The 72,089-nt window shown below is 34.3% G+C and overlaps 1 pseudogene; it reads left to right on the plus strand.

The window, feature by feature from the left end:
* The first annotated feature begins 12,941 nt into the window (after positions 1 to 12,941).
* On the plus strand, positions 12,942 to 29,227 carry LOC109458895 (nuclear envelope pore membrane protein POM 121C; annotated as a pseudogene).
* Positions 29,228 to 72,089: the final 42,862 nt, after the last annotated feature.

The following is a 72,089-nucleotide window of genomic DNA, read 5'->3' on the forward strand; positions in this document are numbered from 1 at the left end:
TTGTGTACAAAATTAAATAAACATCTCTCTATACTCCTCAGCAGAAACTATTGAGGTCTCTTCTTTCTCTTATTTACTCATAGCTAATGTTGCTACAAAACTGGAATATCTGCTGTTCTTTAAATAAGCCATGTATTTACAATCTCATTTGAAACTTGGCTTTTGGTCTTTACTCTGTGTACAGTGTACGTCCATCTTCTTTATTTTACCTCATTTCTGAAGCTTCCTTAAAACATGTTTTCCAGAAAACCTTGGGGACAGGTGATCTCTAGAGTTGTGTCTTGGAGAACTCTGTGGACTCCCACACCAATGAAATAGCCATAACTGTTGAAAATTAGAAAAATAAACAAACAATCAACCTTTAAAACTTTTTTTTTTAATTTAGGTACACCAGGTGTGACCAAACAATATGGTGAATGTTTACATTTTAAAAATGTATTACGGTAAAAGACACACTGCCATTAATCCCCCTCAAAATACTCCCATTACTTCAAACACACTTGTCCCATTGTTCTTGCCACTTTCTGAAGAAGTTCTGGAAGTTCTCTTCTATGAGTGTCTTTAGTTGTGCTGTTATGACTGCCTCAATGTCCTGAATCAATTCAAAATGTTTACCTTTCGTGGTCATTTTGGCTGGGGAAGAGCCAGAAGTTGCATGGTGCCAGAGTCGGTGAACAAGGTAGATGAGGACACACTGCAATATTTTTATTTGACAGGAATTGCCACACCAGATGTGATGTGTAACACGGAGCCTTTCCATTGTGATCACAAAATATGATGACTGCTGCTGCAGAGTGTCATTCAGTGGAAAGGCAGGGATCTTTAATAGAGGAAGCAGCACATCCAACCTTAATACTTGGTTTATAGTTCTATAGTGGTTATATTACTTTCAGGTATACAATATAGTGATCTGCATTTTTATACTTTACAATGTGACCACGTTGCTAATTCTAGTAATCTTCTGTTACCTTAGAAACTTATCACAGTATCATTGACTATATTCTTCTTTTTCTTTTCACCCATCATCCTACCTCCTCCCTTCTGGTAACCGTTCCTTTGGTCTCAGTTTCTATGAGTCTGTTTTTGTTTTGTTTTTAGATTCTACATATAAGTGAAAACATACAGTATTTGTCTTTCTCTGCCAGACTAATTTCATGTAACACAGTACCCTCTAGATCTATCCATGTTGTCGCAAGTGGCAAGATTTCATTTGTTTTATTGCTGTGTAACATTCCATTGTGCGTTTGTATATGTGTGTGTATACTACACTGATGGTAACCACTTTGAGCCCCTCTTATAATTGCAGAAATCAAATATGACTTGTATTTATCTTTTGTTATCAGTATATATATTGAATATTGCAATTTTGATAGAGTCTTTTTCTTTCTTAAACTGTGTATACATTTTTTGGGCACCCTCTGTGTGTGTGTGTGTGTGTATGTATACATATATATATATATACACACACACACATATATACACATATATACATATATACATACATATACATATACGTATATGTATATATACCTACATATACATGTATATACATATATGTATATACATATATATGTATATATGTATATAAAGAAGATGTGAGATATATATATATCTGTTCATCTATCTATGGACACCTAGGTTACTTCCATATCTTGACTATTATAAATAATGTTTCAATGAACATAGTGGTACACATATCATTTCTAAGTAGTGTTTTCATTTCCTTTGTATAAATACCCAGAAGCAGAATTGATGGGTCATATGATATATCTGTTTTTAGTTTTCTGAGAAATCTTCATATTGTTTCCATGAGGGCTGCATTAGTTTGCAGGCCCACCAACAATGTACAAGTGTTCCCTATTCGCCACATCCTCACCAACACATGTTGTTTGTTGACTTTTTGATAATAGCAATTCAAACTGGTGTGATGTTGTATCTCATTGTGGTTTTGATTTGCATTTCCCTGATGATTCACAATGTTGAGCATTTTTCCATATGTCTATTGGCACCCTGTATGTCTTCTTTGGAGAAATGTCTTTCCATGTTCTCTGCCCAATTTTCAATCATATTGTTTATTATTTTGTTGAAATATATGAGTTTCTTACATATTTTTTGTATAAACCCCTTATCAATATATAATTTACAAATATGTTATCTTATTAGGGAGGTCGCTTTTTTGTTTTATTAAAGGCTTCTTTTGCTGTGCAGACACTTTTTAGTTTCATATAGTCTTATTTGTTCACTTTTTCTTTTGTTTCCCTTGCTCAAGGGGACATATCTGAAAAGATATTACTCAGACTAATGTCAAATAGTTTACTTTCTATGCTTTCTTCTAGGAATTGTGTGGTTTCAGGCCTTACATTTAACCCATTTTGAGTTGTGTGGGTTTTTGTTGTTGTTGTTGTTGTTGTTGTTTTGTTGTTTTATGGTGTAAGAGAGTGGTTCAGTTTTATTTATTTATTTATTTATTTATTTATTTATTTATTTATTTAGTATGTGTCTGCCACTTGGTGAAGAGACTGTCATTATTCCAGTGTATATTTTTATCTATTTTGTCATAGATTAGTTTACCCTATAAACTGGGATTTATTTATCAGCTCTCTATTCTGTCCCATTGATTTATGTGTCTTTTTTTGTAACAGTGTCATGCTATTTTTATTATTATAGCTTTGTAATAGATTTTGAGATGGAGAAAGTGATACTTGAAACTTTCTTCTTCTTTCTCAATATTGCTTGGTGATCGAGGTCTTTGTGTTTTCATATAAATTTTAGGAATATTTGTTCTAGTTCAGAGAAGAATGGCATTGGTATTTTGATAGAAATTGTATTGAATCTGTAAATTGCTTTGGGTAGTATGCTCATTTAAAAAATATTACTCCTTCAATGTATGAGCATGAAATATCCTTCCATTTATTTGTGTCCTCTTCAATTTATTCCTTCAATGTCTTATAGTTTTCAGAGTACAGTTCTTTCACCTCTTTGTTTAAGTTTATTCCCAAGCATTTTATTCTATTTGATGAAAGTGTGAATGGGATTGTTTCATTCATTTCTCCTTCTGATTATTTGTTAGTAGTGTATAAGTAACATAGCAGGCTTCTGTATCCTGCTACTTTAGTGAATTGTTTTATTAATTCTATTAATTTGCAGTGGATTCTTTAGTATCATGTTCATTGGCAAATAGTGACAATTTTAATTCTTCTTTTCTGATTTGGATGCCTTTTATTTCATTTTCTTGTACAATTACTATGGCTAAGACTTCAAAAATCTACAAGAAATGCATAAATATTTAGAAACATACAACCTCCCATGACTAAATCAGAAAGAAACAGAGAATCTGAACAGACCAATTACTAGCAATGAAAAATTGAAACAGTAATCAAAATGCCCCCAACAAACAAAAGCCCAGGACCAGAAGCTTAACAAGTGAATTCTACAAAACATTTAAAAAAAGATTAGTACCTACCCTTCTCAAACTATTCCAAAAAAAATTGAAGAGGAAATAACACTTCCAAATGAGGCCAACATTACCTTGACATCAAAACCAGACAAAGACACTACAAAGAAAGATAATTACAGGCTGATATCCTTGATGAACTTAGATGCCAAAATTCTCAACAAAATACTAGCAAACTGAATTCAACAATACATTAAAAAGATTATACACCATGGTCAAATAGTATTTATACCAAAGATTCAAAAGTGGTTCAATATCTGCAAAACAATTAATGTGATTCATCACATCAACAAAACCAAAGAAAAAAATTATGTAACTATCTCAATAGATGCACTAAAAACATTTGATAAAATTCAATATCCATTTATAATAAGAACTCTCAAAAAAGTGGGTATAGAAAGAATTTACTTCAACTTGATGAAGGAGGGTATATATGACAAGCCCACAGCTAACATCATACTGAAAGATAAAAAGCTGAAAGTTTTCCCTCTAAGATCAGAAATAAGACAAGGATGCCCACTGTTACCACTACGATTCAACATAGTACTGGAAGTCTTAAGCAAACATTTTTAAGTCTCTGTAAAAGGACCCAAGGTCATACAACAAATGAAGAAGCATGTATTAAAGAAAATCTACTAAATCTAGTAGAACTGAGAGTCATGACCCCTGTGTGATTGTTGTGCGGGGCTGCCTCTGGTCCCGCTCCCCACATAAGAACGCAGGACATGACTAGGCCAAAAAGGAACACCCATGGAGCCATAGATAAGAGAGTCATACCACTATATTCTCTCTGGCAGCCAGGCGAGACACATGCAGTAGTAGCCACATGATATGCAGTCCGCCATTCACTTCTCTCTCTGCCAACCAACCAACCAATCAACAAAGCCCCGCAGTTACATCAGTAGCCAATTGGCTAACTGGTTACAGCTGATGACCAACCAATCACAGTCGATGGTCATTCTCTACCCAAGCAGCACCTCCCCACATGAGTCTGATAGCCTGGAAAGTGCTCTCTGGGACTCTGTCCCCACACTCCACCCCTCCAGGGTCTCGCCTCAATTTATGCGACAAGCATAGAAAAAAGCATTGGTCAAGTCCCCTACATAGTGACATGTTTCCAGGCAGACAGACGATCCACCAAATTGTGAATTGAAGGTACTGCCGCGTGCAAAAGTGGTGTCACCTTATTTAACTCCCTATAGTCCACAGTCATTGGTCAGGTCCCATATGGCTTCTTGACAGGCCATACTGGGGAGTTAAAGGGACTGTGCGTTGGCCTCACAATATGTGCCTTCTCCAATTCCAATATTGTACAATCAATCTCTTCCTGCCCTCCTGGCAGGCGGTACTGTCCCACTGTAACCATGTGCCAGGGCTGTGGCAACACTTGAGGAGGGTGGTGAGCATGCCTGCGTGTCACTGCTTTCACCACCCGGATCCGGAGACAGAACTCTCCTGCTAACGTCTGTAAGCTGAGGCCATGTAGCACGTCTACCCCTAGAATATACTCCTGGCCATGGCCATACAACTGGCCATGGCAGTTGTAACTTCATGGATCCGCCACCCAACATAGGGCATAAGAATGGCAACCAAGGATCCAAAAGCACTAGCAGGTGCAGTATCCAAAACCAGATATCTCACACTGGCTGTAAAAAGCTTGTCATCCGGCCCCTGCATATTAGAGTTGAAAATAGCATGTCTCATACCCATTTCACGGATGATTTGAGTAAGTTCCGTATATGATTGCCATTGACTCACAGTGTCTGGCAGCTCGCCAGCCTGTCCCCATACTGTGCTTACCGCAACAGTGAGCCACTCCATTAGAGAATGTTCGCCCTGGTCGTGGACCAACGTATGGCAGTTCTATAACCTTTGTTGCAGGGACAGATGCACTGTCACGAAGCCTGGCTTTTCCATCTCGTCTGGGGAGCAGAGAATGTTGTCTGCTCCCTCATCCCATAAAGGTAGTAGCCAAGCCAGGACTGGCTCTCCAGGGCACTGTCTGTACTGCCTCCCTAGCTCCTGCAACTCAGTGGGGGTGTAAGGGGTGTAGGCTGTGAACTCAGTCATAACTGGATTGCCTGCAGCAACGCCCCCAGGGCCCAAAAGTAGCTCATGTTTTACCCTTTGCTTCAAGATGGGTCGTTGGGAGCTACATTGTCTCCACTCACTTCTTCCATCTTGGCCTCAGAGTCTCCACCTTGGGGCCCCTCTTCTAACATGCGGACGTAGGATTCCAGTGCCTCCAACCGAGACACCTGGTCTGGCACCTGGGCTATTTCATTAGGTGCATTATCTGTGTTGAGACTCAAGGCCATGAGGAACATCTAGCCCACGCTGCCGGCTGTAGCCTTCGCCTCCTCTGGCAACCGCTCAGCCAGAGCCTGCAGGGCTCTCTCCATGCTGGCTGGAGAGCCATCCATATCCTCCCACCCCTCCTTGTGGGTGCAACTCCTGAGAACAGTGGCCACCAGGCACCACACACTGTGTGGGGGCCACATGTCCTTCTGCCCAGTGTCAGATTCCATTCCTACCTGGCTGGAATTTTGCTCACCATGCCAGGCATCCGACTGGGTGAAGGCCTCAGTGCAAGATGTCTACAACCTTCGGAGCCTACAGCAGCAGCACATTACTAAAAGGAAGGTGACGCCTTCTATGGCCAGGAAGGAGGTATATCATCTGGAGGCTCAAGTTTCCCAGGCAGACCGCGCCTCCCATTCCAGGCGCACCTCCTCTCGGGCCTTCTGAAACTGAACTTTTACATACACAAACTGCTCTACCATGCTTCGGTAGGTTTTGGCCCCCACTGTACGCTGTTAGCTGCACCATTTGTTGTGTGGGGTGGCCTGTGGGGCCTCTGGCACGCATAAGAATGCAGGGTATGGCTAGGCCAAAAAGAAACACCCAAGGAGCCATAGGTAGGGGAGTCATACCACTATAGTCTCACTGGAGGCTAGATTCACACGTCGTGCGACCTGCTGTCCGCTTTTCTGCCAACCGATCAACTCATCAACCCAGCCCCACAGTTATATCAGTAGCCAATTGGCTACCCTGTTACAGCTGATGGCCAACTAATCAGTCGATGGTCATTCACTACGCGAGCCAGCACCTCCCCACGTGAGGCTGAGAGCCTGGAAACTGCTCTCTGGGACTCTGTGTCCACAGTGATGGAAGATACATTCTAAGTCAGTGACCAAGAAGAGACTCCTTCTTTCCTTCTTTTCACGAAGGGGAGTTAAGGACACTAGTGTCTGCTCAAGGGAGACAGGGCACCAGCATTTCTAATCTCTCCAACTCTGTGTTAAATTACAGGCAAGAGCAGCTGATTGTTCAGGGTCTGCTTTCCTCCATCCAGTCCCCACTCATAGCATGGAAACTTTACACCAGATATAGCAGACCAAGAAACTGGGACCCAAATCACCCTTTCTTCAGCTCACTTGCAGGGTAGAAGTTCTACACCTAGACAAGCAAGGCTTGAACAGAGACCACTGCTCCTGACCAGCTCATTGCCCACAAAACATGGATGTCACTCTGAAAGAAGTGGGCCCCTGTTATTGCACCGAGCTGTGAAGTTGTGGCTCAGAGATTTTTTCCCAGGTGGAAAGGCTGGCCATCACAACAAAAGGTCCCTGAAGCTTTCCCCAAGGGATCTGACTTTATTTGGACAGAGTGTAGGTAAGTTCCAACATAAGAATGCTGTCAAAAACAGTGGAAACTTTGGTGTTAAACAATTAAGAGGCCAGGAGCTCTATATGAGCAACAGACTAAAATGTGAGCCAGACAGTTTAATAAGACAAACCAGGGGGAAGACCAGAAGAATAGCCCTCCTGGATTCAGAACAAATAGGAAAGACTGCCCTCAAAAACTGCCAATTCTGTACATATTAGGTAATGTACACCTCATGTTCACATGACCTAGGGAAATACTAAATGTTTTCACCAATTTACCATCATTTTCTGTATTTTCCTAAAATTGTAATTGCATAAGTGCTGTTTCCATAAAATCTATATATCTTTAACTTAAAGGAGACAATATAATGCAGATTATGTATCCTAAAATAAACCAACAAGAAGAAGTACTTTTGAGCCACATATTAGATATGATAAATATATATACATATAAAAGGATCTAGGATGTATTGGGAAACATTATAAAAATTTAAAACAGATAAATTAAAATAAAGGAAATTGTAAATTATAGACATGAAATTTAATAAAGTAATTTATGTCGAAAAAGCATGTATAAACTATATTTACTAAGTTAATTAAATTATATTTGTTTTAATTTATATAAATGAAAGAGGTAACTCAATATTTTTAGTTGAAGTTATATGAATTAAAATGATGACTTGTAACTGTTTTAGTTTTCTGTTTTGTTTATATTTTTGATGCTGGAGAAAATATTTTCCAGGAGAAGTGATTATACTTAGCAAGGCATTATATAATGGTTTTAATCTGATACAAAACATCTGGAGATATTTAGATGTTACAGATCAGGAATGCCTCCATTTCTTACTTTAGATGATTATATATAAATACTAATTCATACAGCTTCTGCTTATTAAGGTATAGGAAAAATAAATCATATCGTGTGGACAATGAGATGTGTATTTGGAAAGCTATAGTAAAATAAGAATATTTTAAGGACTCTAAAGTATTCAGTGATGCATTAAATATGACATTTTTAATTGAACATTTCTTTTCATTCATAAAACAAATGTACAAATTAACTATGAAAAATGGAAATATCATATGGTATTACAACACAATAGGCATGTTTTTAAATTTCAAAATAAGTTGTAAGATGCATTAACTACTTTCTTCTCCAACTGGTTATTTAATTCATAATCAATATAATTCAATTTGTAACTTTTTGCTTACTGTTCTGTTATTCACCTCAAACTCTAGTTAAATGTTAATATTCTTGTTTTTGAGTGGTGACAACTGAGATAGATCTTCACCATAAGAAAGTGGTGATACCTTGAAGACAAAAGTTAATGATATCTTTCTATCAGTGTGCAAACGATGATTTAGGAAGACAAAAATATTATCTCCATTGTGGTTGGAGTAGTAAGTGATAACCAATTTTCTGTTCTGTAAAGTCATAGTAACTATGATACACCTTTATTGGAGAGATTATGCACAACCCCTCTCTGTAGGCTGTTACACACACCAGACCACCTCCATTCTTGCTTACTTGCTTTGGAAGAACTACTGCTTCTTGATGTGCACAAAGATCTCAGGAGTAATGGAAGCATAGGACTTGGCCAGTACAACAAAGAATACTGCATAAGGGAACGAAGTGCTCTGTTTTGCGAAGGGCTCACAATTGAGTGGGTCACAATTGATTGGAATAGACAATGGGGGGAGAGAGATGTAGGAAGTAAGATTATCTGAAAATCACTCAGGCACTCACCCAGATTTTCCTGGACAATGATCTACTTGACATTTGCTTTCTCCATCACTAAGAGGGAGGATTGCACTTAATCTCAATTACCTGCCAGAATGAGAAAATTCTGTGACAGCTTCTCATGGTTCTCAAGGTCCCCAGACACAGGGTAACTGGCTTTCCCAGATCAGTACCATAAATAGCTGGTGCACCAGTTCTAGACAACCGAGTGCCCAGCTGCCTGCACATTACCCACAGACAAGGCTTATTTTACTAAAACAAAACAAAACAAAAAAAGATAGAAAAAGTGTCCCAGTACAGGAATTCAGATCCTTCCTGGCACAACAAAGACCTGAACCTACCACTCCTATATTAGTTGTCTATGCTGCACAGAAATATTTGATATTTGGTGGAACTTATATCCCCAAAGAATAAACACTAATAATAGTGCATGCCCTAAGAAATTATATTGCATCCTTTTTCCTGAAAAAAAAAAAAAAAAAAAGGAGAACCACAAAAATCCAAGCAAAACATTTTTCAGCTAAACTAAAATGACCATAAATGCAGTCCTATAGCCTGTGTTTTATATCAGCATCACAATGTTTATGTACCCAGACTTTGATTTTAAAGTGCCGTTTTTCCTTATTTCTTTACTGCTCTTAACTAAATTTTACCTAATTTGTAAATGACTTTATCAAGTAAAGCATGTTTACTTTTTCCTGTAATAATAGGTATGTTTAAGAGAAATAAACTGCAGCTGTACAAGCATCTTTAATCACAGCGCCTCATGTATCAATCTTTGATACAATTTTATGACATAGATGACAGCTTCATGTGAGATGAGCAGCAATATATCTTCATTAAAGATTGTTGAGGGAAGTACAATGATTTCAAATTTGTAAGAATGTCTTTAAACTAGCAAGAAAGCAGCAGAACATATTAACTTTTTCTGTTATGGGTGTATGACACTTGTAATTAGAAGAGGAAAATAAGCTAGGCTTCTTTTAAAGAGTTAGGGAAGTTAAATACAAAAATGATTTTTATATCACTTGCGTTTTAATTAGTGCCTAAGCTATTATTAGAGAATTTTTAATAATGTTTGTAAAATTTTGGATCTTCCCTTAATAGTGACTTTAATTAACCACCTTTCATTAAAAAACTACTCAATGTGTCTTTCAAAATGTTATCAGTTTCTTTTAAATCATTTGAATTTTGTTTGACAGCCCATCCAGATGAATCAGACAGCAGTTGTATTTTAACCCAGAAATGTTTATATATTTCACAGTCATGTTTTCAAGCCATGTTTTCACCATGCACATATTCATGGTTTTAGTACTTAATTCGCCTCAGGCTAAAATTGTCTTAAAACTCCAACAGTGTTATCTATCACTGGTACTTGTATCCCTGCTAATCCTAATGCCACTATCATTACTACTACCAATAATAATAACAACCATGATAACAGTAACACATTTTTTCATTCATTCTCTGGGCATGCTTTATGCTCAGATACATTTGACATGCAATAATGCTTGTCATATGTATAACGTAATTTATATTAGTCATAATCATATTAACCATATTTTATATGTGGAAGTTGTAATTGCTCACATTCACACAAAATAAATGGTTGATAATAAGTAGTTGAATTTATTTATGCAGTCGTTTTTAAAAATTAAGTTTATTGGGGTGACAATTGTTAGTAAAGTTACATAGATTTAAGGTGCTTAATTCTGTAACACATCATCTATATATCACATTGTATGTTCATCTCCCAGAGTCAGTTTTTTTTTTTTTTTTTTTTTTTTTTTTTTTTTTTTTTCCCATCACCATATATTTGATCCCCTTTACCCTCTTCTACCACTCACCCACCCTCCTTACCCTCTGGTAACCACTAAACTGTTGTTTGTGTCTATGAGTTTTGTTTCTACATTTGTTTTTCTTGTTTTTTGTTGTTTTCAGTTTTATATACCACATATCAGTAAAAAATCATATGGTTCTCTACCTTTTCTGTTTGACTGATTTTGCTTGGCATTATAATCTCAAAATCCATCAATGTTGTCGCAAATGGCACTGTTTCATCTTTTCTTATGGCAGAATAGTATTCCATTGCATATATATGCCACAGCTTCTTTAGATATTTTTAAAAGAAATTGAAGAAGACACAAAGAAATGGAAAGATATTCCATGTTCATGGATCGGAAGAATCAATATAGTTAAAATGGCCACATTACCCAAAGCAATATACCAATTTAATGTAATCCCATCAAAATCCCAATGACATTTAAAAAAAAAAAAAGAACAAAAAATCATCAGATTTGTGTGGAACCACAAAAGACCCCAAATAGCCAAAGCAATCCTAAGGAAAAAGAACAATGTTGGAGGTATCACACTCCCTGACTTCAGCTTGTACTACAGGGCAACAATAATAGAAACAGCATGGTATTGGCAGAAAAACAGACACACAGACCAATGGAATAAAACTGAGAACCCAAAAATAAACCCACATAAATATGGACAAATAATTTTTGACAAAGAAGCCAAAAACATGCAATGGAGAAAAGACAGCCTCTTCAATAAATGGTGCTGAGAGAAGTGGAAAGCCTTCCACAAAAACATGCAAAAGAATGAAACTAGACTGCTATCTATCTTCATGTACCAAAATTCAAAATGGATCAAAGAGTTAAGCATAAGATCTGACACAATAAACTGCATAGAAGAAAGCATAGGTATTAAACTTATGGACCTTGGGTTCAAAGAGCATTTTATGAATTTGACCTCAAAGTCAAGGGAAGTAAAAGCTAAAATAAATGAATGGTACTATATCAAACTAAAAAGCTTCTTCACAGCATAAGAAACCATTGACAAAATAAACAGGCAATCAACTGAATGGAATATATGTTTGCAAACAGCACCTCCGATGGGGGGCTAACATCCAAAATATAAGGAACACATATAACTCAACAACTAAAGAAACAATCCAGTTAAAAAATGGGCAGAGGACCTAAATAGACAGTTCTCCAAAAAGGACATACAAATGGCCAATAGACATATGAAAAAAGTGCTCAACATCACTAATCATCAGAGACATGCAAATTAAAACCACAATGAGATATCACCTCACCCCAGTTAGAATGGCTATCATCAACAAGACAAATAGTAACAAGTGTTGGAGAGGCTGTGGAGAAAAAGGAACCCTCATATATTGCTGGTGGGAATACAGATTGGTGCAGCCTCTATGGAAAGCAGTGAGTGTGGAAGTTTCTCAAAAAATTAGGAATAGAATTACCATATGACCCAGCAATCCCTCTCTTGGGTATCTGTCCAAAAGATCTGAAAACATTTATCCATAAATATGTGCAGTCTTTCATAGGTTCTGTACTTTTTTAGTGCAGAATTAAGAAGGATTTTTTCTATTTTTGCGATATTATGATTGAAGTCACCTAGTTAGTGCTTGTATGCTTTGCTTTTTTCAGTATTTTTATAGTTTTCTTTTTTAGAATTTTGATTGCTAATCCATTGTGGATTTAGCCTTATATCCAGTGTGAATTATGGATACATTTTTATCGACTTTCTCAAATAGTCCAGTTATTTCAACATCATATATATTTTAGTTCATAGTTTTTCCTTTAATTTGAGAATAATTTTTAGCCCTTGTTAAATTTCCCTAAAAAATGGGTCCGTATCTCAATTTTCTACTGCGTTCCATTGTCTATTCATGTTCCAGCATATTCATATTTATGGTATAAAAGTTTTATGATAAAGTTTAATATTTGGTAGCCCTGTGTATCGGTCAGTATTCTATCAGAGAAGCAGAACTTTTATATGCAGTTTTGCAGAAATTTGACTGCGTGTAACTGTTGCAGATGGGTGAAAAGACTATAAGTCTTTCTTTTATCTTTTCATTTGATGCTGAATCTTCAAGTATGAAGGGGAGGCAGTCAAGAAAGGACGATGGATATAAAGCAGGGAGAGCAAGGACAAATTGCAACAAATAGCCAATAAACTGGAAACTAACTGTTAGTCTCTCACCATCTCCAAATTTGATGATGTTGGTGTCCTGCAGAAAAAGTTGGCAGACTTCATTATGGGCCTAAATATGCGTCTAGTTCAAGAGTTGGGGAAGATGAAACAGTTTTTGGCAAGCTGCCGCCCTATGCCAGTGAGGTGAGTCAGCAGAGAAGCATCAAGATGTGTGAGCTGAAAGAGCACCTGGTGCTTCTTCACAGGCCTGTGATTATGAAAGCAATATGGATGCTGCTTCACTTTCACCTTCCAAATTGCACATCAAATATCTCTTGTGGCCTTCCCTAACAAGAATATATCAGGAAGGAAATTTTAGGAAATGTAATTTAGCAGAGCCACATGGATGTATAATAAGACCACCACAGTACAACTCATAAACCCAGCATGCAAATAGGACTTCGAAAACTACATGTAGCTTCTAAATAAAATAATAATGGAGTCATGTGCCACTAGACCTGATACAATGGTCCTACATGCCACTGAAAAAGCTTACTTTTTCCAAAAGAATATACTAAGGCTTTTTTCCACCATTAGTTGATGTTTATTATGTCTCTACCTGAATCTCACTACTCTATAAATTGAATACTGAGATAATAAAATTAACTACTATAAACACACTTTATTGTAGTTGATAAGAGAAAAATAAGGGGGAAATTCTTATACATACTTACTGCCATGAGTTTAGGTAAGCTATTCCTGTAGTATTGCTGCCTCAGTATCCTTTTTTTTTTTTTTTTTTTTTTTTTTTTGGCCCAGTGCCCTTTGGGACCTTAAACTGATTTTAGCCTTTTCATGCAAGTACATGCCTGAAACAGCAGTCTGCAGAGTCACAAGCAAATGTAAATTCCTGATGATTTTCCCAACAGCCCTGTAACCAGCAATCTTCCCCACCTCCAAGGGCCTACCTCTCACAGGTCCATTTGATAAGACCCCCTGGAGCTTACCAAAGCTCCACTCTTTTTAGTTTGAATTGGTCTGTCTGGCTCTAGCCTGGGACCCCAAAACCCTGTACCCAAAGGTGTTTGCCCCAGGTCTTGTTTCATGTTCTGCTTGCATGCTCACTGACCTTCCCTTGTGACCCCTCAACTTGTTATGTATTTCTTCCAGGACCTGTGAGCAATAAACTTCTCCATTTCAATTTCTCTTTTGTTAATCCTTGGCCTTTTGTTATTCCAATACCCCAGGGCTCTACTTAACAAATGTTAATTTAACAAAGTCATAACAAATACATCCGCAATCAAATGTATCCATATTAAAATAAGAAGGAAATACTAATCATATTGTGTTTTTTTGTTTCTGCAACTATTCTCATAGTTATAGCTGGTATTTATAACTACCTTCTCTCACTTTCCATTCTATGAGGATAACCCCTCCACTAATGGCAGTTTTGTTTTGTTTTGTTTTGTTTTTTGCCATCTGGATGACCCAAACCTACACTCTGCCTACTTGAGTCATTACAATTTTCCACTGATTTCTATCACAGGACAAGGATACTGAGTAACACCCCCTAGATTTCCTACATTCCAGACACATTCCTAGATAGAGCAGCTATATAGTAGCAACCCCATTCTCTCTCATTCTCAAAATCATTCACCAGTACAATAACCTCTTCTTTTCCAGTTGACTCACTGACATGAGGAACCCAAAGTGTTTATGTGGCAATCTCAATTGTTGCCAGAAAACAGGTTCTTGGTACCATCACAGGAAATAATTCAAGGATGCACCAAATAAGCCAACAAAGCAAAGCCAAACAAGCAGTGGATTTATTAAAAGAAAAGGCTTTAGTACACTTCCCAAAATAGTGGGAGTGGGCAGGCCAGGAGAAGAGCAACTGCACAGAAAAACAAAGGGGCTTAGAAATTTATTACCCTCAAATGAGGTGCAAAATATTTATAATTTAGGGATGGTATTCTAAGCATTCCTAGGCAGGTCCTTCCCATCTGGAGGTGAGATTCTCTTGTCCTTATTTGGCCCTTGTTGGAACTGTCACGGTGTCAGGAAGTGGAAATGTTCCCTGGCCCGCAATGCTAATAGTGTTATAATCCATTGCAATTAGCTAAAGTTCACCTTGACGGTCAAGATGACATACTGGGTCTGTTCTTGGCCAAAATCTAGTTCTGGCTGGTGTGGCAGCTGCATCTTTTCTTAAGAACAATCTCATCTCCTCTCTCCTTTGTCTCCCCTCACTTCCTCCTTCCTTCCTCTCCCCTCTCTCCCCTGGGCCCTATTCTTTCTGTGTATGGTAACACCACTTTTATGTGAAAGGAACCATTGCCATGCACCCTTGTGGAGGCATCTCTGATTTGGAATTAATAACTCTGCGTCACCAGAGCACAAATTGCAGAGATAGGAAACAAATTATTTTATCAGTTGATTACTATGTGATTATCTGCATAAATATATTGCCACTCATGCCTCTTTAGTATGAGAAATAGGATCAAGAACACCTTTAAATCTAGTTAGATTAGAAAAACAACTCCAGATACCTAAGGATCAATTCACAGAACTTATTCATCATGATCTGTTTTCTGGAAACATTTTTGGTAGCAAATTCTCTAACAGTTTATGTTCAAGCAGAAAAACAGAACCACGTGAAGGGAGACAAAATCTGTTTTTAAGACTGTTGTCATTGTATCTGATACTGGAGCTTGAAATATATGAGGCATGCAGTCAGGAAGGAAAACTTATGCTGCCCTTTTTTCATAATTTTGAAATGGGGCATTTCTTCTCCCTTGATATTTTTAAATATGCTACATGCAATTATTAATGCTCATTTTGTATGTTTTTCAATTATTTTTATTTAATCTGGAATAAATCCATCTCAAGGTAGATTTATTTAATTTTTATTCACTTTTTATTTATTTTTATTTTGTTTTTATTTTTCTGTTTATTTTTTTCTGTTTGTAAGTTTATCTTGACTTGAATTACTTTCACCATCTTTGTCTCTTTCCTCACTTCTCCATGTTTAGTTTTTGAAATTGCCTTTGTATAGATCATGTACTCTGTAATGCTAAAGAAATTATTTTATTTGTAAATCAAGACTTCTGCCCTCTGGTAACATGGGGAAGAACAGCTTCAGTCAATAAGCCAGCAGATCAGCCTATGTGGTTTTCTTTCCTCTGTCCGGCATTTTTTTGTTTGTTTGTTTGTTTGTTTTGTTTTTCCTGTTTGTTTGTATTGTATTTTACTTTGTTTGTGGGGGGCAGGAGAGTTTCATTTTTTATGTAAACACATCCTCAGACAGTCAATATATGTCATAGTTTTTTACGTGATATCTCATGAAATCTCATTACATAGGCTAAGGAGCTCAACCTTCTCCTATCTCTGAGAGGAAGTGGCCCTCCTGGCTTTCTCTCTCATTAGGTACTTTTATCTGGATTAAGGATTAAATCAGAAATGACAGTTTTTCTATAAGTGTTAGTTAAAAACCTTATTAAGTGCTTCAAAGATTTTGTAGTTTGATTTGAACTTACCAGGTGAACTTCATAGGTAGATTTTTCTGAAGAGTTGTGTGTGTTGAAACCATCTTGAAAATGTTTATGAGGTATATTCAGTGTTAAAGAAATAGAATGTAGAATGTTATTTCAAGAGGTTTTCTAATTGAAAGCTAGGATGTGTAAGGAGGAAGAATGACTAAAAGATGGAGTTTAGAAGGCAGGAGGGACATATTGCTACTGTAGTCAAAAGAAAAGGATGCAATAGGACAAGAAGTATCCTTTCTGGATCACTAACCATGTGTTAAAATTTTAAGTTAAATTATTAACATACATTATTACTCCAATCTGCATTTTACCATTAGGTATTTTTACTATTATCATTATTAGTATTTCATAAATTTTGAAAATGATAAATTTGAGAAAATAAGGAATTAAATCGTTGTCCAAGATCACATAACAAATAATGTAATGTAAATAGAAGCTGAGTGCGCAGTGCCGAGAATATTAATAAATTTATCTTGTAAAGAAGGAGGGAGATGAGTGAAATATCCTTTGCTTGAGAGAGACACTAATTTTCCACACTCACACACATATTGTATACATAACAGGCAGGCTGCCCAAATATCAAGACCAAATAGAGTAGCAAGCGTGTGCTACAGAAGTTGAAGAAAGGTTAATACAGAAGTCTAGCATGCAGCAACTCTAAGGAAACACCAATTACACTTTTCCTAGTCTTATCCTCTATTTCTTAAAAATGTTTTAGAAAAAGCCAAATGTCAAACAAAATAAGGAGTAAAACTGATAGAATTGAAAATAGTCAGGGATAAAATGATAAACCAAGTTTATTTTGCTTTCATTATATTCCCTTGAGGATATTCTGAAAATGCCAAAGTTTTTGTGAGTTATGCTATATTCTATTAATGAATGAATGTAGAGGACTACCTCATCATTCCTTTCTATGGTACTCAATCCACTGGTATCAAAGATTCTCTTGAAATAGTTGATCTAGGCTTGGTGTGGGGAAAGAATGGGTAACAGTACACAACCACAGAAAGATGAAGTGAGGCTGATAACCAGCACTGAGCCTGGAGAAAAGTACTGAGGACACAGTGTAGCACAGTGGGAATCAATATAAAATAACTCCCTACTGAGGAGAGGTGAGAACTTCCACCATCCCATGCAGTTGTGCTGGTGTCACAGACGAAGTGACTGAATATGAGCAAAAAACTCATGCTGTGAATGAGAAAAAGGAGCATTGCAGGAGAAGATACTGTCAGTCATGATCAGAATTATCTATCATCTATCTATCTATCTATCTATCTATCAATCATCTATCTATTAATATATATTATATATGTTCAAAATGTATATAAACAATAAAAATAGAATGAATATCATAATATGATAAGTACCTCGGTTATGGTAAGAAGTTACAAGTAATACATTTGTTAGGAATAGTATCATTAAAAAGAAATAATTGTCTCTTTAAGTTCAACATTTTTTTTCCTCTATATTATGATGTCCATTCCTCACTGCCGTTTTTGCCCATTTTTCTTTAGCAAAATAATGTTTAAATGCATGTATCAATTTATGTGAATTCATGTTGTCACTTCAAAAATATACTCTTGAGACACATATATATCTCAAGATTAATCCAAATGAAGTCCAGTCCAACTTTACTTTTCCATAATTCACTTTCTTTATGACTAATTTTTTTCTTCCTTTCTTATTCTTCATCTCTCTCTGCCTTTCCCCTCATTCTCATCTTCTCATTTATAAAAAGACTTCTACATATCTACTTATTTATTTAAAACTTTATGGTAAATTTATGTGACAGAATTTCTCTCTGAATACTCTCATAGTAGGACAAAAGATGACTTTAAAAAAAATAATAGATAATAACAAAAGTGAATTGCAGGCCTTACTAGAGCAATGGTAAGTAAACTCATCCTTTGCTTCCTCTTTTCTCCCACACCTTGACTTTGTCTGCTTCTCTGTGTACGAGTGAGGCTGTGGGTAATCAAGAGGTGACTTTGATATCTCCTCACCTTGTAAAAATATCTCACAATGCTTGGCATTGGAGGACAGTCTCCCTCTAAAGACACATAAATCTTTACTTGTGAATTTTCTTTACATTATTTTGGCTGTGCTTTGGAAATTGACCACTGGCTGAATGTGTTACAGGGTTAGAATATTATTGGTTTGCTTCTCTGAGTCAAGCAGGCTCTTCCGCATACCTGGGCCTTCTGATGAGTCTAAACTATACGAAATGCTGATTTCTTTCCTATATATTGGCTTTCTAGGCAAATTTTGTAGAAATTTAGGACATAGGTTAAAAGTTGAGCCTGGAAGTTAAATAATAATGATAAAGCTAGTGAGAACTCCAGACAGATTTATCTGAATTTGAAGATAGGCAATTGTTTTTTCTAACTCATTAAAAAAAAAAAAAAATATATATATATATATATATATATATATATATATATATATACACACACACACACACACACACACACATATATATACACACACACATATATATACACACACATAATTAACTATATATATACATATATAGTTAATTAGTTTTATATATATACATATATTTAGTTAGTTAGTTATAACTAAATATATAGTTATATAGTTATGTATACAAGTGGAGACTGATCAACGTTGCTCAAGCAGTAGTTCACCATAATCAGAAATATCTGGACACTGATGGTAACCACTTTGAGCACCTGTTGTAATTGCAGAAGTCAAATGTGACTTGTATTCATTTTTTGTTATCAATATATATTGAGTATTACAATTTTAGTACACGTTTTTTCTTTCTTAAAATATGTACACATTTTTGGCACTCTGTATATACATATGCTTATTAAAAGACCAACTAAAATATGTTTTATTCACATGCTCACCACCAATTTGAAGACAAACTTCATGAAAATCCATGAATCCATAAAAGAAAATAACTCCATAATTAAATAAGGCTTACATCTTTAAAAAGCAATAAATATTAATAATGTAATATAATAGAAAATAAATATATTAATTTTAATCAGTCACCAAGGAATCTATACCTAACTGATCAGGCAAAATTCAAAAAAGTGTTTAAAAATTTATTCACTGTTTATACTAAGTTCATAATTTTAATTTCATTATGTGTGTTCTGTCTGACCATCTGGTAAATCAATGACCACATCTAACTAAAAAAACGGCAAGATTGAATGTATCCATATGGGAGATACTAGTGAGCAGATTACAAGTCCAATCTCAATTACAAGATGTGAAGGAGTTCTCAGCATAATTAAAGTTGTATACAATTATGAGAGAGAAGTTCCTGAACCCTGGGCTGTGGGGGATAAAAGTATTTTATTTACTTGAGCAAATAGTTTGTACCTCATACCTTGAAAGGAAAAGGGGGTTCTGTGCTGACAGCACCAATGGAAGGCATCAGGGGAGGATATTGTTCCATAATAAATTGAAGTTGCTTTGAGTACCTCCCCCATCCTTCTTTACTCACAGAGAATTCTTGCAGTAAATAATATACCAGTGATTTTGATTGCAAGCATGAAACATAATAAACACTATGTTCTGGTTTACATATCCCACCATTAAACTTTGTAACTATGGCGCTGCTGTTTAGAGGCTCAAACTTTTTTTTTATTTTTTACTTTTTTTATGTTTTTGCTCAGATGCCTCCGAAATGTATTTCTTTTTTTTTTATAGTTGCCCATACAATATTATATTAGTTTCAAGTGTACAAATAGTGATTAGACATTTATATAACTTACAAAGTGATCACCCTAATAAGTCTAGTACCCACCTAGCACTATATATAGTTATAACAATATTATTGACTATACTCCCTATGCTGTACTTTACATGCCTGTCACTGATTTTATATCTTGCAGTTTATACATCTTAATCTCTTCCCCATTTTCACACCCCCCCCCACACACACACTCCTTCCTATCTAGCTCAGATTTTTATGAATTAATTTTTAAAACCAATCTTACTCCAGCTCTTCAATGACACCCTCAGGGTACACAGACTTAGATTCTCATTATATATATATATATATATATATATATATATATATATATATATATATATATATTCATCCTGTGTGTACAGACTGATACCCTGCTAAAGCAGAAATGTGAATTTAATCAGATGCAATACAGCATCTTTAAAAGGATAGCATATATCTAACACCTGTCAGCTCATCAATGTTTGGTCTACTACTCTACAAATTACTACATACATCATTCCTGACACCTAAACTGATGTAGAGCATAAAACACAACTTATAAATTTTGTAAGACTCACAAACAAGATACATGCAGCAGTGTATCTGTTCTCAAGCTTAGTCTTAGAACTCCTTTAGAGAAACATTTTTTGTATATTCAGATTATGCACATATACATATGTATACCACTTTAAATTGAAATTGAAAATGTTTTAAATACAAAAATAGAGAGGCAGGGTATGAAAGACAAAATATAAGCAGGGCATAATGGATCAACTGACTAATTAATACAAGACTGTTGTCTGGGGCAAATACATGGAGAATGTAGCAGGAGCTTCTGTGCTTCTCGGTGTGGAGGACAAGGAAATAGGAAGGTACTTCAAAGAACAAAACCATATACTGAATGCCCCAAACTACCAAAAAAAGTTTTGTGATGCTGGCAGTGATTTTAATTTTGGCTATTTTCTTGTATTTTAAGATATCAGATTATGTCAATTGAGAATCTTCTGGAATTTCAGTGACTATAACTTGAAAATGTAACAACCAACAACACTTTTAAATGCTTGAAGTTTTTCAGCCTTACAAACTAAATGAGAACATCTAATGGGTGCGTAAGAACACTTTTCCCAATTAGTTGTCAGATGCTATTTGTCCCATATATTTGTCCTACCTATTCTGGAATATTTGTACATTTTATTTAATTTATTTTTAAATAAATATCAAACATTTACATAACAAGCTCTCCATGTTAAAATGTTTACTTTAAAGAAACATTTTGTTAAATTTCAGTATTAAAATCTATTTCCAATATCATTTTTCAGATCATTCACCAAAATTAAATCAAAAATCTAAAACCCTAGGAAGTTACATTTAGAATGAAATCATCCAAAATAAATCATGATGAGAATCCATTTAATCAAGTGTTAAAAATGGCCCAGTCTTTTGTTGATTAAATATATGAGTGTGAATTCAAACAATAGCACCAAAGATTATTTTTTAAATTTAGATTGTAGTAGATAATGGTTAATTATTACATTCTTAATTGTCCTTAAGAATGGTTACTAGATACAGCTTGGTTCATTTAAAATATGCATAAAACATTCAGAATCATTTTATGGAAATTTGAATTGACATTTAAATTATAAGGTAACAATTTTTCTTATTCAGTGTAAAAATGAAAACATTAGACATATTAATTTTAATATTTAAATGAAGGGATAATACGGATTATAAAATTACATTTATGAATGTTGATAACCTTCAGTTGTATTATTTTCTAGAATATAAAATAGTGCATAACTATCAATTAATAAATTGATAATATATTGTTTGAATAGCAATAGGAAGGAATTTTTTTAAGTTGGAAATCATATTCTATAAAGATAGAACTTTACATGTCTAATTCATTTAGTTAAATGATAATACCAAGCAGTTAAAATTAAAAAGGAGTGTCAGTAGGAAGTTTACATTGCTCTGCGCATATGGTAACACTGCATGAGAGAATATATGGACCTGCTAATCCAGCTACATCTTTAAAAGCAGACATCTGGTTAATCACCTGTCTCTTCTTTTTTGTTATTAAATTTATTGGGGTGACATTGGTTAATAAAATTACATAGGTTTCAAGTGTACAATTCTATAGTACATTATATATACCTGTATTGCATTGTGTGTTCACCACCCAAAGTCAAATCTCCTCTGTCACCATGTATTTGACCCCCTTTACCCTCTTTTACCTCCCTCCACCACCCCTTTACCCTCTGGTAACCACTAAATTGTTGTCTGTGTCTATGAATTTTTGCTACTTTGCTTGTCTTGATAGTTTTTTGCTTTCAGTTTTATATCCCACGAGTGAAATCATATGTTTCTCGATTTTTTCTATCTGACTTATTTTGCCTGTTTCTTCTAACATAACTCCATTAGCATTGCTATTTTATGACACGTTTATTACAATAGATTGCCAGTCTAACACATTTTATATCGAATTTTGTTTTCTCACATGGATTGATTGTTCCATGAAAACCTCTCCTATTTCATTTTCTGTAAGAGTACCAACTAACCTCTTGTTTATTCAATTCAAATAAGAATTGTATGCATTGTAGTTGTTGGTGGGTTTTTTCTCCTGAAATCATGTTATTTGCCATATGAAGTCTCATTTTAACAGTTAATTTTCGAAAGTCATAAATGTGAAGACAATAAATGAGGGTAATATGATAGAGAGTGAATGGGGAAAGTGGTTAATTTAAATATTATGGATAGATAATCCCATGGGGATATTATTGTGCAAAAATGGAGAAAATGTTTGCAGTAGAAGAAAAAGCAAGTGTAAAGACCCTGAATTACAAATGTATTTGTTGTTTTGGAGGAAGAGGGTATGAGGAAAAAAATATCTGAGATGAAGTCAGGAAAGCAGTAGAAGGTTAGATTATACACGATATGGAAATCCAAGTTAGCATATTGTCATATAAGATCCCTTTGCTGTGGTCATACAGTGTAATTAATTAGCAAGGCAGCCTCCATTGGATTGTAAATTGTTACAGAATAATAGATCCTAAAGATGTCCAGACCCTAATTCTTGGAGTCTATGAGCATGTTATATTATATAGAAAAATAACATTGCAAATAAAATTAGGTTATAGATTTTTACAATAGGGAAATTATTCTGGATTAACTGGATCAGACCAAGGTAATCACATGGGCCCTTAGAAATGGAAGAAGAAATCAAAGGACAGGTCAAAAGGTGTGACAACAGAAAAAGAGTCAGGAGAGAGTAAAAAAGGATGGAGTTTATTGCTGGCTTTGAAAATGTGAGTTATACCTAGAAGGTGGGAACAACTCTCACTCAGCTGAAATACAGAAAGAAAATGGGACCTCAAACTTATAGCTGCAAGGAATTGAATTCTACCAACTACCTGAATGAGCAAACACATTAGTTCTCCCCTAGAGCCTTCAAAAAGGTACACAGCCTGTCAACAGCTTGGTTTCAGCCCAATTAGATCCACATCAGGTTCTGACATACAGAACTACAAAATAATACAATTTGTGTTGTCTCATCTGATAAATTTGTGCTAATTTTCTTGCATTACTAAAGAATACATAGATCTTACTGATACTAAATTTACTAATGATTCAGAAGTTACAGGCAAGAATGAAGCAGATATAAAGTATTCCTAGATGGAGGGCATGGGATCTGTCAGATTCAGCTTCCCCAAAAATATCCCTTTTTCCAGTGTTTTGATGCATTTGAATATTAGAATAACAAATAGGTTTTGAACAACATATAGGTAAACAATATGTATACTCAGGAATTTTGTATCTGGCGTTCTTCAATTACATAACTTACTTTTTTACATAGTAGAAATGCATGTGTTTTAAATTTTCGAGTTCCTTACATTTTAGATACACAGACATAATTTAGATTGATTTACAATTTTCCTTTTTTATAATGTCTTCACTCCATTTTAAACATCATAGTTAAATTTTGCTTTATAAATAAGTTGGAGTACTTTCCTTACTTTGGTTGTGTTTTTTAGAATACTATGTATAAAGGGACACTGATTTTTTATATTGATTTGAAATCACCTATGAAGTTATCTGTGTCTGGTGTTGCTTTTTTGTGGGTAGATATGTTTTACACTGATGTAATTACATTGATCTTTGTGTTATATTTAGCGAACTCTTGGTAAATGATTGCTTTTGACCTGACCTCCCTGTATATTAAAAGGTTTAATGCCTGAGTTGGCTTTATAGAATGAGGGATGCTTTTGCATAATAATATCCTATAGGAGAGCAGAGCATAAAAGAGAAGGGATAATAGTATTTAGCAGAAATGTAATGAGATCCCCATAAAAAAATAAAAATAGGATACAGCTAGTTACTTTCAATTAATTAATTATAAATCTGCATTGATGGGAAATGGATACTTGGAGAAATGAGAATAGTCCTGATACCAAAACTGATACTAGGTTTTTATGCTGCATAGCAATTTATCAGACACAGAGTAGCTCAAAACAACCATTTATTATCTCACAATTTCTGTAGGTCAGAAGACCAGACATCATCTAGCTGGGTTTTGTGTTCAAAGTTTCATAAGGTTGCAATCAAAGTATATAGGTCAGACTGCTTTCTGATCAGGAGAGTTAACTAAAGAAACATTCACTTCTAAGCTCCATTGGGTTGTTGGGAGAATTGATTATCTTATAGCTGCAGAATTCACAACACTTTGCTTCTTCAAACCCAGTACCAGAGTTAGCTACAGCGAGTCTCAGATCTCTGACCCACTTTTAAAGGGCTCACCTGATTAGATCAGACCTAGACAAAATAACCTCCTTTTTTAATTTGCTTGAAATCAACTGATGAGGTATTAATTATATCTTTACAAATCCCTTTACCTTTGCATATCACATAACCTTATCATGGAAATGCTATCCCATCAGCTTTGCCATATTCTGTTGGTTAGAAAGAAAGAAACCACTGGTTCTCTCTGTACTCAAGACAAGATTATCCAAGGAAAGGGCATTTCATTTGTTTGGAAACTGTTGATTTTTATTCACATTGTATAACCTTACAAGGGAATTGGCATATGATTTTTCATAACAATCTTATTTTTTAAATTTCTACTGGTGCTGTAAAGCATGTATTTTGACTTTGTTGATATTTATTCTCCTCTTTAAATAATCTTGCCAGACATTTGTCTATTTCATTAGCATTTCCAAAAACTCTGCTTGGTTCTAGATGACTTTTTGATTTCATGTGTATTTTTTCAAGTAGTTAATTTATATAGTGCCCGTTTTATTTCTACTTTTATTTGTTTTTATATGGTATTTTGAACTTTTTCTAAACACATGAGTAAAGTATTTGCAACCTTTCCCTTTAACTAATGTTTTATTGAGGTATAATTTACCTATAGACAAATTTATTCTTTTTGGGTAGAGTTCTATCAATTTTGACAAGGATTGTCATGTAACCTAACAAATAAAGATATAGCACATTTTCATCATCCCCTAAATTTTCCCTTACACTTGTATTGTCAACTCTGTTCCCAACATCCAGCATTTTTCAACCAATGATCTATTCTCTGTCCCTATAGTTTTGTACTTTCCAGAGCAATATAAACGGGATTATGCAATATGTTATATTATAAATTTGGCTTCTTTCACTGAGCTTGTGATTAAGATTCATCTATGTAATTTTGTGCATCAATAATTTTTCTTTGTATTTCTAAATAATATTTTATTACATAGATACAGCATATTTGCTTTTCCATTTTCCAGTTGAAGAGCATTAGAGTTGTTTAAAATTTTGAGTGATTATGAATTATAGTGCTGTAAACATTCAAGCACAGATTTTTGTCTTGATATAAGGTTTAATTTCTACTGAGTGAATACTTAAGATTAGAATTACTGGGTCATCTGTGAAGTTTTAGGATAAGTTTATAAGAATCTGGAAAATTGTTTTCCAATTAGCTCTATTTTTCATCCCATCTGTGGTGGAACAAAGTGGTCATAACTTCAAGAAAGCCACAAAAAGCAATGATTAATAGAACAAAGCTACTAAGAAAATGCTCTGACACCTCTAGGGCACAAGTGAAGACCCACTGGGTCTGGGAGAAGGGGAAAAACAAACAAACAAACAAACACACACACACACCCTACCCTCTACCTCAGGAGTGAAGAAATCCATCCCTGGCTCATACCATTAGAAATATATTTTGAGGCAGGGACACACCATTCCACTGCATACCACGCACCAGATCTAGAGGGCAAAAGTCACAGCAGCCATGGAGAGTAGAGTCACTTAAATAATCCACCGTTCAAGCTCAGGGATACAGGCCTGCCTAAGATTGAGTTTCAACCAGATCAACAATCTTCATTCTATCATCAAGCTCATATAAACGTAGGTATGCAACAGCAGTCTACCCCTAAAGGGATGGAGTACATACCTATTTAAAGTTCAGGCTTAGAAGAAAGGCAGAAAGCTGAATTTTGGAAATTACACTCAAGAAAACTCTCCAGCCTCTCAGCATCCAACCCAATCACAAGGATGACGTTAGGGGTCTTGAATTCAGTACTGCACTGACAGTAATCACACAGAAAACAAAATCTAGAAGTCTTCTTGGTACGGCTCCGGCGCCTGGAGGAGGTGAGGGTGGTGGCCCACAGCCAGTGTCACGGACCCCGGGGCCAGGGCTGGGGCTGCGGAGGGGCGGTGCTCCTCTGCCCATAGCTGCTCAGACTCGTGCTCTGCTTGATGCCCAAGGCAGCAGGCAGCGAACACTGTGCGTCTCACCTTCGGCCACATCAGCAGTAAATGGAAACCTCCTAGAGCCACCGGCCCTGCTGAAAGGACCTGGCCCCCCAGAACTGTTCCTCATGGGCAGGGACCTGGGAAAGCCCACCGCGCAGCAACCTGTCACACTGCAACCTGTCCCATTCCAGAGGCCAGGAACCTGTGGAGAAGCCTGGCCTCACAGCTGCACAGCGCCGCCGGCTCACTTGGCTCATCGCGTTCACTTCTTTTCTCTTCTCTCCCCACTGCTCTTCTGCCATCCTCCCGGAGGCCTTCACAGGGGTTGTGGGACTTTATCAGATAGATTTGCAATGACACCTCTAAGACAATATCCAGTCCAGCAGGCCCAATAATTCCTTTCCGGGGGTACTTCCCACAGATTGCTGGAATCGTTGTCACAAGAAGACGGTACTTGCTATCTGCTCCTATTAGTTCCAAAATGGTGTGTAGCCCAGTGACAGTGAGAACTGTTCCTCCCGATAGCAAATAGACTCGTTCTCCAATAGCAGAACAGTTAATCAGCTCAACAGTGGCCTCACCATCAAGCAGTGCTCCAGAGCCATGTGCAAAGGGGACTGAACCGAATGCCCTCAGAGAGGAAGGAAAGAACAGTGGAGGAAGGACCAGGCATTCCCTGATGGCCAGGAAAAAAAAAAAAAAGGAAGGCTCCATGATAGCAGTGGGAGTGGACAGTCATCATTTGAGCCCCTGATGGCCAATGGAGTCCCTGCTTCTTTTGTGCCTCAGTCTGGGTCTCTGAAGAGAGGTCTCAATTCCCAGAGCTCAGATGACCATTTGAGTAAGAGATCTCGCACCTCTTCTATGAGCTCCATGAAGAGCATGTACACAGGTAGCATCCCTAGTCCACCCTCAGTGTCGTCACCAGTTCTTATAGCTCCACTTGACGTTTCTCAGCTATGGAAGAGAAGTGGACTCAGTTCATCACCCTTTTCCAGCCCAGCCTCATCCTGCCTCCAGACACCAAAGAAGCCAGCAAAGAAACTAAGAGAAAAGAAACTTCATTCTAGTTCTTCAATTCCATTAGTAACCAACAGGAATCCCAGGGAGAAAAAATAGACACAAACCACATGGAAAAAACAGAACTCGTGGACTTCCCCCATCTACTCCTGGCAGTTCTGGGCAGCATGAGCAGAATATACAGCTGCTGCCCTTCAATCGAGAGGACCAGCTGACCTTGCCTCCACTTCCCCAGGTTGGTTATTCAATCACTGCTGAAGACCTAGACTTGGAAAAGAAAGCTTCATTATAATGGTTTACCAAGGTCTTGGAAGATAGGACTTATGCTGCCTCAATTCCGTCACTGAGAACCCACTTAGCACTCAGCCTTCTTTTACTTTTATCCATTTTACTTCTGGGACTGCTTCCTCCCCAAACTCCCTCCCAGCCCCAAGCACTAACTCACTCCTAGAAAGCTTGAATAAGGTGCAGAATTCTCCAGAATCTGCTGGAGTGGCAACTGCAGTGACACATTCACCTCCTAAGACACCCACCATCTGGGCCTTCTTGGCTCTTTACAGTCACCATCCCTTCCAGGCACCTCCTCAGACTCCAAATCCACAGCCACATTCTTAGGGCTGACTCCTTCTTCCACCTCTGGCCCTTCAGGCTGAGCCATCTGCCAAATCCCCAGCCCTTTCCCTCACTCTCAATCAGAGTATTCTGTTTGGAATGTTGAGCACCTCACATGCTCACCCTTCTTCCTCTGCAGCTCTTGCTGTTTCTTTAGCATATCCTATTCAAGCCCATTTTCATGGCCCCACTTACAAATGACAATGATGGCCTCTTGCCATGTATCCCTTCCAAGGTTATAACTACAGCATCTTCCAGCTCTGCCCTCCCCATGACTATCAGCACTTTCAAGCCTATTTTTGGCAGTATGGGGCCACCACCAACATCTGTGCCTTTGTCAACTCACTTCTCCTTCATTAAACAACTACTCCAGCCACCACCACAGGCACCTCTCTCTTCACTGGCCAGGCCAGTGCCACCTCAGCAGTGGCTTCCATATTCACACCCAGCAATTCCACAGACTAAGCTTTGAATCCTACCTTCAGCTTTGGTGTGAGCAACATGACCAGCACCATGGGCAGTGTGACTAGCACCACCATTTCCACCACCCAGCCTTCCCTCCTTGGGACTCCACCTGACTCTAGTCTCAGCTTTACCCCAGCCATGGGCTCCATATTCCAATTTGGTAAGCCCCTTGCCATGCCTGCTTCAACAACAGTCACCACCTTTGGCCAGTCTCTACCTGGTGCCATTCAGACAGTCACTGGCAGCAGCACCACTGGCCTTAGTTGTTCCAGCAGCACCTTTACAGCCTCAACCCCCGTCATCACCACAATTTATTTTTGTATTTAAGCTAAATTGCCTTTTAATGTCCTTCAAGCTTGATTCAGTATAACCACCTTGAGGTGGTTAAGTATAAATGCTTTGACTAGGAATTAGCTGTATAGTTAAGTTATGCCTGTGTGAAGAAGAGGCTCACATGCTGTCCCAGACAGATTTCCTGAGAGACTAGAGCTCCTTGGACACATTATATAAAATGTAATTATTTCATAAATAATATGACATAGAATTACCTATCCCCCCTCTTCCTTTTGTGACTGAAATAGAATGGTTTGAAAGAGTGGACTGTTCCTTCCCACCCCCAAGAAGAACGCTATTAATACTTAACTGTCTGTGGAGCTGAGGAGGGGGCCTGAACCTCAAGTCCCAAATACCTTGGGGGGGGGGTGCGGGTCTAGAAATCAAGCTTCTACTTTATGTAAGGTAGACCGTCTTAGTTTTCGCACTCTGAGTTAGTTTTCCTCAGTTCTACAGGACAGTTGGTCCAGGAACCCCCTGAAATAAATTCACCACTGAAGAAGGTGACCTGGCATGCCCTCAGTGTGAGTGTGAGTGTGTGTGTACAAGTGCATGTACATGCACTGGACAGGAACAAGATGCTGGGACTTCCCATTACAAATAAAGACTTAATTCCTGTGAGTCCAGTTGGAATTTTTAGTATGAATGTGAGACTTCTCTCCTTGATTACGTTGTTAAGAATAACAATAATAAAATGCCATCTATTGTAAAAATAATAATGATAATAATAATAATAAATAAGTAAATAATCTAAGCTAAAATAAAATAAAATAAAAACCCAGATCAATTTTCAATGATATTATCTAACCTCCCCCAAAACACACTAGAAGTAGCACCCTCATCTACAAGCATGAAAATTATTTACTTCCATCTCTACTGTTCTCCTTCTCTAGGCAAAAATTTCAGTAATTCATCTGAATTATATGACTCATTTATATGAGTCATATAAAAACCCACAACAAAAATAACACGTTGTAAGAAAAAAAAAGACTCAACAGAACTAAAGTTAAACATGATCCAGGCTGGAACTATCAGATAGGTAATGTAAAATAACTATGCTTACTTAATATGTTAAAAGTTCCAGTAGAAAAAAATTAAAATATGAAGAAAAGATAGAATGTTTCAGCATAAAAAAATTGAAGCTATGAAATATGAAATAGAAATGCTCAGAAGAAGAAAGAAATATCATTGTCACTGCATTAATTTTCTATATTTACCTAACAAATTAGCACACATTTATTGGTTTGAAACAAGAGTCATTATTTCATAATTGCTATGGGCCAGGTGTCAGCACAATATAGGTGGGTCATCTGCTTGGGGTCTTACAGGCTATAATCAAGATATCAGTTGGAAGGCATCAGAGGATCATCTGGGGAAATATCTGCTTCCAAGATCTTGTTGGTTGTTGGCAGAATAGATTTAGTTTCAACTGTAGAACCCATGGTGACTTGCTTCTTTTGGGTCAGCAGGAAAGAGAGTTTTTCACCTCATTTAAAGGCTTTCTCTTGATTAATTGAGGCTCACCCATATTAATCTCCCATTCGATTCACTCAAGAGCAACTAATTTCAGATCTTAATTATGTCTACCCAAACCCTTGACCTTTTCCCATAATCTACTGGCTAGAAGAAGGGTTTGTCTGTGCTCAATGGAAGGGAATTATAGAAGGATGTGACTCATTAGGGTTCATCTTATGGTGTGCCTAATGTCGTGAGTAATCTGGATTCCAGTGATTCTTCAGGCCCCTACGATATGCAAGTGACATCCACCCCCACCCCAAGGTCCCCAAAAGCCTCATGCCATTACAGCATCTGCTCTAAGTCAGGTCTAGGTTAACATAATACTCCGAAATGTAATACATTAAGTCAACTCTGGGGACACAACATGTCACTATCTTTCGACTCATAAAATTAAAGTTAGATACTCCACCCACCCCACATACCATGGTGGGGCAGGAATAGATTAATTGATGTATGCCTTTTGATTCAAAAAGCAGGAAAAAGATAATAAAACAAAGTTATTGGTCCAAGACAGTTCCGAAATCCAACCAGGAAATTGCCAGCTAGATCTTGATTTGGATTCAAGGTCTGGCAATAATACACTGTGGCTTTCTGTTCTACCCTCTAAGCTGATGGTTTAGATCTCTGAGATATCCTTTTTATTTTATTTTATTTTATTTTATTTTATTTTATTTTATTTTATTTTATTTTATTTTATTTATTGTTTAAATCATAGAACATATCACATATTTATACCTGAGTAGTTTTCTCAGCCTATTTTCCTGCCAGTAGAATGTTGAAGGTCTAACATTCATAAAATTAAGGTCCTTTCATTTTATATTTTTTTTCTGATATATAAAGCTTTCCTGAGAACTTAGCACATTTTTATCCTTATCTCTGCTATATTACATAATCTTAGAAAAAGATAAATTTATTTAAAGATGATACTGATAGAGGCATAATCTTAGTAAAGTTTCCATCAAGGAGAAACACTGTAGAATTTTGCATTCATTTTCCATTTACTTAGGTTTGAAGATGTTTTCCTAAAAGCAATTAGTAGACAAACGAACAAAAGAATAAATGAATAAAAGCCCAGATATTAGCATTTAAATTTCTTTGTATTTCTTTATTTAATGTAGTAAGAACATGTCAAACTTTAGAGTGCCTACGAGCTGTTTAGCATTTTTATGCATAACACTCTGTATATGATGCTTTATGGAGTATTTTCCAAATTATATATTCTTTAACTTAGGCCTTATATGCTATCTTCAGGACTAATATAAAGATATATAAGTGTATATATAATAATTTTCACAAACCTGACTATCCAGTTTTCTAGACCATGTAGATTAAATGTGAATGGGGAAGTTTATAATTGGACAGCACATTGACAGCAATGAAAAATAACAGCTGACAGACTGGTAACAGAGAGAGAGAGAGAGAATGACAAATAACATCCTCAAAAACTCACAAAGAAAATTTAGCATAGTGAGCTTTCCATATACTTACTTGGGTCTGAGGATGTATTATATCAAAAGAAGACATAAAATTGACATCCTCAATGGTTACATGAAATCATTAAGATTACAAATCTAGTTTGAATATTTGTGTTACAGCAGTAGGGAATATTGCCCTTGTCTATATTTCATCCAGAGTCAGCTATTGCAAGTGACCACTTGTAATAAAAAATGTGAAAGGTCACTTATATTAAAGGACATTATTCATTGATGCTGTGCATTCCATTAAATGATAATAATAGGAGAGTATACATTCAACAGGGTTTAATTTTATTTTTTGCCTTAACTCCTATAGAGAAGTCTCATCAATTTATTAGGGGTATTTAGCCAAGGGGTCTGAACACTGACAGCTCAGTAATTCATATTTATTATTTCTATAACTGGATAAATTAAAGAGGACTGATAAATTTGCAAATGAATTAGATAACATTTCAATTTACATAGTCATAAATTTTCTTAAAAATGGATTGCAGTTTTGGTAAATGTTATTAGACTATATATATATATATATATATATATATATATATATATATATATATAAAATATTTAAGTCCAGCAGATGAAACATATTGAAATATTTTTTTAGCCAACTCCACAACTAGTGGTAATGCTATTCAAAATAGGGTATTGTAAGTAGGAATCTTTAATGGCTAAGACTGTATTTGGTATTATATACTCTTTCCATGTCAAATTTAATTGCAAGTTTCAGATGTGTATTAGTATATGTTCTTGAACAGATACACAGATATTTTTATTACTTTTTTAAAAGAAATATTTGGTTTAAATCCCAAAGAAGATATGCTGACTCACCACGAAAGCAAAGATATGCCATCATTCTTAGCTTTCAATAAAATATTGTAACTGTGAGCCTTGATCATTTATTTCTTAAGCATATATAAATGTGTCAGGCTGCAGTTATTGGTATTTATACCTCAGACACGTCTCTATTTAATATAGCTTTGTAAATATAATCTATTGTAGGAAGGACTCTCCCACTTTTTTATGGTGGATCAAATTATATATTTGAAACCAATATAATTGCATTATCTTTACAACTACTACAGAACATTGGTAGCTGTTAAAAGCAAATCTAGTCTGTGAAAAACAAAAGGGTAAGAGATGTAAGATCATTGAATAAGAGGTGTAATTATCAGCAACTAGCATATTAGTCCTGAATTAGTTTGACCCTAAGATCAATTTGAAACCATTTTATTTCTTGGTGAGTCTAGACTCAATTAATTATTTAATAATAGTATTATAACACACACACTATGCATAAACTGACAACCACTTCCATTCTAAAAGTGACATGACTAAAACATAAAATCTGGATCCTGTGACTTGGCATGGGAGAATGAAGAGTCAGAAATATAGTATACATCTATGTTTTTCCTTTTAATTTTATCCATACTGCTATTAGAATGACATACTAAACATAATTAGCCTATAAAAATGTATAAGGTAAAATTAAAATTGTATTGTTATAATGTTTAAATCCAAGCTATGTATAAGACATAGAGATGATGTAAGAAGTATTTTTAGACTTTTTAACATATTCAACTATTATATTTCTATCAAGTTAAATCTCCTAAAACTCTACATTTGGTTTAATAGTCTCTAGCTTCCTATAGCAATCTGTTGTCATGGCTACAACAACATAATATGCATACATATTTTATGGATACATAATATGCATTTAAATCAATGGACTACATTATAAACCAAGTTTATTTTATGCAAGCACTACAGAAATAAAATTGAGGAGAATGTTTATTATGTTACTTTATGACTTTTATAAAGTGACCCAAGTGCTACATTTTTTATAAGAATTCAGTGCCAGGCAAGATTTTGTCTCTACAGAAAAAAACAAAACAAGTCATAAAAAACACAGTTAAAACATTTTTATATATAACACGACAACTAAACATCTTTTCAAGTTTTTGGTTTTTACTAATGTCTTGGCTGCCAGAAAGCTGACAGCAAAATAAAGCTTCTAACTTGATTAGTTTTGCCAAATTTTATCTGATAAATAAATTAGTTATATAGAATCATGATATTGTGTTTTCTATTTATTAGAAAATATAATTGCATTATCTTTACAACTACTGGTAGCTGTTAAAAGCAAATCTAGTCTGTGAAAAACAAAAAGGTAAGAGATGTTTATTTATTAAATATACACATACATTTGTGTATTTTATGTTACTTCACCTAACATTTTATATACCAGAGAAACTTCAACGAAAATATGTGGCCTTCTGCCGAACAATCATTTGTTACTTATTAAAGCCATATTTTATATTCTTACGTTTTACACTGCCTTGATAGCTTATGCAATGATACATAAGTATTCCCTAATAGGCTTTGTTTTTTCTCTTGTCTACTACATCTTTATTTAATAATTTTTTGTTTGTTTCTAGAAGTATAATTTGAAAGTATTTACTGTATATTGAAATATTTCCAGCATATTTTTAGAATGATTTTATTTATTAATACATTTAAGGAATATTTAAAGAATAATATTTAAGAATTTATTCATTTTTCTAAATATTATCGGTCATTTCTCAGATGATATTTAAATATGTACATATTTTTAAAAATATTTTTTATTAAAACATAGCTAGCATAAATTTTCAGGTGTACACCATAGTTAGTCAACATTTATACTCCTAAAGAAGTGATCATGTGATAAGTCCAGCAACCATCTGACACTGTACCGCCCTAGCACAATATGATTGACTATATTTTCTAAGCTGTATTTTATATCCCCAATACTTATTTGTTTTATACCTGGAAATTTGACCCTCTTATTCCCCTTCACCTTTCCTCCCCCTTTCTAAAATTTTTCAATTACAGTTGACATTCAATATTATTTTATGCTAGTTTCAAGTATACAGTATAGTGCTTAAACATTTATATAATTTAAAAAGTGATCCCGATGACTACTCTAATACCAACCTGGCATTTTACATAGTTATGACCATATTATTGACTATATTCCCTGTGCTTTACTTTACATCCCCATGACTAATTTGAACTACCAATTTGTATTTCTTAATCCCTTCACCTTTTGCACTACACCCAGAACTGCTTCAGGAAGTGGAAAGAATAATTGGATAAGTGTGTTTGAAGCAAGAGGGAGTATTTTGAGGGAGATTGATGGAAACATTTATTACTGTAATAAATTTTATTTATATTTAAACATTCACCATATTTTTAGATCACACCTCATAGATTTGCAATTTCTTGCTCTTGCTCCTCCTTCTGATACCCCTATAATGTAAATGTTGATATACTTGATGTTGCCCCAGAGGCCCATTAAACTCATCATTTTTTTGGATTCTTTATTCTTTTCACTATTCTGATTGGGTGTTTTCTGCTACCTTATCTTTTAATTGCTGATTGGATCCTCTGCTCCATCTAATCTACTGTTGATTCCCTCTGATGTATTCTTCATTTCAGTTATCATATTCTTTATTTCTGATTGGTTCATTTTTATATTTTCTATCTTTATGTTTCCCATATCCTTGCTGAATTTCTCCATGAGATCATTGATCATCCTTATAACCAGTGTTTTGAACTCTACGTCTGATAAATTGCTTGTATCCATTTTGTTTAGTTCTTTTTCTGAAGCTTTGTTCTATTCTTTTGTTTGGGACATGCTTTTTCTTTACCATTTTGGCTGCCTCCCTGTGTTTGTTTCTCTTAATACGTATTAGGCATGGCTGCTATGTCTACTGGTCTTAGTAGAGTGATTTTATGTAGTAGGTGTCCTGTGGGTTCCAGTGGTGCAATCTCCCTAGTCACCTGAGCTGGATGCTCCAGGTGTGTCCATTGTGTGGGTTCTGTTGAGTCTTGGTTGCTGTTTGCATGTCAATGGCAGGGATTAACTCTTGGGCTGATTACTTGTGAGGACTAGCCATGACTACTGAGGAGGAGTTGTGGTGCAGGGGCTGACCCTATGGTGCAGGATCCACTTTAGCAGGACTCTGGTGCCTGCCTTCTGTAGTGCCCTTTGTGTGTGTCATCCTTCATGTGGCCAGGTAATTATCTGGGGGTCTGAAACTGATTACTGGATGTGCCAGAACTGTGGCCTCCTGGGAAGGACCTCGTTTTAAGACAAGTTCAGCCATAGCCTGAGCCCTTCCCAGGGCCACCTGGCATGAGCCACAAAGCAATCTGCAGATGGCTGCCACTTGTGCTGTGTTTGGTGGTGCCTTGGGAGGCCAAGCTGCTAATTGATGTCGGCTGCTGCCAATGCCAGGCATGGGGCTGCTCATCCAGAGGTATGGGACACACAGAAGACAGATGTTGCTTGTTTTGGTTTTGGGAATCTTTGAGAGATTTCAGGAAAGTCTGCAGCATGAGCCAAGACAGGTCATTTATATGGAAAAACCACTGGAAACAGTTCAGGTGGGTCTGAAAGTTGGGTGGGGTGAGGTCAGGGAATCACCAGGGTGGGGAGAGCAAAGCTGTTAGCTACGTTGATGGACACTCAGATAATGAGGCTGCCTGTGTCTGCAAGATGGGCACACAAAGGGCACAATAAGAAAAATAGATTCTGCCAACACTCTGTCTGGAAGAAAGCTGCCCCTGCAGCCTTTATTCTGGATCCAGGAAACTCAGTCCCTGACACCATTTGAGCTGCTGCCCCAGCACTAGTGCTCACAGCTAGAGAGTTTGTCAGTATGTAAGTCCATGAATGGACACATTAAGAGGATCCTGGGACTCCAGACACCCTCTGTCTCACTCAGTCACTATCTCCGCTGGTTTTCACAGCCAGGAGTTATAGAAACTACTCTCTCTGGCAGTGGAACCCTGGGCTGAGCACCTTGGTGTGGGGCTGGGGCCCCTCACTCCTCTGGGGGGAACATCCAAAGCCATGACATATCTCCTGATTTTTAATGGTCACACGTGTGTGTGGGACTAGCCTTTTCCACACCTCTGTCCCTCCTACCAGTCTCAGGGTTGCTTTTCTGGATGTCCTTAGTTACAAGACTTCTGTTCAGCTAGACTTCAAGCACTTCTCAATCATGGTTGTGTTATAGTTTAGTTTTCATTTTTCTGTGGTCATGGGAAGAGGCAAGCACAGAGTATATCTATTCTGCCTTCTTGACTGTTAAATCTGTATGTCCATATTGACCAAAAAGTTTTTCTGTGTGTTTATTTAGATAAGGCAGAGGTAAATGTGTTTATTTATTTTTACTATAGTTCTAAGAGACAGCCATCCAGAATTGTGTACATGCACACACACACACAGTTTAATTTTCAGAAAGTAGTGCAATTATTTACATCTTAATGAAATCTATGTAATTTTACTAACAATTTTCACCCCAATAAATTTAATTAAAAAAAAAAAAAAAAAGAAACCTCACCTACGTTAAACAATGTACTCTATATCTAATTTTAAAAAAGTGATTGAAATCTATTAAATTATCAGTTTGGGAGAAGACAGTTTGATATCAGAAACTTCAATTAGCTCAGTCTAATCCAAAATCTTTGCATAGACGTATTTTGTCAGTTCTGTGGTTGCCATTCTTGCAAATACAGTTTACATACCTGGGAAATCAAATAAAAGTTTCAAGTTAATCTGAAATATTAAAGAGCTCAACTTTAATTAATAAAGAAAGCAGTTAAGCATTTAATCTTAAATAATGCCTTTATTCCACCTGAGTGGTTTATTTGTTCATACCCCTCAAGTGGCCACTGGAATGTAAATAGTTCCTAACTTTCTGTGCTTTATATATTTGAGGATACTTCCAAAACAACACTTCATTGTTTTCTTTTTTTTTTTTAATTAAAGTTTATTGGGGTGACAATTGTTAGTAAAGTTACATAGATTTCAGGTATACAATTCTGTATTACATCATCCATAAATCCCATTATGTGTTCACCACCCAGAGTCAGTTCTCCTTCCATCACCATATATTTGATCCCCTTTACCCTCATCTACCACTCCCTTCCCCCCTTACCCTCTGGTAACAACTAAACTATTATCTGTGTCTATGAGTTTTTGTTTCTCATTTGTTTGTCTTGTTTTTTGCTGTTTTGGGTTTATATACCACATATCAGTGAAATCATATGGTTCTCTACTTTTTCTGTTGGACTTATTTCGCTTAGCATTACTCTCTCAAGATCCATCCATGTTGTCACAAATGATCCTATTTCATCTTTTCTTACCTCCGAATAGCATTCCATTGTGTACATATACCACAACTTCTTTATCCATTCATCTATCGAAGGACATTTGGTTGTTTCCATGTCTTGGCCACCGTAAATAAAGCTGTAATGAACATTGGAGCACACGTGTCTTCATGGATAAATGTTTTCAGATTTTTTTGGTAGACACCCAGGAGAGGGATTGCTGGGTCATACGGTAATTCTATTTGTAATTTTTTTGCGGAACCTCCACACTTTCTTCCATAGCGGCTGCACCAGTCTGCATTCCCACCAACAGTGTATGAGGGTTCCTCTTTCTCCACCGCCTCTCCAACACTTGTTACTATTTGTCTTGTTGATGATAGCCATTCTGACTGGGGTGAGGTGACATCTCATTGTGTTTTTTATTAGCATTTCTCTGATGATTAGTGATGTTGAACATTTTTTCATGTGTCTATTTGCCATTTGTATGTCCTCCTTGGAGAAATGTCTCTACAGGTCGTCTGTCCATTTTTCAATTGGGTTGTTTGTTTTTTTGTTGTTGAGTTGCATGAGTTCCTTTTATATTTTGGATATTAGCCCCTTATCGGAGGCACCATTTGCAAAAACCTTCTCCCATTCTGTTGGTTGCCTCTTTATTTTGTAGATGGTTTATTTTGCTGTGCAGAAGCTTTTAAGTTTGATATAGTCCCATTCATTTTTTTAGCTTACTTCCCTTGCCTTTGGAGTCAAAGTCATAAAATGCTCTTTGAACCCAAGGTCCATAAGTTTAGTACCTATGTTTACTTCTATGAAGTTTACTGTTTCAGGTCTTATGCTTAAGTCTTTGATCCATTTTGAATTAGTTTTGGTACATAGTGACAGATAGCAGTCCAGTTTCATTCTTTTGCACGTGGCTTTCCAGTTCTCCCAGCACCATTTATTGAAGAGGTTGTCTTTTCTCCATTGCATGTTTTTTGCTTCTTTGTCAAAAATTATATGTCCATATATATGTGGTTTTATTTCTTAATTATCAATTTTATTCCATTGGTCTACGTGTCTGTTTTTCTGCCAATACCATGCTGTTTTGATTATTGTTGCCCTGAAGTACAAGCTAAAGTCAGGGAGTGTGATACCTCCATTATTGTTCTTTTTTCTTAAGATTGCTTTGGGTATTCTGGGTCTTTTGTGGTTCCAAACAAATCTGATGATTTTTTGTTCTATTTCTTTAAAAAATGCCATTGGGATTTTGATGGGGATTGCATTAAATCTGTATATTGCTTTGGGTAATATGGCCATTTTAACTATGGTGATTCTCCCAATCCATGACCACGGAATGTCTTTGCATTTCTTTTTGTCTTCTTCAATTTCTTTTAAAAATGTCTCGTAGTTTTCAGCATATAGATCTTTCACATCCTTGGTTAAGTTTATTCCCAGGTATTTTATTCTTTTTGCTGCAATTGCAAAAGGAACTGTTTTGTTTGTTTGTTTGTTTGTTTAATTTCTTTTTCTGAGATTTCATTGTTAGTTTATAGGTATGCAAGGAACTTTTGTACATTGATTTTGTAGCCAGCAACTTTACTGTATTCGTTGATTTTATCTAATAGCTTTTAGGTGGAGTCTTTCAGGTTTTCTATATATAGCACCATGTCATCTGCAAAGAGTGACAATTGAACTTCTTCATTCCCAATTTGGATGCCTTTTATTTCTTTCTCTTGCCTGATTGCTTTGGCAAGGACTCCCAACACTATGTTGAAAAGCAAAGGTGATAGGGGAGAACTCTGTCGTGTTCCTGAATGTAGCACAAAGGCCTTCAGTTTTTTACCATTAATTCTTAGATTAGCTGAGGCTTTGTCATATATCGCCTTTATTATGTTAAGGTATTTTCCTTCTATACGTATTTTATTCAGTTTTTTAATCATAAATGGATTTTGTATCTTGTCAAATGCTTTTTCTGCATCAATTGATATAATCATATGATTTTCGTCCTTTATTTTGTTTATGCGATGTATCACACTGGTGGATTTGCGTATGTTGAACCATTCTTGTGCCCCTGGGATGAATCCCACTTGGTCGTGATGAATAATCTTTTTAATGCATTATTGCATTCGATTTGCTAGAATTTTGTTTAGGATTTTTGCATCTGTATGCATCAGAGATATTGGTCTGTAGTTCTCTATTTTTTAGTTGTCCCCACCGGGTTTTGGTATCAGGGTAACGTTGGCCTCATAAAATGAGTTAAGGAGTACTGTCTCTTCTTCAATTTTTTGGAAGAGTTTGAGCAGGATTGGTATTACATCCTCTTTGAAGGTTTGGTAGAATTCATTAGTGAAGCCATGTGGTCCCAGACTTTTGCTTTTGGGAAGGTTTTGGATGACTGACTCAATTTCGTTACTCGTGATCGATCTGTTTAGATTTTCCAATTCTTCATGGTTCAGCCTAAGAAGGCTATTTGTTTCTAAGAACTTGCCCATTTCTTCTAGGTTATTGAATTCAGTGGCATATAGTCCTTCATAGTACTCTTGGACGATCCTTTGTATTTCTGTGGCATCTGTGATAACTTCCCTTTTTCATTTCTGATTTTGCTAATTAGTGTCTTCTCTCTTTTTATCTTAGCCAAGGGTCTTAGCCAAGAGTCTACCCAAGGGTTTGTCTATTTTGTTAATCTTTTCAAAGAACCGGCTCTTTGTCACATTAATTTTTTCTATTGTCTGTTTGTTCTCTATTTCATTTAGTTCTGCTCTGATTTTTAGTATTTCCTTTCTTCTGCTGACCTTGGGTTTCATTTGTTCTTTTTTTTCTAGTTCTTTAAAGTGTAACATGAGGTTATTTATTTGAGATGGGCCTGTGATGATATAAATTTTCCTCTTAAAACAGCTTTTGCTTCATCCCCAAAATTTTGGTAGGATATATTTTCATTGCCATTTGTTTCTATGTATCTTTTGATCTCTCCTCTAATTTCTTCTTTGACCCGATCCTTCTTTAAAAGTATGTTGTTTAATCTCCATGTATTTGTGGTTTTTCTTGCTTTCTTTTTGCAGTTGACATCCAATTTCAAAGCCTTGTGATCAGAGAATATGCTTGGTATGATTGCAATCTTCTTAAACTTGCTGAGGTTAGATTTATGTCCCAATATATGGTCTATCCTTGAGACTGTTCCCTGTACACTAGAAAAAAATGTATAGTCTGATGTTCTAGGATGAAGTGCTCTATAAATGTCAATTATGTCCATTTCATCTAATGTGTCATTTAGGGCTGCTATTTCATTATTTATTTTCTGTTTGGATGATCTACCCATAGCTGTCAATGATGTATTTAAGTCCCCTAGTATAATTGTGTTTTGGTCAATTTCTCCCTTTAGTTCTGTTAGTAGTTGCTTGGTATATTTTTGTGCTCCCTGATTGGGGGCATAAATATTGATGACTGTTATGTCTTCTTGGCGTATAGTCCCCTTTACCATTATGAAATATCCATCTTTGTCTCTTATTACCTTTTTCACCCTGAAGTCTATTTCATTGATATCAGTATAGCTACACCTGATTTTCTCTGGATACCATTTGCTTGAACTGTCAATTTCCACCCTTTCACTTTGAGGTTATGTTTGTCCTTGTAGCTGAGATACGTCTCTTGGAGACAACATATTATTGAATTTAGTTTTTGATCCACTCTGCTACTCTGTGCCTTTTTATTGGTGAGTTCAGTCCATTTACATGTAGGGTGATTATTGATATCCTATCATTCTATCTTTAACTTTCTGGTAAGACTGTGTCTCCATTGTTTCTTTGCCTTTTTGTTGTTGTCTATTATTTCTGTGTGTTGGTATTCTATGATGTTTCCTTTTGTTTCTTCTTTTATTACAGTATATATTTCAGTTCTGGATTTTTTTTTTTTTTTTTTTTTTGAGTGGTTACCCATAAGTTTATGTAAAAGAAAGTGTGATATTAAGAGTATTCCATTTTCTTCATCATGCCTACTTCCTCCATTCCCATATTCTGGTTCAGGACTTTACTCTCTCTTCCTTATTATGTTTTGATTGCCACAAATTGTCCCTTTTGATGGTGGTCGAATAGCCTCCTTTACTATTTCTTGTAGTGCAAGTCATGCATTAGAAAATTCCCTAAGCTTCTGTATGTCTGGAAAGGTCTTTAGTCCTCCATCATATCTAAAGGATATCTTTGCTGGATATATATCCTTCTTGGCTCATAATTTCTCTTTTTCAATAGTTTGAATATTTGGTTCCACTCCCTCCTGGGTTGTAGAGTTTCTGCTGTGAAATCTGATGATAATCTAATGGGCTTTCCTTTGTACGTTACCATCTTTTCCCTGGCTGCCTTGAGGATTGTTTCTTTGTCGTTGATTTTTGACAGCTTCAATACAATGTGCCTTGGAGAAGGCCTGTTGGGGTTGAGGTAATTATTTGTTCTATTTGCTTCTTGGATTCGAGGATCCAGTTCTTTCCACATGTTTGGGAAGTTTTCATCGACTATTTGTCTGAATATACTCTCTGTTCCCTTCCCTGTTTCTTCTTCTTCTGGTATTACCCATTATTCTTATATGGCTCTTTCTGATGGAGTCAGAAAGTTCTTGTAGAGTTCTTTCATTTCTTTTAAGTCTCAAGTCTCTTTCTTTTTCCATCCCTGTTATTTCCAGTTTCCTATCTTCACTGTCACTGATTCTTTCCTCCATCTGGTCAACTCTACTACCTAAGCTGGCTATTTCATTCTTAATTTCTTCTATTGAGTTCTTAATCTCCAGAAATTCTATTTGGCTGTTTTTCAAAATTTCAATCTCTTTGGAAAAATGTTCATGTTATTATTTGATTGTGTTTCTGAGTTCATTAAACTGCCTTTCTGTGTTTTCTTGAATCTTGTTGAGTTTTTTCAGAACTGCAATCTTGAATTCTCTGTCATTTAAGTCACATATTTCCATATCTTTAAGTTCATTTTCTGGAGACTTTTCACTTTCTTTCTCAGCTGTCTTATTGCCTTGGTTATTCATGGCAATTAATGAATTATTATTTCTCTTCCTAGACATCTACAGGAGTGGGTTCTGCAACAGCCTGATAGGAGAAAGTCTTTCTTTTGTTTTCCAGTACGTGTTGGTATAATGTTTTATTTCTCTCCAACTGCAGCCTTTTTTTCTCTCACACTGTAGTGTTATGTTTTCTTTGCACTATTCCAGCTTCTCACACAATGGGGGGATTCCCTGGAGGCGGGCTTCTCCTCTGTTAACAGTTCTCCTGGTTCATAGGGCACCACGTCTGTGTGAGGATGTGGAGAACTTTTGAAGTTCCAAAGCTCTTCCTGCACCAGATTCAGAGCCTGTGTGTTTCAGCAGTTCTGTTTACTCCTGCAGGGATCCGTCCAGATAGGTGGGGACAGTGGCGGGGTGAGCTGTGAGAATTGGCCCAGAGCAATGGTGGTGACCACCACCACAACCCGTGTGCTTCCACAGCTCCCTCCACTTTGCTGGAACTAGTTGGGCTATGAATCTGTGTCTGCAGACCTCAGTTCTCAGAACTGCAAACATTCCATTCTTTTGATTTGATACTGCTACTGTTCCGCTTCTAGTACTGGGCAAGTGGGGCCGGTGGGAGCTCTGGGAGGGTAGGAAGGGAATGGCTTGGCTCAGTGCCTAAGGCTTTCATTCTCTGCTCAGCAGTGAGAGCTTAAACCTCCATTTTCAGCCTTGTTCCCTCAGTGTTTGCTCCGAGGTCTCTGCAGTGAGTGTTGGGTTCAGCCGGGTTATGTGCTGTCCCCTCGGCCCTGTGGGCCATAAACGGAGCCCTAGCAGTCCGAACTCTTCCCTGTCCTGCAGCTGTGGTAGTTCCAGGATGCAGCAAGTTCGGAGCACTGAGCTAAGTCTGCATCCTGCTCCTGCGGGGCCCAGTCTCCACACTTCTCCCTTCCCTCCTCCCCTGCTTGCGCAATTTGCCCACCTTTAGGTGAATTCAGTCGTGAGACCCTTTGTCTTGCCTGTCTGCTGTGCAGGGATTCCTTTGTGGAGCTATCGTTTTTCAATTTGTTGTAAACTCCAGGGGAGATTTCCAGAGGCTCGTCTCACGTCACCATTTTGATGATGTCTCCACACTTGATTGTTTTAGCAAAAAAAAAATTATCGTCATTGTAGGTTTTTTATAAAATGCAACCGTAATCCATTCATAAACTGAGGTTAGTCACAGAAATTAAAACCTAGTTTTTGATTTGTAGTAATCATTTCCATATCTACCAGGAAACTCATATATATCATGAAGTAAAATTTCCAAATTGCATAGCTTTCTTCAACATATGCCACTATATTTTGATGAAGATGATGAAGAAAATGAAACAATGCTAGAATTAATCCATTCACAAATAAGTCATCAACACCATGACAGTCATTAATTTTTCTATTATAAACAAGAGGTAATTGGACACTAAATCTTTTAAAACAAAGTGGATTTTGTTTTTTGTTTAACACCATAACTCAAATGTTCAAAGCAAGTGTGGATTATTCTAATTGTGTGACCAAAGTGTATTATTTGACTCTGTGCCCTATAAATTGGCTTCATACCCAGAGTCTATGGTGAGAGCTCCCAAAACTCAAAGTTTGCAAGAATTCCTGGCCTCATTATCTCCTACTATCATTATACCTGGTCTTTATATTTAAGTGATACAAAGTCTTTGGAATCTATGTTTTTGGAAGGTACAAAGAATCATGATAAATCATTGATGTTTTTTCTGCTTGTATTATTTTGGAAAAACCACACTCCCATGTTTTATACTGTGGTCCTAGTTGAATTAGCACATGATAAATGTTTAACAAATATGTAGATAAGCCTTGGTATTATTATGACTACTGTTTTATAATTGTTGTTAAACATAGTACATGAACATATTTACAATTTAATGTGTGTGTATATCTATATCTATATCATATATATGAAAATTTGCTATATCAAGTAATAGTTTTCTCCATCTGGAATTTTGTAATACCTGATTTATTTTTGTTACGTGGATCTTATAGTGCCTTTGCTCTGAAATTTTGAGAGTGTGCCCTTCTCTCTTTAGGAAAAGGATCCCCCAAAATGAAACAGTCTCCTTTATTCAGAATCTTTATCAAAGATAGATCACCTTATTTGCAGGCTTTTGCTTTGATGTGACCTTAATTTCTTCCTATCTCAAGTTCAGCTGACTCTAACCTGACACAAAACAGTTCTAGGTGGAAACATTTCAGTTGCTCATTAGTCTCTGTTGTCTTCTAAATGGCACTCTGATGGTGAAAAGTGTCTACCATGACATGAGAATTCAGGTAAGAAAACTCCTGCCACATCCAGAAATTGTGCTTGGTGTGGTTGTGTTGGATCTCTTGGGTAGGGTCACAGTGATGAATGCTATCCACTTTGAAATATCCCTGTCTTCCCTATAGCCTATTCTTCCACACTTACAACTCCAAATTACAGAAATCACTGTGATTTTTCATGATTCCCTAAAATTATTTATACAACATTATATTAATGTTTGTGAAGTGAAATGAATTAGACATTGATGATTTCTTTCAATTAGGGTGGTTCTGCACCTAAATTAAAAGCCAAAATCTTTCTTAAGGCTTAGAGGTTTCACTGGCTTTATTTCCTACAGCCCATTCGCTCTCATTCACTTGAGCCCTATTGGCCATTATAATGCCAGGTATATTCCAATCTCAGGGCTTTTTCACTCAACGTTGTCTCTGGCAAATTTGTCCATCAGTTCTTCACAAAGGTTGCTCCCTCCCTTTAGTCAAGTCTTATCAATGTAATGCCCCTCCAGTTGTCCTTACTTTATTTTATCTTTATTTATATCACTTGACACTATCCAACATTTCATATATGCATATATTTATATATGAATGTATGTTTATATGTGTATATATATATATGTATGTATTTGTGTGTGTATTATTTTTTTCAATACAGTGGTACCTCGATTTTCGAACAAAACCCTTACCGGAAGATTGTTCGAGTTTGAAACGTTCGAAAACTGAGGCACAGTTTCCCCATAGAAAGTAATGCAAAATGGATTAATCCATTCCAGACCCTTAAAATCAACCCCCTAAAACTACAAATTTAGCATGAATTTTACTATCTAATTATACCATAGAGCCATAAAATTTACAGTGTTCATAAACCGAAATGTTCATCAACGGAGACGTTTGAAAACCGAGGTACCACTGTAGAATGTACAATTCATCCACATGGCATTGTCTTTCAGTCTTTTTAGTCTTGTCCACCACTTTGTCATTAATATAAGTGGGTTGTAGTAAGATTTCAATAAATATTGTTTGAATAAATGAACTATAGATTGAATGGATCTGTATTTTAGAAATATTTCTCAAAAGTTATGAATTGTGGTTGGCACCATTCTCAGATTTCAAAAATGATGTAGATTGTCCAGTCATGCTTATTTTTATAAACTCCTCAGTTCATTTCTGTTTGGTTGTTCTACTACCACTTTTTCTAAAGTCTTATGTTACATGAAAATACCCATCAATGTTAATAACGTTGTTGTAACTTATGTATGATTCTGTAGACCTCATATTTCAGTAGACTTAATTTTATGTAATATATATTAGTGTTCAAATATTTTTAGAATATGGGGCCACAAAAGAAAGAAAATAATAGATTCTGTTCCTAAAATGTATTGTTTTAATTATTTCCTTCAATTTAATAATTACGTATGGTCTTTCCTGCCTAAAAGTTAATCTTCTCCGTGTGTGTGTTATAACTATATATATATATATATATATATAAAACTATAACTATATAACTATATAACTATATAACTATATAACTATATAACTATATAACTATATAACTATATATATATATATAGTTGACACCATCACTATGTTTCATGGATGCAAGTTACATTCAATCATCATTAAACTATTTCCCTAGTATTTATATTTATATTTACATTTATATTTATATTTATATTTCATTTCCCTGATTATCTACTAAAGCTACATCATAGTTTTGTTGCCTAAGAAATTCCCATGGTTTAATATGAAATAATCATTAAAAGAGAATGCTAAAATCTTATCAATTTATTTTTTATAGTCTTTTTTAACTAAAAAGCAAAAATATTACATTTTTAATTGAATATTAAAGAAGTTTTAAAAATAAGAAATATAGAAACGTGAATCTTTTGTTTTTAATTAAAGTTTATTGGGGTAAAATTGTTAGTAAAGTTACAAAGGTTTCAGGTGTACAACTCTAAAATACATCATCTATATATCATATTGTCTGCTCTCCACCCAGTCAGCTTTCTTTCCATCACCATATATTTGATCCCCTTCACCCTCATCTACCACCTTGCTCCCCCCTTACCCTCTGGTAACCACTAAACTCTTGTCTGTGTCTATGAGTTTTTGTTTCTTCATTTGTTTGTCTTGTTCCTTTGTTTTCAGTTTTATATACCACATATCAGTGAAATCATATGGTTTTCGAGTTTTTCTGTCTGACTTATTTCACTTAGCATAATAATCTCAAGATCCATCCATGTTGTCGCAAATGGTACTATTTCATCTTTTCTTATGGCAGAATAGTATTCCATTGTGTGTATATACCACATCCTCTTTATCCAATCATCTATCAAAGAACACTTTGGTTGTTTCCATGTCTTGGCCACTGCATATAAAGCTGCAATGGACATCGGAGCACATATATCTTTATGAATACATGTTTTCAGATATCTTGGGTCAATATCTTGGGTTTGGATCTCCTGGGTTATCCAAACCCAGGAGAGGGATTGCTGGGCCATATGGTAATTCTATTTTTAATTATTTGAGGAAGCTCTACACTGCCTGAATCTTTTGAATAATTTTTGACACTCAATCAATATAAAATAAATCAGAAGCAATTGCCTAGACTTGATAATAAACAGAGCTTGCAAGCTGTTAAAATGTTTTTATGATCAAATCACATGCCACTTACAACAGGAAATAAATACATTCCTTTTTTGTTATCCTAAAAGTGTTTTCTTTACCCATATTATTTTATTTGGTGTGTGTGTTTTAATTCCTGCTCTGCACTTGCTTTATAGGACATGATTGGAGTAGGACTGGCCTGACCCATGATCTTTGTTAAATGCCAAGGGTAGATTTGTGTTCTTTGGGAATGAGGGGGAATACATTCAAGGAAAGGTTAACTGAGGCCATACTTCCTGCACTAGGAATCAAGCTTAGAGTTACAGAACCAAAAGACCTGAACGGAATAGATGTCAAACAAAAAAGAATATTGGTCTAAATGGAAAAGACAGGGTACCTGGAGGACTTTCATGAGCCCTACTGCTGTGTATGCACCTGGGACTCACATAAGGCTGCTGTGATTTCAAGAGTGAAAACAGAGTGCACAGGTAGCATTTGCATATACAGCATTGATCTTTTTTTGATACTTTTAAATCATTTTTTTACTATACACTGTGACTTTTATCGGTATAATTTAAAATAGTCCCAAATGGAAATGGAAATTCTATTTGGTAAACTAACCATGTTGTTAACTAATGTTATCAATTATTATAATTGTTATTAAAACAATAAAATAAAATTAGTGAGAATGATAGTAGCAAACACTATGCTTCCTATGTGATATTCACTATGCTGAGTGTTTTATATTTATTTTAAAAACTTTTATCCTCACAGTTATTATACATATAAGGAAAAATATTTCATTTTTATAGACAGAGACCACATGATTTAGTGAGTTCAGTACCAGCCTAGTAAGAGATGAAGCTCTGCTCACATTCAAGTGTACGAGTACAGTACTTGGAAGCAGAAAATTTTCACAAACATGCTGTAGTTCCTTAAACAATGGATTTTATTGCGATACATATTCTGATAAAACAACGGTCGAATTTTGTAATACAAACTGACTTGAGACAATAGTATGATCTTAAAATTAGTTTTAGTTTTTGCAATGTGTTGTATTTATGAATTCCTATATTACCGAGGTGTTTCTTTAAATTGTTTTCATGTTCTTAATTGAAAATTTTCGGTAGTTTTATATATACATGTAATCTTAATGTTTTGCTTTGCTTTGAATTTACTTGTTTTAAATTCCTTTAAATTTTCCACTTATAGCCAAAACTAAATATGCTTTGACTTAATATCTAGATTTAACTAACTATTAGTTGATATTGAGCTATTTCCAGATTTTTCTATATCTTCTTAGAAATAACAACACATAAATGCATCTTTTTAGGAATAGCCATCATCTTGTTTTCTAATAGTTATAATGTAATAGATTTTCTTCTCTATGACTCAGAGCCTTGACTCCTTTCCCTTTTTGCTTCAAACAACATTGTTAGTTCCTACAAAAACCATTATTGAAAGGATTTTGTCCTGCAGGTCTAAAAAGAGTAGAATATGGATTCATGCCAGCCGGTGCTGTGGAAATCACTATTGCCAATTCTAGTCTTTCAAATAAAAGAATTGTCTCTATTGCCAATTCTAATCCTTAAAATAATAATTTGCTTCACCTTACTTCTGCCTTTCCAGGGCATCCCCAGAGCTGATACAATATGATTCAGACTAATGGTATATTATTCCATTTCTCACTCTTTCCAGAGGTAAAGTTGTTTTAATGCCCCTTTTGGGTGTAGAATTAAAATTGAAAAGTCAAATATCAACACACTATACAAAAGGGAATAACAAATCTGAGTTATCAAATTGTTCACAGGTAAAGTGTAGAAACCAATAACTATATGATTCTTTTATAACATGTCTTCTGAGTTTTTGATAGTGTTATATTTAGACAAGGTCCTAAATGATAAAACCAACACAAGGAAGGTAAGATTGACTTCATTCACCATACTCAATAGGTGTGGTCCACATTTCAACACTGTCTCTCCATCACCATCCTGATACTCTGAAGACCAGTGACACAAAAACCAGGCACTTTTCCTTTCTCATGTATGTGAATTGATGGCCAAGGGTGTGCTGTTCATGGTGATTATTTTACCTTACTTGAAATCATTTGGAAGCCTTTCTTTCTAATATTATTTTAAATTGAGGTAAATTTGACATATAAGATTATATTAGTTTCAGGTTTACTACATATTAATTCAATATTTGGATACACTGCTAAGTTATCATCACCACAATAAATCTAGTTACCATCTGTCACCATACAGAGTCACAATTTACTTTCTTTTTTCTTGTGATGAGAACTTTTAAGATTTAATCTCTTGGCAGTTTCAAATATTCAATACAATGTTATTGTCTATAGTTACCATTTTCTACATTCCATCTTCATGACTTAATTATTTTATATAGTCATGTGCTACATAACAATGTTTTGGTCAATGAGGAACCATATATATAACTGTGGCCCTATAAGATTATAATGGAGCTGAAATATTCTTATCACCTAGTGATGTCATAGCCTGCCTAATGTTGTAGCATGATGCATTACTCACATGTTTGTGGTGATGCTGGTGTGAACAAACCTACTAAACTGCCAGTCAGGTAAAAGTATAGCACATACAATTATGTACGGTACATAATACTTGACAGTGATAATACATGACTATGTTACTATTTTATGGATTTACTATACTTTTCATCATCACTTTAGGGTTTACTCTTTTACTTACTAAAAAAAAAAAAAAAGAAGTTTTTTCTAAAACAGTATGCCGTGTTCCTCCAACAGCAGCCATCCCCAGCCTCCTTTCTGTTCTCTATGAGTTTTATTTTGTTTTGTTTTGTTAATTTGGTTTGTCATTATGTCCTGCAACATATTAATGTGATACACAAGGTGTGGTATAAGCCAGAAATAAGTTCAATATACTCTTCTAGTGGGCAAAATGGTCATCACAGAATGTCAGCAAGCAGTCTTTAATTCCAGATTATGACTTATTTAATATGTATACCTCCTGTTGCATTTATTATAAATATTAAGTTAACAAATTGCATATTTTCAATAATTGAAATAATAGTATGAACCCAGTGCTTTACTTCTAATGTAGAATACAGTTTGTTATAATTATGGTGGGGGTTTTTTTCTGATTTTTTAAAAATTAAAATAAATTATTTTGCATGCAACTCCATTATGGATTGTTATAGTATAAATAAAAATACTTAAAATGCATTTTTAAAAAAGCTTTGAATTACAATAAATACTTTATTTTTAGTAAAAATAACCAATTACTAGTGATACAATTGAAAGTTATGAGAATTACGTGTTCCTAAAACATAGACATTCTACTAAGAAAAAAATATTAAATGCCATATGTGTGTGTATATATATATATATATATATATATATATATACACACACATATATATGTATACATACATATATATTTTTCCCCCAAATAATTACCTCTGGGTTTACTGATGTTCATTGTATTTTCCCTTGCATATTACATTTATGATATACATACAATTCTAAATGTGCTCAATATTAACTAAAATGTGAAAAACAAAGAGAGGTTCTAAAATTATATCTCAAACATTTTTGGAATTATTTGAGAATTCACATATTTAATGGAATATATCTTTGTTTTATGAGACAAATTAAAAAAAAAAACACTTTCAGCTGTATAAGCATGATATAAACTATTTAAAATTATCTGTTACTTTTAAACTATTGTTTCCAGAAACACTATTTTGTTTCAGAACTACTATAGGTCAGTTTGTTTCAAATTCTTTATATGTTCTGAAAAATATCACTGAAAGGTTTACAAATAAGAAAACATATTTATTAAACAATCTTTTTTCAATGACTGAACTACTTTTTCCCCATTTTCCATAATTAACCACTGAGAATATAGCCTTTATCAGTATAAAGCTATTGCCTCTACTATTTTTATTTCTTTATAAAAGGTAAAGAAATTGTATTCTATACCTTTACAAGTATATGCTCTGTTTCCAATCCTGGAGTTGTTCCAACATTTGGGATCACTTTCTAGTTCTGCAATTACATTTTGTCCTCATTTCATTACTCTGACATTTTAAGTTTTGTATAGGTAGATTATAAAATATGTTGATATTTAGAAATGTGAGTTATCATTGATATCATAGAGTACTTTATGACTTATTCATGCTTCTTCCAGCTTATAACATTTTTCTGCCAGCTAAAATTTTTGTTAATGCAAATGAAAATCATTAAATATATTATTAGAAATGTAAAAACAGTAACTCCATTATTTTTTACTTTTATACCATGCTGTGTAATTTATAGCAATATATTTTGATATGTGATAAAAATATAAAGTTTTCTTTCTTTAAATATTATTTTTTAATATGTATTATCTCTGTTCTATGGTCTTAAAAAATGTTTCTTTACATCCAGAGCTATATTTAAAATGGAGCATATTACCACTTCAAAACTTATTTTGAAACAAGTCAGATTAAAATGAACATATATGAACATATATCTAACTATGCATAAAACAAATAAAAGCCTTAAATTCAATTTAACATATTCTTACCATAAAACTTACTACCTAAGTGTTCATTTTCAATCAATTTCATCAAAAGACGACATAATCAGTCAGACTAAAACATGAGCAAAAGAAGTACAACACCTAGATGCCTTAAATATTTGGGGAAGTTTTTTTGTTTTTGTTTTGTTTTTTTTAATTGAAGTTTATTGGGTGACAATTGTTAATAAAGTTACATAGATTTCAGGTGTACAAATCTGTATTACATCATCTATAAATCCTATTGTGTGTTCAACACCCAGAGTCAGTTCTCCTTCCATCACCATATATTTGATCCCCTTTACCTTCATCTACCACCCCCCTCCCCCTTTACCCTCTGGTAACCACTAAACTATTATCTGTGTCTATGAATTTTTGTTTCTCATGGGGGAGGTTTTAATATTCAGCTACCCAAAGTATTACATGCTTTTAATATTGGTATTTCTTCTACAAAATGAGTTTTCTTAAAATATTTTGGAAATTTGAAAAAATCAATTAATTAAGGAACATCTTTGCAATTGCCTAGTCTGATAATGGTGAGAATAAAATTTCAGTCTTCAACTAGCCAAACTCTGGAATTCTGTTGCAGATAGGGAAAGAAGCTTTTACCCTCTGAAGATACACGCTTTGGTTGAATGGTTTTGTGCTTTGTTTATCCTAACAGTGGGTGATAAGACTAATGAGAAGTTCTGCATTGCTAATGGTGGTGATAAGAAAAGACAGGGCATTACTCTTGAGTAAATCTATATATAATCAAATTCTGGATTGTCTCATTGTTGCTAGGTAAACTGTCCACTTTAAAGAAGACAAAAGAAAAACAAACCTTTATTACAGAATATATTTAGAGAAAATGACTTGGGAGTCTGAAATCTCTAGTTCCTCATTTACTTTTGTATATTAAACCATTATTTTCAAAATATGGTTTTGATAATTTGTTTTTCTTATGAACATAATGGCAAACATTTATTGAGCACCTTATACTATGTGAAAATACAACAAACTCCGCTTAGAAGAATAGACATTAGAAATTATAGAGCAATAAAATGTTATTTGAGGGATATTTTAGCAATGTAAATAAAGCACTGGTTGAGTGTAAAGAATCACCAGTCATCTTCAAAAAGCAGATGACATTTGAGTTTAAATTGAAGACTGAGCAGGTTTACTAGACAGGTAAAATGACAATAATCCAGCAGTGGAAACAGAAAGAGCAAAGGCAAACATGAAAAAGAATAATGTGGGAGTAAATTGCAAACTATAGGGTACGTAAGAGAAAGGTTGCAATTGCAGTAAGTAATGGTAAATCATTGAGAAATTTTATTGAACTGTAGTGGATGGTGTGGAATTAAGTCTTTATCCCAGAATTTGATGTTCTGTAATTTAAAGGCCACCTGCATCAGAGCACCCTGAAGGACTTGTTAAATTTTCAGAATCCAATGTGTGCCAGAGTTTTACTGCATCATAAGCCCTCTGGGTATGGTACAGGAATCTGCACTTTAATGAACCCTTTGATCATATGACCAATAAACTTTCAGCTCAATTTTCTATTGATAAAAAGTGTGTGAAATGTGCATACTCCATGCATTACCCAAGACGGTGAATGAGAAGAAAGTATTAAAATTTTTCTTATTGTTTATCTAGAGAGAGAGAGAGAGAGAGAGAGAGAGGTGATTTATTGGTGTGTCTAATGTGCAGGTAGTTGTTGTATCCTTCATTTGGCCTATATATCACAGTGTGGTGTGTAAGATATCATCAGAGAAGAGATTGCCTTCCCATATCCATTTGCTTTCAATGTGTTCAAATGTATTGAATTTTAGCTATGCTGGGTTAAATTGTTTTATTTATTTATTTTGCTTTTTTTTTTTTTTAATCTCAGTTTAAGGGAATTTACACTTAAGCCCATGGTTTACTCTGCCAATTGAAGCTTCCTGTTTTGTGAGCTGTTTCATTTATGAAAACCACTGAAAAAACTGTCAGGCAAATTAACCCTAGCACTCCAAATTGTTAAAAAAAAAATAATAATTTTAAAAAGGGGAATATGTTTATACTATTAATACATATATAAAAATTAAAATGATGGAACTATGTTTTACTTATTAAGCCAGAAGATATTCTGGGTTAACAGATCTCTCTTTCTGTAAAAGAAATGTTGCAGTCAATAGAAATGATAGCATAGGAATTAGAAAATATTAAAATACAAATTATCTTGCTGAAGAATTTTAATATCTCTCATTGCCTATGACAGTGACCTTCAAACTTTGTTTGTTAAATCACAGAACCGAACCCACCATGAACACTTTTGAGCACAAACCTAGTGATTGTTTGTTTACTATTATTTCTGTACTGTTCCAACCTACATTGTTCTTTTATAAATGTTACAAATTATTTCAAAAATAGAAATAAAATGCAGAAATAAAGGCAAACAAATCAATAGTTAAAAGCAGTGCTTATAGTACTGATTTCATAAGTTTGCTTTAAGTACTAAATAGACCTTACATATGAAAAATCAGGGGAGTGTGTGGCATATGGTGAGTATTTAAAAAAGTTACATCCCATTGTCCCTGTTGGTTTGATGTTGAAGTTCTAACTGGCTTGAATATCCTTTGGTTGTAGTTGCATAACCCAACAAATTTTATTTTTCACTCTCAGAATTTCCTAAGCCTGCTTCTTCTGATTTTGTGGACAAATTTATGTTATTACAAAATAATGTCATACTTTAAATGGTATATTTAATGTGGAAGATAGTTATATTCTAAATGGATATATTTAGTGTAAGTCAATGGTACAGATAAGTAGGTGTGTGATTGCTTTAGATATTCTGGGTTTATTTTGTTATCACACACTCTGTATCAGAATGCAGTTTTCCATAACTCAGTACTTCATTTCAAAATATAAAAGATTCTGTGATTCTGTCAGGTTCACTATACATGATTTCAGGACTTAAAGCCACAAAGTAGTTTAAGCTGTACTTGCCGTTTTTTTTTTGTATTTAATGAAAAGAAAGTTATGTTGTGTTTGCTTCTCTCTAGGATTGCTTTTAATCTTACTGATATTAAAAAAGTTTTTTTTTCTTCAAAAATGCACAGATAGTGTTCTTTTTTCTTCTTTGTATTAAAGCGTATCTTTAATAGATACTAAAGAATAAAGAAGAGATAAATATACTTTTTACAACAAAAGTTTGCATGTATACACAGGTCTGTCTAATATACTGAATAGGTATGCAGTATAATTACTCAATGTATTTTTGCAGTCATTTGTAAATCCATATGTGTATACTCTGTAGGAACATATTAATATAATATTGTCAATTATATTTTATAGTAATATACAGATGTATATAAACGTATATTCTGACATTGATTTTCCACACCCTTAACTTGTAAAAATAGCAATCAATAAATGAAAAATAAGTAAAATAATTCACTCATGGTCCTTTTACTTCAGAGCTAGCCCTTGCTAACATTTTAAAATTTAAATTTCATTTTGTTTACAAAATGATACACATGGTGACAGTCATATTATATATAAATTTTATATCATATATGTTATTTTAAAATTATATTGAGTTTATGCCAAAATGTCATTGAAAATTATTTTTTAAAAGTTTTATTAAAGTTTATTGGGGTGACAAAGGTTAGTAAAGTTACGTAGATTTCAAGTATACAATTCTGTAATACATCATCTATATATCGCATTGTGTATTCACCACACAGAGTCAGTTCTCCTTCCATCACCATATATTTGATCCCATTTACCCTTATCTACCACCCCGCTCTCTCCTTACCCTCTGATAATCACTAAACTGTTGTCTGTGTCTATGAGATTTTGTTTCTTTATTTGTTTATTTTGTTCCTTTGTTGCTTTCATTTTATATCCCACAATGAGATATCACGTAACACCAGTTAGAATGGCTATCATCAACAAGACAAATAATTACAAGTGTTGGAGAGTCTGTGGCAAAAAAGGAACCCTCGTACACTGTTGGTGGGATGCAGATTGGTGCAGCCACTATGGAATGCAGTGTGGAGGTTCCTCGAAAAATTAAGAATAGAATTTCCATATGACACAGCAATCCCTCTCTTGGGTATCTACACAAAAAATCTGAAAACATGTATTGGTAAAGATATATATGCTCCGATGTTCATTGCAGCTTTATTTACAGTGACCAAGACATGGAAACAACCAGTATCCTTTGATAGATGAATGGATAAAGAAGATGTGGTATATATACACAATGGAAAACTATTCTGCCATAAGCAAGATGAAATAGTGCCATTTGCAACACTATGAGTGTATCTTGAGATCATTATGCTATGCAAAATAAGTCAAACAGAAAAAGTCAAGAACCATATTATTTCACCAAAAATTCTTCATTAAAAGATGCTTCATGTTCTGTTACATATGTGTTTGGCTCAGGCCAAACACATTGGAGTCATCCATAATTCCTCTCTTCTTTCTACTCTACAACCAATCTATTGGCAAGTTATTTTTTGGGTAATCCTGAAAATATACTCAAAATCAGAACACCTCAACCCTGTTCATTGCAAATAAATTAAATCCTGAATTAGAAAAGGTCACCTCCTCGCGAAAAACCTACTGGTTTCACATTGTACATATACATAAAAACCAGTAGAACATGACTCATAGGTAGTGTTGAAGTATTTGTTCTTAACTCAGTACACATGAAAAAATTAAAGACCTATCACGACAGACACTAAAATTTTAAATTAATTAATTATCTAATAGTAAAAGTATAAAAAATCATGTTATTCAGGGGATATTAGAAATAGGTATATAAGATCATATTGAGGAAAAAATGACCAAGCCTATATGAAAATCAAATATGATGGTGGAATTAATTGTTTTAATTCAAATCTTATCTAAAAGTAAATTTTAAGATAAAGGAGATTTCTAGTTAAAATAGTGGAGTAAAGAGATTGTTCTTCTTCACAGATGTGAACAAAAACAAAAGCAAAAGAAAATATATGGCATGATATGTGGGGAATATTTTTAAATACTTTTTTTCAGAAGTAAGGAATAGTCAGAACCCCAAGGCAAATTAACAACAAACTCAGTGAATGAGTGTTCCCGACAGTGAAATAGTAATAGAATTGTTAATTAAAGTTTTTCACTGTCAACTCTTCCCAAGCTATATTTTGAAGATAAATAATAAGGAAAAATAATTAGTACCAGTCCTATTTATATATGGTACAAAATACTGAATAAAGAATATTAAATGAAGTATGGCTCAAGAAAACTGAGTTCAGATAGATAGATTTCCATAGGATCAAAAAATTACAGGCTGTAGTCTGGCAGAGTGCAGAATTCAATGTAGGGGAAAATAAAATGCAGAGACAGAAGCTATATTAGAACTAACAGAACTAGAATAAACATGCTATAAAACCAATTAAAGACATAGAAGACAGATTTGAGGAAATCCCACAAAAGGAAGATGAGCAGAACAAAATTATAAATTGTGGAAAAGATGAAATAAAAGAAGACAGACTATCCTATGGATAAGTAATTAATGTGAAATAACAGAAATAACATTTTACATTGGAAAATATCCTAAGAGACACAAGAAGTAAAGTTGTGAAGGAAGCACTGAAATTACTCATGAAAATGAAAAACATTATTTCAATAGAACTTGTTTCAACAAAAAATTTCCAAGTGAATTTATTAACTCAAGTATATGGATATCATTTATAGTATGTACGTCAAACATAAAGAGGACATCATATGTTAAATCGTAATGTGCAACATATAGTCATAGATGAGGATCCAACATCTGGGAGTTCAAGATGGCAACTTCCAGCTCCTATTACTAACTTTACCACCATAAATAGCCTCTCTATCTGAACACTTCTTTTCTGATTTTTAAAAGGATTTAACAAAATAACCAACTTAACGACAGCTTCTGGGCAGTACATTAGGTAATGGGTAATTGGGACTTAGCAATCTTGGCAGAAATTAAGCATTTTCTAAGGTATTGTACACAAACTTTTAAGAACTTTGAGAGTAAAGCATCTATGACTGCTTCAATCTTTCTAGGGAAAAAAAATACACAAAATTCTCACAAAACAGTAGTGTATAAACTATAACACTCAGAAATGGAGAAGATACCAAAGGAATAGTGAGAAGGTTTAAATCCACCAAAACAAAATGAATTATTTTCAGCTATAATGCTTATGGTAACATAACAGATATAAATATTACAAAAGGTGACACTGCATTGTTAATGATACAGCTATGGGAGATAGGAAGACAGTGACAGTAGATATTCAACTTTTTTTGGGGGGGTAAAAAGTCATTAGATACTGCTGAATCATGCTAAAAAAAAAGTATTACAACCAGTTAATATATTTTGTGATATTTTTCCTAAGTTTAAATAGATTTTGGAAACGATCATGTCTTGTTATGAAGAAATATTTATAGAAATTCACAGATATTTTTTTGATTTGTGTCTCTTTACCTTATGACAATTTTTAATAAAATTAATGTGATACATTTCACTTTGAACTAATAAATATTTGATCACATTTTATAAAATACTATCCATCTATGAATTCTATATTATCCACTATATATCTAATATGTACATTTACATATACATGTAGAAAGACTGGAATATTGTTAACAATGATTCTTTAAGGGTGACGGAATTTGTATTTGGTTTTCTTCTTTTTAAATTTTTTTGAATGTGTCATAAGGAGCACATGCCATTTCTCTAAATTACAGTTATAAGATCCATGCATGGTGTACCGATGTATCTCATTACATGAATATACCAAACTTTACTTATACATTATGCTATTGATGGACATTTTGGATTCCATTTTTTTTCTCTGCATAATGTTGCATAAAATCACCAGAAAAATTTCAGTGCTTTCCAACAATAACTGTTCCTATAATACTTATATGTCTATGGGTTGGCTGAAGCTTTGGCTCCCATGGATTAAGGTATTCCTAGGACTCAGTTTAGGTGTGCTCCATAGGTGAGTCATGGACCAAGGCTGAAGAAATAGCTAATATCTGGGGATTGTTTTTTTTGTTTGTTTGTTTATTTTGTTTTGTTTTGTTTTTTTAATCATAGAGGGTAAGAGTTGAGGTGGAGTTGAAGTTATTCACTATGCCTCTTATGAAACTCAGCTTGGACCTGTTATACTGTCAACATGCCCATATTATATTAGTAACGTAAGTCACTTGGCCAAGTTGAAAGTCAGGTGCTGGAGGCAGTAAGTATACAATTCACATTACTGGGAATCCCTGCAATGTCACATTACAAAGGAAATAGTTATGTAATTTTATTTTATAGGTAAGTAGGGGAAAGTTGGAAACAATAATATACGTATGAGTTATTTTCCAGCAACACTTGACTATAATAGTCAATCATTAACTGTTATGAATAATGTCACTATGAACATTCTTATATAGGTCTTTTGATGCAAAATGTGAATGCCTTTCTGTTCAGTATGTAAATAGGAATTAATTGTTGGACACTGACATAGAGAAATTCAGCTATAATTTATAATGTCTTTTTCCCAAAGAGGTTATACCAATTTATAACCACAATTAGAGTTGCTAATATTTTGTTTAGAATATTTCTGCTTAATGTTCAGGGATGAGTTCAGTCTATACTTTGTTCCTTGTAAGATTATTTTTGTTTTGTTTTGTTTCATTTTAATTAAAGTTATGTTAATCTCATTAACAGTGTCTATTCTCTGGAAGAGTTTGTGAATTGTTAGTCAAATTTCTAATCATCTGTCTTGTCTTAGTACTCCATTATCTGGTTCATGTGTGGATCTCTAGCTACTATTTGTTGTCTCTTTTGATTTTCATTTGTGAGGTCCTTGTATGCCTGATAATTGCTGAATGAATATTATATATTATTTATGAAAAAATGTACATTATTAGCATTTAATTTCCTCCAAAGAGGATTTGGTTTCTTTATGGCTAGCAGTTAGAGAATGTCTAAGCATCCTTACTTCTGTCAAGGGTTGTCATGTTTCAAGGCTATTCTTCACTATGATGAACTAGGACTCAATGAAGAAATGGTTGATTTGAGGGCTGAGGCAGTAAAAAGTGGACTAAAACAACTTGTGCCAGAAAGAATTGTAGTGCTTAAAAATATGATTTTATTTTATTCACAGATCAACTCTATAAAAGTGATTATTCCCGTTAATGGAAACTGAGGGTCAAGTACCTTCCCTAATGACTGATTTAATCCCAGGTCTGATTTAAAATTTAGCTTTTTTCCTCCATCAATTTACTCATCCATTTATTCAATAAAATTACTGAGTATTTTTGTGTGTGCCAGGAATGACATTATACATTGAAAATGTGAAGGTTAGGCTGTTCTAGAGATACTCACAGGCAATTTGTTCATTTTGAAATTTCTTACAATATTATTACTGTGGAGAATTCTGCTTCTGGACAGGACACAAGTAATCCATAATATCAGGATAGTAAAAAATAGAGTTAGATATTGGCTGGAATGTTATAGGACTATTTATCTTCAGTTTTTATTGTGAACGAGAGTATTCTATTACAGGATATATGGTGTATCAAGGAAATCTAACATGTTTGATGTAGGTCTCAGTAAATCACCACACTGGAAGGCCTGCCACCTTTCAGCCTGGCCCTGGGTCTGAGGCAGGGTTGGGGTCAGGGTTCTGAACATGGGTCCAGGCTTGGGTGAATCCCATCCTGGTTGACTGCTTGAGGCCTGGGCAGAGTTCCAGGCCCACAGTCTCAGGCTCATAGACCCAGTCCAGGTAGCACCAGCCTTCTGTGCCAGGTGGTCTGCACTAGGAGTGCACCTTGCGCTGGCCTGCCTGGCAGGTTGGTGGGCTGGGTTCCCGCACCCACCTGGCTCTGCACTGCTCGCACCTGGGGATATATACGTATATAATAAAGTACTTTATTACTTCAATTTTAATGGAAATACTTAGGAACATTAGAACTGTCTTCGATTTTTTTTTAGAGATATAGCTTAAATGTGTCTTAGTGGTTTATGGCGCCTATTAGTAAGCACTTCAATTATTTTAAAAAATGTTGTTCAGCAGCCAAAAGTCTTGATGATGAATTCTATAAGAGGTTAGAAGGTGTACTTATATGTAGGTAGAAATAAGAGATAAACTGGCAACACTTTAAGAATTAGTGTATACTGTGTTAGCTGCAGAATTCATTAAAGATTTTAAAATATTGTACTATTGAATCTAGGCTCCATCTAAAATAATTCTAGTCTCATCAAAACCAATTCCAATTACATCCTATTATGAGCATTAAAATACCAGTTTAGTATAAATTACCAAAATTGTATTTTTATTTTATACTCTTTAAAGTTAATATTGCCAGTTCAAAACTGATGAAGAATTTGTTCTAATAAATATAAATATTTTAACAGTCTAACTTAAGAGAGGTGGTTTATTTATTCCATGTGCATATGTTTTATACCCTCTGAGGAAAGTTACTATAAGCCTGTGACTTCTGCTATTCTACTCATATGCTAGACATTGACTCATCCATATGTATTATAGGATTTAACCCCCAAAGCACAGTTAGCTGTACCAGAAGTGGATACTGATCCAAGCCAAGACAATCAGATTCTTTTTTGCCAGTGTTTGGAATTGGGAAAAATAATTCATTTTAATCATTTTGATTTATTTGAATTGAGGAAGTAGGAATTCTCCAGTGGTGAAGTTGACATGTTTTTAACAGGAATATTAAAGACGTAAAATTCAGTTCACAGAAAGAAAGTAGTGAATTAGATAGAAATAAAAAAATTTAAAAAAAAAGCAGAATTGTGAGCCCATGCATATTAAATAAAAGCAAGTCAGATAAAGAACATCTCTCAAGTTCCTGAAAACCCCCCTCTTCCAGGTGCTAGCCCATAAGAATCCTGGTGACACTTCTTGGTTTTTGGTTCCATAAAAGTACTCCTGAACCCTTCTGCTCAATTTTACTTTCTACTTCTGCTCTTTGTAAAGGATTTGCTGTGACATGGAACACAGCACCCTGACAGTCAAATCAGAGACTACTAAAGAATATGGAAGGAATCGATACCTAACAAAGAATCCTAAAAATGATGAGTCTATTATTAGTATGGATTAAAAGCACTGTAGATATTTTTTATTTGAATCAAATTATATTGTTTGAAGTCAAACATTATACTCCCTTAATTTCAGAATCATTATTTAAATAGTTTTGATCACTATTTTACAGATAACATTTTCTAAATAAATTTATCCAGATAAATTCTTAATGCAGTGATACATTTGTACTCAAAATCCATATTCCAATAAGTAAAATTATGAAATATATTCCAGAGCTGCAAACAAATTTGGCCAGTATCATAGAAGGTGCACTTTCATTTCTCTGTAAAATTAATACAATCTAATTATAAAATGAGAAGAATTAGATAACTTCCAAGATATTAAAGTAAAATAGAACATATATATATATATGAACAATACATATTAATCCCATGAAAACATTTTATTGATTAAATGAAGTATATGATTTGTACATGTCCTTTTAAGATTTTGAATAAAACTTCCTTCCATTTTTTAAAAAATAAAACAATTCCTTGAATAATTTCTTCACACTTTGGCTGTTTCTCAAACTCTCCATTTTAATTAGAGTTCTATAACCATTAATACTATATCCTAATTAAGAAATCCATTAAGTCTCTATAATAGTTGCTTTAAAGATAATGTTAAATTTACTGGAGTTTTAAATAATAAATTCATGTGATGGGATTTTAATGTGCAATTTAAGAAGTTATTAATATTTGAAAGAAGCAGTCATTGCTTCTGCATTCAATCAATACTAAGTTTTTGTCATATACTTAGTTATAAATTTTACCATTTCTAATATTTTATGAATATTCTTAAGTTTGCTTCATGGAAAGGAATGTCTTACTTTAGTGTAACTTCTTTGTTCAAGAATTAAGTATTTATACTCACTTATCTCAATAGAAAAATATGCCTGATATAGATTAGTTCTACCTCTTTGTGAAGTGTGACCTCCTATGACTTACACTTTGCCAATGTTTTTTACTCCTTAGTCTTAAAATGCAAAATTTGTATACCACATAGTTTATACTTATAAGAACATGATATTTAAAAGAAACTGGGGGAATCTATGAATCATAAACTAGCTTGACAATCTAGGAGGCTAATCGGAAGCCCTGGGACTCCTTCAAATTGCCTGTGTTAAAATACCAATTCATGCCACAAATTCTCTTTGGGCATCTGTTTCTTTATCTGTAAAATAAGAGTCCCCAGTAGCCTGAGTGAACTTTCATCCATTAAAAGATAAAAATATATTTTAAATCATCTAGTTAAGTAAAATTCTTAAAAGCTGTTACAAAAAGACACATATAATCAATCATCTTCTGAATAAGTTTTGTAAGCCGTCACCAAACATATTTTTTAACATTAAAATTTTTAAAATATATTTTAATTATATTGATTATATCCTAAACTTTTTGTGCAAATACAAAAAATTGAACAAAATTTGGGAAGGGTAACTTAATATTAATATAATGAAAACTCCAACTGTTCTTAAAATTTAGTTGTTCATTTGCAATTTTGTCACTTAAAAGAGATTTAGGCTGAGGGGATAGGAAAGGAAATATATAGATGTTATCATAAGGCAAGGTACTCAGCAGATAATTTCTCTTCAAGATGGATGATATTAAAAGCCTCAAGCCAGGAACAACAAGACAGAAGGTCCTTGAAAGTATAGTAGACTAATAAGAGAGCAAGCAAGAAAAGAAGATACATTCCACAGTACAAGGGCCAGAAACACTAAGGCTAATAGGCAGAAATCGTTTGGAAGTCATTATGAATGCAATGGAACACTATGGGAGAATTTTAGCAGGAAGCATTGTAATTATTATTATTTTAACTTTTCTTTTGAAATAATATTTGATATAATGAAATGTTATGTAGCTAAGGGACTTCCCATATATCCTTCACCCACTTTCTCCCAATAGCATTTTATATAAACAGTGCTACATTGAACAAAATTAAGAAATAAACACGCTATAATGTTATTAGATGATTATTATTCAGGATTCAACAGTTTTCCCACTTATATCCTTTTCTTTCTTTATTTTTTTTTCAATTAAAATTTATTGGGATGACAAGTGTTAGTAAATTTTACACTTGAAACCTATGTAACTTTGCTTATATCCTTTTCAAGTGTCCAATTCAAGATGGCATGTCATCATGTCTCCACAGTCTTCTTTAGACTTTTGACAGATTCTTAGTCTTCCTTTGATGTTCGTGACTGCTTAAGTATCATGCAAAATATTCCTTAGTTTGAGTTTTTTTGATGTTTTATCATGATTGTACTGGGTTTATGGATCTGGGGAAACAATACCAGACAGATGATGCGCCCTTCTCATAGCATCACATGGAGAGAAATGTGATGATATTAGCATGGCTTCCTAGTGGTGATGTTAACCTTGATTACTTGCATAGTGTCAGGTTTCTATATACAATTTTCCCCTTTCTGTACTATAATAATTAGAAGCAAGTTACTAAGTCCAGACCATGATAAAAGGGAGTAAAATTGAGCTCTACTTCTCTTGAGGGAGGAGTATCAAAGAATTTCAGGTATTTTATAACTACTACAGTATTAAATGAATATTATTGGGTGACACTTTTAAGCTGTGCAAATATCCTGCTTTTTCTTGAAGTCTTTCCCACTAATATTAGAATTCACCCGTGGATATTACCTGTAGCAATTATTACCATATTGTTCTAATGGTGATTTTCTATTTCTTCTAAATTTATTATTTGGAAATCTCTAGGGAAGATGTATCCATTCTCCTCCAATTATTTATCAAATAAATAATTTATTTATCTGCATGGACTCATAGATATGCATTTTATTCTTTGGGTTATAGTTCCATAATATCATCATTTACACTGTTGCTCAAATTGTTCCAGATTTAGCTATCAGGAGAGTTTTCAGGTTGGCTCCTGTGTCCCTTTGATGTGGCCCTATCTCTTCACTTTTTAAGTACTTTCTTATTTTCTGTCACTACAATATGCTACAGGCTCATGTTATATGTTCTCAGCCTCAGAATCACCCATGTCTCCAGTGATCACAGGTTCCCCTTTATTAAAGAATTATATTTAGACACTAAGATAAAGATGCTAGGTATCCTCACTGCTACTGGATTATTACTGTTTCTAGCCATCTCAGTACACCAAGCTAAAAAATATATGTGTATATATTATCCCATGCATATACATACATACTTATAATTATTTTTAAAAATTTTTAAATTAATTTTATTCGGGTGACATTGGTTAATAAAATTATGTAGTTTCAAGTGAACCATTCTGCAATACATCATCTATATATTGCATTCTACTTCTATCTATATCTATATTAAAATAAATATGAGTTCACACTGATATCTCCAATCATAATCCAGTATCATAGGGTCCATTCACTATATCATGAGTTCTTTCTCAGACAACACAGAACCTGGTACCCATTTGCAACATCTTGTTTATTTGTGCAATTCCTGTATTCATGTAAAGCAGTTTCAGACTTGTTAACTCCCACCCCTGTGAGAAACAATTAACCAATAAAAACATAGTCTTTATGCTTTTTTTTTTTTTAACTTTATAGTATTTAGTCAAAATGTTATTTTCCAAAGTTATCTAAATTAACTATTTTCTTCTTCCTTCCACCCTTTTGGGTGAGATTATGCCACACATGCATAATACAGCTAACTTCATTTGTCACAGTCTGCATTTTCTCCTGGAATTCCCTCATATTGTGCTTAATTTTTCTTTTAATTTGCATAAAGTTCACTCTTTATGATACACGGTTCTATGGATTTTAACAAGTGCAGAGGCATTATTATTTTTTTTTTTTTTTATCTAATTGTACCTCTATTCAAAAGCCAGTTGGAGAAAAGAAGTTTGTGGGCAAAATTGGTAGCAGTGAGAACAGCTATAAAGTTATTGCTATTGTCTGTGGGAGAAATGATAGTGATTTTAACAATCAGATGATTTTTTCTGAATTTTCAATATGATCAATATTACATTATCTTTCAGACAATCACAATATCCTTATTTTTATGAGATAGAGTTTTTAAAATTCAGTACAAAAGAGATTTCAGTTTCTAGTTTGAATACGAAAAACCTTAAGAGTAATGTGTTAGATATAGCTTCATGTTATGTGTTAAGATTTGTGGTTATTTTAAAGTAGGTCTAATGTGCTTAACTGATAATTTGGGTGCAAGATCTGAAGTAAAAATATTATTTAAGAATAATTCTGTTGAAAAATGGGCAGAGGACCTAAAGAGACATTTCTCCAAAGAGGACATACAAATGGCAAATAGATATATGAAAAAATGCTCAACATCACTAATCATCAGAGAAATGCAAATAAAAACCACAATAAGATATCACCTCACCCCAGTCAGAATGGCTATCATCAACAAGACAAATAGTAACAAGTGTGGAGAGGCTGTGGAGAAAAAGGAACCTTCATACACTGCTGGTGGGAATGCAGACTGGTGCAGCCGTTTTGGAAGGCAGTGTGGAGGTTCCTCAAAAAATTATGAATAGAATTACCATATGACCCAGCAATCCCTCTCCTGGGTATCTACCCAAAACATGTGAAAACATTTATACATAAAGACACGTGTGCTCCAATGTTCATTGCAGCTTTGTTTACGGTGGCCAAGATATGGAAACAACCAAAATGTCCTTCGATAGATGAATGGATAAAGAAGTTGTGGTAGATATACACAATGGAATACTATTCGGCGGTAAGAAAAGATGATATAGGACCATTTGTGACAACATTGATGGATCTTGAGAGTATGATGCTAAGTGAAATAAGTCAGACAGAAAAAGCAGAAAACCATATGATTTCACTGATATGTGGTATATAAACCAAAAACTATAAAAGAACAAGACAAACAAATGAGAAACAAAATCTCATAGACACAGACACATAGTTTAGTGGTTACCAGAGGGTAAGGGGGCTGGGGGTGGGAGATGAGGGTAAGGGGGATCAAATATATGGTGATGTAAGGAGAACTGACTCTGGGTGGTGAACACACAATGGTATTTGTAGATGATGTAATACAGAATTGTACACCTGAAATCTATGTAATTTTACTAATAATTATCACCCCAATAAATTAAAAAAAATAAAAAGAATAACTCTGAGGTTTTAATTTTAATTAAATGGTGGCTCCATTTAAAAGAGCTAGTAAGCACCTTTATAAGTTTAGTGAACACATTTTGTTTTCTAAAACAGCAAAAATAAAAATTATATGGATTAATTAACTAATGTAAAATTAATTATTAAATGTTTATTCTTCTAAGCAGATGTAAAAAAGAAAAAACATAGCTACTTTGTAATTACTTGTTATCTTAAGAAGCTTCTTATGTCTCCTATTAGATTGGTGCAAAAGTAATTGCAATTATTTTTAACCTTTTAAACCACAATTACTTTTACACCAATCTAATAAATGCACAACATACGAGAATGAGCATGCATATAATAAAATTTCATTAAATCATTTTACATCAATGAAGTGTTCTCTTATAGGCATGGCTATAAACTTTGATCTTGTAAGTTGTAGAAAATAAAAGTAATTTGGTAACTCCGCTGGTCTATCAAGAGAACATAAAAGGTACTAATATAGTACAGGGAAAATACAGTGGGATTCTCATAAGATTTATTCCTCTAACGACTAAACAAATATTATTATGATCTATTGTTTCTTTTTATTTAAACCAAAACTGAATCGGAAATATTTGAATTAATAATCTCCCCTTCTAAATATTAACTGTAATGCCATCAGACATGAATGGAATATCAGGGGTCTTTTTGGAATCTAGTACCCACCATTCCCAGGTCCCTAGAACACTACTGTTGATTTTTCTATTCACTTACAATCTATAGCTTTTTAGCATACATACCTGACAGCAAACTTCAAGATAAGAGATAAAATGCCATAGTGAAACCTGCCTTATTCTTTTATTTATATATTTATCAATTTAATATCTGTTAATGTTCACTTTTGATTACATCTGAAATATTTATAAAATATTTTCTTCATTTAATTCTTTTTGAAATAATCTAGTTTTAATCTAACTGAAAGAAAAATCTAAGAGGTGCCTCTTCCTTTAAAACATAGTAAAAGCATATTTAAAAATAAACTAAGTCTTTGGTTCCACCCAGCCTTTGAATTATCTGAACTGCTTGATTTTTATTTTATTTTTAAATTTTGGCTCTTTAACATAATGAGCTTTATCACACAGTGAAAGATAAGAAAGAGAGACGGACTTTAAGGTATAAATGACTATATATTTTTTTAACATTTTTGAGCTCTGAGAAAACGGTTTAATGTCAGGGTGTTGAATCAATAGCTAAAGGTTGACACAGTTTCTGTAACTAAAGTCTGCATAAATCTTTTTGAAATGAAAATCATGCGAGAATTTACATTCATGATAAACATTTATCTCTGGAACAGTGTGAAGACCACTTGCCATCACGCTCATTTTCGAGTAAATGGGTTAAAGTTTAGAAAGAACAATAAATTGTTCTAAACAGGAAAATCATGCCATAGTAATGAATGTAATGGAGAAAACAGGAAAATGTAAGGAGTAAGAAGGATTTCTTTTGGTGTTTTTCTTATATTCTATGCTGTAAACAGGGATATGCTAAATGTCATTTTCAAAAGAAAAAAAATTCCTCTTGTTAATTAAGTACAATACAGAGATAGATTCCTGAAAAATAAGTAATGCCTTTTGCCAGCAATTCAATGAAAATACAGCACATTTAATGGCAAAACTAAAGGTAAGATGAGGGTATTAGGGTTATTTGTGTTCAAACTAGAAAATCATACCACTGTTTTATTTCATTTTTTTTAAATCTGCCTCATAAAATGAAAACATAATTGTCTGAAAGAGAATATAGTATTAATTATATTAAAAATCCAGATATATGTTAACAGAATAAGTTCTCAAACAAATTATTAGGATATGAATAAATGCCTACAAGAATATTTCATCAGAATAGGAAATTAATTTTTTCCACTGTTTTATTCTAGCTACAAACATATTTTTCAGAGAAAAAGTAATACTTGATATGCTTAGACATAGCATTATGATTTTATATATATATATATATATATATATATATATATATATATATATTTATGCATGTTTAATTAACCAGAATTTTCTAGGGAAAATTTTCCTATGTAAGTTGAAAACAAAATGACTCAAGGGTATTTTGTGTTCTCTTAATCTTAAAATTTACATCATCACTATTATTACTTATAATTTTTCAGATACAACATTTAACTTTAAGCATTTGAAGTATACCTTCAATCTACAATACATAGTCAATCTTTTAGTTTTGCATTAATTAATATACCTGATTGCCTCAAATGTTCCATGACTGTGCCAACATTTTCACACATATTGACCTAGTAAATCTTTAAGAAAGAACTTTGATATAGATATTATATTTTACAATTGATATATTTACAAGAAGATAAGACAGACACTGAATAAATTATCAAGCCAGAACAGCAATATAAAACTTAAATCAGACACAGTGCATTTTCAATTAAATCACTACTGCCTCCAAGTAAAAACCAATTAGTGTATCTGGAAAGATTTAGAACAAAACAGAGAGCGTGATATTTTTCAGGCCAAGAATGCAGTCCTAGGCTGGTGGCAAGTGTCTGGGTCACCCTCTGGACTGCACTCCACTGCCAATATGTGAGGAGGCTCCATCAAAAATCTGCATCTGCCATGTAATTCTTGGGATTTGTAGACATATTAAAAATCATGAAAAGGGAAACACAGAAACAACCAGGGCTTTTGAAAGCTGATTTGGATTTGAAATTAACTAGGTTTTGAACATTAGGGGAATTTTCCCTCCTTCACTCCAACTTCTTAGCTATGCTAGCTTTTCTATTAACACTGAAGCTAGTTTTCAGTTCAAGCCAGTTCAATACTATGAGACTCTAAAACCTGTTCTACAACACACACTTTTCTGAGTATTATGCAAAGATTACAAAAATTTACTCTCTGTTTTCAAATAGCTTGGCATATTGCAAGGGAAAGAAATAGAAAAAATGAGAAACTCCTGAGATGGTAGAAATAGAGTGGAATTCAAAATGCAATTGAGAGTTCAGAGGGAGCAGTGCCTAACTCATCTGAATAGTTACAAGAAAGTTGGACTAAGCAGGTTACACACATGCTGAATCCTGAAAGCTTGCAAATGGACACACTGCAAAAGAACATAGGACTTAAGATAAAAGATGTCTTTGTGGGACAAACAGAGAAATAAATCAGCATTAGCTATGTAAGAGGTAATCACAGCTCAAATATTATAAGACAGTCAACACAATCGTAGGAGTTTGGATATTACTCATTCTCAATTTATTAAAATGTATTAAATGGGGAATAATAAAATCAGGTATGTGTTTAACTATGGCATTTAATAAATTCAATTTTTATAACTAATATTTTTGAGTGACTATGATATTCAAAGCACTATGAAGTTACATTTTCAAGTAAAGGGTAAAACACAAAATGATAGTGAAAGGTGGCAGAATATGCCACCCCAAAATATTCCAATAAGGATTATTTTGAGCACAAAGCACTTATAAAACAGCAGATGCAAGACAGGCATTCTGATCTCCTCTTTTCTTCCTGTAAACACGAGATAAAAACTGCCATGTGAAAGATGCACTCACTGTACCAGGAAAACAGGAACATTCTTTGACAGGGAGTCAAAACCAACAGAATTCTGTACAAACAGCCTTGGTTAAAATATTCATTAATTTAATTTAGTCTCCTATATAGTTTAATTATGTTTCCACTGTTGCCTTTCTTTGGTCAACCTAGTATAAAAGCATTTGGATTTTGCCACTCCTTTGGGTCTTCATTGCTTATGAAGGCTTCCGTGTCATGTAAAACATATATTTGCATGCTTTTCTCCTGTTAATCTGTTTTATTTCAGTTTAATTCTCAGGTCAAGCTGAAAAACCTTAAGAAGGTAGAGTAAAATTTTGCCTCCCTTATAATAGAATATGCTTAAGACTGATGTAATGGTCATAAACATACTGGGAATCTTTGTGACTTAACTCTTACTTAACATCTGCATAAGTCTGCCAGTTAAACAAGTTTATTAAAACTTGTGATTCTGCAAAAAGTACATGATAATTTTCAAACAATCCTAGGTTATATTTGCCACAGA

Source organism: Rhinolophus sinicus, linkage group LG04, assembly GCF_036562045.2.
Source record: "Rhinolophus sinicus isolate RSC01 linkage group LG04, ASM3656204v1, whole genome shotgun sequence".
NCBI classification, from domain to species: Eukaryota; Metazoa; Chordata; class Mammalia; order Chiroptera; family Rhinolophidae; genus Rhinolophus; species Rhinolophus sinicus.